This window comes from Eschrichtius robustus, chromosome 3 (assembly GCF_028021215.1).
Source record: "Eschrichtius robustus isolate mEscRob2 chromosome 3, mEscRob2.pri, whole genome shotgun sequence".
NCBI lineage: Eukaryota > Metazoa > Chordata > Mammalia > Artiodactyla > Eschrichtiidae > Eschrichtius > Eschrichtius robustus.
The window spans coordinates 153,883,644-153,955,566 of record NC_090826.1 but is presented as its reverse complement, the minus strand read 5'-3'; the positions used below and the strand labels follow the sequence as shown (position 1 = coordinate 153,955,566).

At 48.7% G+C, this 71,923-nt stretch overlaps 2 protein-coding genes across 2 annotated transcripts; one reads left to right on the top strand and one right to left on the bottom strand.

The window, feature by feature from the left end:
• Positions 1–33,848: 33,848 nt before the first annotated feature.
• Positions 33,849–52,969, bottom strand: LOC137760737 (DNA (cytosine-5)-methyltransferase 1-like). The gene is made up of 6 exons (XM_068537640.1): positions 52,966–52,969; positions 52,626–52,868; positions 39,286–39,329; positions 37,558–37,592; positions 37,061–37,163; positions 33,849–34,571 (listed from the first exon to the last, which is right to left on the bottom strand). The coding sequence occupies exons 1-6, from the start codon at positions 52,967–52,969 to the stop codon at positions 34,452–34,454; spliced, it is 549 nt and encodes a 182-aa protein (XP_068393741.1). The 3' UTR covers positions 33,849–34,451.
• On the top strand, positions 52,968–71,611 carry LOC137760736 (thimet oligopeptidase-like). Its single transcript, XM_068537639.1, is given in 13 exon segments — positions 52,968–53,107; positions 60,160–60,252; positions 64,467–64,689; positions 68,205–68,337; positions 68,538–68,579; positions 68,582–68,874; positions 68,876–68,907; positions 68,987–69,216; positions 69,976–70,103; positions 70,168–70,234; positions 70,341–70,469; positions 71,106–71,242; positions 71,456–71,611. Coding segments are annotated over 13 exon segments (1,803 nt in total).
• The last annotated feature ends 312 nt before the right edge of the window (positions 71,612–71,923 follow it).

Here is a 71,923-nt window from a genome sequence, read left to right as displayed (position 1 = left end):
TGGGCTTCAGTAGTTGTGGCACTCGGGCTCAGTAGTTGTGGCTCGTGGGCTCTAGAGCGCAGGCTCCGTAGTTGTGGCGCACGGGCTTAGTTGCTCCGCGGCATGTGGGATCTTCCCGGACCAGGGCTCGAACCCATGTCCCCTGCACTGGCAGGTGGATTCTTAACCACTACGCCACCAGGGAAGTCCCTAAACAATTATTTTTTGAACTTTATGGCTTTAAATAATCCTTGGCTCTGAAATTCCCTGTACCCCTCAGCTAGGTAGCCACAGGCCCCTCTGCCCTAAATCCTTTTCTTATACTTTGTAGCTTTTTAATCAAGTCCCCTCTTTAGGAAGACATAATCCCTTCTCTGTAGAAAACATGAAAGACCTGAACAAATCAAGATTTCTCCATGGAGAATTCAGCTAATCCTGTGCTTAGCTCCTAACAAGGAAATCCATCTCTCCACCAAGCACGCCATTACCCGGACTAATGCCTGACTTGAATAACAAGCAAGTTATTGTGCTTTTAATTGTACCCTGCTCGGTCACAAAGCACGTGTGAGAGAGGAATGTGCCCAGCTTCTCCAGGAGAAACAGGTCAGGCCTCTAATCCTCCTTTGCTGTCGCTTTCCCCTCCCCTTTCCAATCCTTTCTCTTCCCAGCAAAGCAGAGGGAGCAAAAAGAGACAGCTAAATTATGTTTAAAATGGAAGAGTCTAAAAGAAGAAAAACGGTGGTCAGTACTGACTTGGGAGAGGATGAATTATCTATCCATAGCCTCTGCAGTGTGGCTCAGTTGAGGACAATCAGTGTTCTCATCGGCTTGCTGGAGGGCGATATCTGTGAGCCTAAACCAGGCTTTCTCAGCCTCAGCACGACTGCTGGGTGGGGTTGGATGCTTCTTTGCTGTGGTCCTGTCCTGTGATGGAAGGACTTTTAGCCTCCGCTAAGCTGTGACCATCCTAAGTGTCCCAAGACACTTTCAAATGTCTCCTGGGTGCAAAATTGCCCCTGGTGGAGAACCATGGCCCCAAGACCTTCCATACTGGGATGTACTTGCTCTCTCTCCCCCCGTACACAAAACCCAAGAAAATCATGGTTCCTGTGTTAAAACTGGGGAGATCAACGTGCTCTTCATGTAGGTTGAATGAGCGGAAAGGAAAAACACACTGACTTGTGTGTAGTCAGGAGACAGAGTGGGAACCCCCTCAATGCCAAGACTGAAAAGAGTCTTAGGATGTGGGTGTGTTTCTGGCTCCCGCTGGGAAGTGGCAATGCCCCTGGTTGAGCAAGCCAACTTTCGAACACCTCTACCCCTGTGCACTTTGGAATCGGGCTTGCTGTGGGCGAGATGAGGAGTGATGGCGAGGCTGCAGAGATGAAGGCGCCTGTGAAGGTGCTGACTGTCTCCTCCCACACTACTTGGGACAGGGGAGAACTACCCAGCTTCACAGAGATACCCATTGCTCAGACAATGACAATCCTGTCTTGGACCTAAACATCGGGATGAAAGAGGGCTACTGACAAGACAGACGCTGTGCAAGCATGGGGTTGCACTTTCATTACAGACATTGAGGCAAACATTTCACTCCTGGTGATATAAAGAGACCTCCCTATTTTTAGGAACTTACAAGAAACATTATTGCTTGTCCTTACCGGCCAGAAGGAAAAGGGGGAGAACAAGCACACTGCAGTGAGCCCCAATGTCCACTAGATGGCGGTGTACATCTTCCTCAGAAGCCAGGCGGGCAGCGCTCAGGGCAGCTCGTTGGCCTAAGCAAGACAAGGGCCGCTCTTCTTTTGGGAGACAGGCGTCTCCTCTCATTGTCGGCACAAACAGCCCCAAACAATTGCACTGACCACACAGCTCTAAGCCATGTTCCAGGGCACTGCCGTCTGTTGAGGAGTGAATGCTGGGAAAATGAACCACGCTGCTTATTTGCTTGATTGGGGGGAAAAATAAGATCTCAAGTGACAGTGGGTGTAATTTATTTTTCCAACAAGAATAGGGGCAAAGCCATTTCATTCCCCCCCCCCAACTGCTACCATAAATGAAGGCAATTATCTAATTAGTCCTGAATTACTAACTGGCAATGTAAAGACCTGCTGGAAATCAAGCTTAAGTGGGGCGTCTGGAGAAAGGGATGTGATTTCTGTGGGAGGAGGGGAGGGGTAGGGCGGGGTGGAAGGGGCGGGAGGGGAGGCCGGCCTGAAGCCCATTGTTAGGCCCTGGGCCCCTGTGGTCTGGGGCCTGTGCTGGCCCTGACCCTGGGAGAAAAAGAGGCTCAGTGATGTCTTCAGGCCATTCATTTTGTGCAGGCGAATGACTTTCTAAACTGAAGGAAAAAGAACCTGTTGGAGAAAACCTATCCATGAGTTTCTCTGAAAATGCTACAGATGGAGATGAACTGGCTTGCGAAGGAGAGCACAGCCCTGTGGCGCCTGGACACCCCGCTGCTGGGTGGACCCCCCAGGAAGGTTCTGGCATGGAAATGACAGGCAGTTCTGAAACCAAGTTGGGCTTTACGTCATTAAGAAATCCCCCAAAGGAATGGAATAAAGGCCTCATTTCACACTTCGGGTTTTGCATGTGTCCTGAGGAAGCGCCTCTTCCCCAGCTGAGACAGCGCGCTGTCCCCGTGACCCAGTGAGTGGCCCTCATCATGCGAGGAAAGCAAAACAACAGCGGGGTGGGTGAGCGCCCAGAGCTGCCCCTCAAAGGCTCCACAAATTCCAGTCGCAATTGATTTGTTCAGGGATGACTTCTTGCGTTCTAGTTAGATGTGACTTTAATCGGAGTGCTTTCCTAAGGCGATTTATCACAACTGCGAACCGTCAGTTTGCACAGCTGCTGCTTTTTTAGGGAAACACACAGGCTCGGGAGGCGGAGGAGCCGCCGCGGGTTCCTCTCTTCCCCACGGAACGGCCCGCGGGCCCCTCGCCCACCAGAAACGTGTGCGCCTCGTCCTCAGAGGCCGCCGCTCCGGTGCTCGGGCTCCTCTGCTATTTCTGGCTGCTGAACAGCCCTCTCCTGGGAGAGGCAGCTGGTTTCCTTTTGGGGCGCTCCCCTTCTCCCCGTCTCAGCTCCTGCAGCGGAGACGACGCTGCCCCTCTCTCCTTGCACGCTGTGGGCTGGGTGTGCAACCCGGCTCGGGCCACAGTCCCCCACTGTCCACCCCCACCCCCCGACCCCGCTCGGCGCCCACGACTGGCTGTTAGGTTGCCAGAGTCAACAGAGCGACCACAGCCGGCAAAGCCCACGCGGGGCGCCCAGTTAAAGCTGAACCTCAGATGAAAACCACGACTTTTAAGGGTGTCTTCAGTATTGCCTGCAACATACTTCTACTAAAAAAAATTACTGTTTATCTGAAGTTCAGCTTTAACGAGGCAGGCATCCTGTATTGTGTCTGGCAACCTTCTTGGTTCTAAAGAGAATGTCCAGAGCAGGTCAAATTGGAATCAGCCTAGGACTTTTAACTGGGGCTTTGGGGAAAAAATACTTAAAAGGTATCTGTTGGGACTGCTAGGCTGGTAGGATTCATGCTTGCAACTGCTGGGAGCCAGCTTTGCTATCATGTGGGGAGAGCTGCTTGAATTAGAAGCCAACAGCACAGAGAGCAGACCTGTTTCATTTGAACAGGTGGATCCAGCCGTTCTTGAAGCTGGCCCGGTGGGCGGTGGAGGTCAGGGTGCTGATGGCCAGGAGGGATAATAATTTTCTACCCCTCAAATCTGGGAAGTGAAAACAGCAGGGCTGAATGTGCCCACGGGGCCTGGCTTCTGTTCAGCTGGAAGAGTGGTGAATGGCTATTGGGTGACAAAAACAGTCGGTCTACTATATTCTTACTTTGTTTGCTAATTGTGTTGCTGCATGTAAACTCTTTGTTCTGCTGCATTAGCTCTTGTTCATGACATCATGTCTGGAGACAGGGTCTGATAGACTTACATGTGGACTTGGAGACTTAAATTTCAAATCTGCCTCTGCCTGGTTGAGTGGCTTTAGGGTCCTCGTAACCTCTACAGAGTTGAGTTTCTAGGTCTGAAAACTAAGGACAGAGGTTATCTTAATCCATTTGGGCTGCTATAACAAAATACCAGAGTCTGGGTAGCTTATGAACAACAGAAATTTATTTCTCATAGTTCTGGAGGCTGGAAGTCTAAGATCAGGGTGCGAGCAGATTCACTGTCTGGTGAGTATCCTCTTCCTGGGTCACAGTTGGCGTGTTTTCTCTGTAACCTCCCATGGCAGAAAAGTCGTGGGACCTCTGTGGGGTCTCTTTTATGAGGGCACTAATTTTGTTCATGAGGGCTCTACCCTCATGACCTTATCACCTCCCAAATGCCACACCTCCTGATACCATCACCTTGGGGGTTAGGATTTCAACATATGAATTTTGGGGGAGGCAAATGTTAAATCTATAGCAGAGGTGCTTTCCCCATAGGATGGGGGAAAGGGAAAGTATGTAAGCACCTGTCACAGGGCCTGGTGTGGAGCAGGTGCCCCATACAGATGTTATTACAAAATATTGAGTATAGTTCCCTGTGCCATAGAGGAGATCCTTGTTGTATCTATTCTATGCCTTCCTTGAATGACCGTAGCACTTGTCGTCTGTATCATTTTTATGTCTGTGGTTGCTTTGTGACTGAAAATGAAAATTTTCTATTTGTTCATGTCTTGGCCCTTCCTTAAAAATATGTTCATTTATCTATTTCATATTTATTGACTACATCTTAGACACCGTGTTAATGGCTGGTTCTAGATGTTAGTAAAATATAGACCTTCCTGCTCAAAAGGTCACAGCATTTGTGGGAAAACAAAAAAATGAACAACCTATGTCTCAAAGAGCTTTGTACTTCCCAAAGAGAACACACCTAATAGGTACAATAAATATATGTATCACATGTAAATGTATAAATAGTTAATGGGATTAAAAACTAGAGATAACAGCTTTTCGATTCTGAGGAAATGATAATTATATTTCACCAGGAGCTCAATACCACTCTGAGAATGAGGGCTTAACCCCGACCTGACTCACTGCATCGCTTTCCTATATAAAAATACACAAGTCTGTACATACGCTCTAGAAAAGTGCTTATCTGGCCTGAATTTCAGATAGCAAGAAGAAAAATTCAAGAGGTTCAGAGAAGCATCCAGAAGCTCAGATGATTATCTGGCACTAATACAACTTGCTTGACAGGAAAATAGAGCTGTAAATCTCACAAAATTAGATGATCTTTTAAGAATTTCAAAACCTCCTGCTATTAATTGGAAATCCTAGAACAATAGCTTCTTTTAAACTATACTGATAATATGCTTTACAGCTTAATATTCAGAAGCCTATGTTTTGGCTAAGTGAGCTTCAGGAAGGAAGGAAACTTGTGGTTTAGTTCCATTTACTTTGGAACCGCTGGTTCCAAACATCTACTTCTATGCACAGTCATCTTATCATCTGTAAAATGGAGGCAACTCTAAGAAAACATAGTTACAGAGATGTTGCACAGCTTCATGTGTCATTGTCTTCATTTGTTTCAGAAAACCAATAACATCTAAGCTACTACTGCAAAAAGTGCAATGTTATTTGGGGTCATCTAGTGCAGCTCTGTCAAAGTAAAGGAAAGGGACCTAGTATGACTATAATTTTCCCAAGAGGACACAATTATTTTATGGTAAATATGGGACAAAAACCCTGATCTCTTGGATCCCATTCCATTGTTCTTTCATTGGGTTCTGAACAACCCAGAGAAATAAAACTCCTGTGTGCTGTGTCACTGGTACAGGACTTGGCAAGATTGGAATTGGAGCACTACATATTAAGAAGTATCTGGGAAATTCTTCAAACTAATTGGGATATATACCAGGTACATAGAGAACAGTATGTTTTCTAAAGATGATTCTGTGGAATGAACAGAACTGGTAACTGAAGGTGTGTGTGTGCTGCAGTTCCAAACAGGATGGGTGAATTCTTGTTTTCTGGTACCTTGAAAACTCCACCTCAACATACACATTAAAATAAAATTAACATATGAACTGGGTCATATTTAATTCTGCATGCTCTTGTACATCAGCAAAATATTCCATATATCATTTAAGTTGTCACTCACTTTTTAACTTGAGTTTCAATTTCTAAGAGTCTTTCCAAGCACAAAACAGAGGTTGGAAAATGGTATATGGGAAGCTGCAGAGATGAAATAAGCTTATTTCATTCGGCATAAAGATGAATATCCAAACAACTTCTTCATAGCTGAAAGTGTCCAAATCTACTGTCTTCATTTTGTAGTCAAGGCTTCCGGAAAAATATGCTCACGGATTCCTAATTACCCAAATGTCCCATATCTGTTTCAGTAAGTATCATTATACATTATGGAAATTTTTCTCAGTGACAGAGAAAGACATCCTGGCTGAACATCCCCCTGCCCGTGACACAGAGATGATGGTCTCAAGCTACCTTGAAGGCATTGGAGCCCACTTTTTCCGTTACTAATATTAATGGAGGACAAAACTTAATATTCTGTTCGCTCTGTATTTGTTAAATCACTTCTTCCCTTCATTAAACTGGATGGCCCATAATTGAGTCTGTAGTGTGTGTATCATTGGAAACTGAACAAATTTTTGTTGGTTTTATTAATGTCATAGGTTTCTAGGGAGGGTCTACTCAATAACTAAGCCTAGTTTCACAGTTACAAGTAAATTATGATGTAACTTTCAATAAATTAAGCTCATCATAAAGGAAGGATACTGATAGTTGCTACTACCCCTTCCTTGAGGGGCTCTTGTAAAGCACTAAATAAAGTAACAGAGGTGTATATGTATGCATATATTTTCAATGATATTTGTACACACTTAAAAAGAACTCTACAGAATGCATTATAAAAACCTTGATGCTGTGTGTCCCTAGTTCTCAGCTCTCCCATTAAAACTACTTAAATGAACAAAATCGTACCTATTAGGATAGCTATCAGAGTACTCCAAATACTACTTCTTGCAGTACCCTGTCCCAAACATTTGCCTTCCTCTTCCCATTAGTCCTCAATTCAGAAGCCCCGAAGATTTGTTCATTAATTTATGAACACATTTCTTCATTCAGCCAAGAAAATTTATTGATCCCTTACCAAATTTCAGGCACCATTCTTCAGTATGATTTATAGGTATGTTCAGGAAACACAGCAGTGATTAACACAGATGAATATACCCTCTCTCGAGCTGAGGGGGGAGACAAAAGTAAATAAGCAAATATAAAATCGTAAGTATAAATATGTAAATAAAAATTAAATAAATGGATAGAATAGTATATCAGGTAAGTGCTGGAGAAAAACAGCAAGCAAGGAAAGGAGATGGAGATTGTTAGCTGGTAGGAGGAGGCTGCGATCTGAAACTAAGTGATCAATGAGGGCTTTCTGGGGAAGATAAAATTTAAGAGGGAACTTAATGTTGTGAGAGGGAGCAAGGTGCATATCTGGGAAGTGAATAGTACAAGCAGAGGGAACAGTCAGATGGAAGGGCAATGAGGCAAGAGTGGGCTTGGAGTATCCAAGGAGGAGAAAGGATGTCAGTGTGTGGAAAACAGAGGGAGCAAAGTGGAGAGGAGAAGGAAACAGTCAGAGAGGAAACAGAGGCCCAGATTTCTAGGGCTGTGGAGGCACTTTGAGGACTTTGTTTTTCCTGTGAAGAAGCCACTGAAGAGACTTGAGTGACATGATCTGACCTATGTTTTAACAGGATCTCTCTGGATGCCATGTTGATTAGAGACTGTAGGAGAATAAGGACAAGCCCCAGAAGACCAATAGTTGATTCAAAGAAGTGATTTACTCAAAAATGCGCCTCCTCCTCAGTGAGGACGCAGAGCAGGGATCGGCAAATACTGGCCACAAATCAATTCAGGCGCTCAGCCTGGATCTGTGTGACTGTGAGCTAATGGTTCTCACGTTTCGAAAGGTTGTTGAAGAAAAAAGGGGAGGAGAAGCTACAGAAACTGTATATGGCCCACAAAGCCTAAGACATTTAACATCCAGAAAATGCTTTCCAACACCTGATGGAAGGCATCTGGCTGGTAGGAGGTCCTCAGCAAAATCTGGAAGAGGAATACATGAGTCAATTAGTTCCTGAAAACATTGTAAAGTGATAGGTGTCAAGAAACATTTATGCCTTCACCCTCAACCTTCACAAATGATGCCATTTCCATTCAGCTATTGAAAAATATATTCTGGCTTTCAACACAATAAACCAGAAGGCATTTTCTCACATAAGCAAGGTCGTAAACAACTGTCAGCTAAAGTTGAAATAGCAACAAATCAAATAATAACAAAAAGCATTTTTATAGATTTTTAAACCTTACAAAGCAATTTCATACTCATTATCTAATTTAATCCTCAAATCAATGCCATGAGATAGTTATTATTTTCCCATTAGAAATGACCACATATTAAATCCTTAGTGATTGCTCAAGAAAAGCTGAAATCTTGAGTGTTACATCTATTAATGCCAAGGTTGGGTTTTTTCCGATGGGAAAATTGGATGCTAAAATCAACAGGGATTTTCAGCTCAAGATGGCAGACTAGGAAACCTTTACTTTCTGTTCCTCCTGAAACCATATTTAAATAAAACTGCAGAAATACCAAAATTAAGCAACCAATAAAAGCCAAGACACTGTGGAAGTCATCAACCACAGAAAGATTTCAACACATTTCAAGAAGGCAAACAATGAAATGGAGGAGCCATGAATAAAATAATTAAGAAAAGACTACCCTAAGTAGAGTCTGCACAAAGCCAGTCAGCTTTTGCTGAGCTCTGGTTATAGTAAAGGGCAGAGGAAAGAAGAAGGGCTGAAAACAAGGAGACAAAAATCATTTTAGGAACAAAAGTTCATTTAATGAGCTCCAGGGAACACTCAGCCTGCTGCCATACTAACTCATGAATTACATTGGATTGTTGGTAAGCAAGACAAGAAAACAGGGAACAAACAAAACAAACAAAAATCAAGACATTGTTTCTTACTGAACTCTTCTCAAATGAGATCAAGGAATTATGGTTCAATGCCACAGCTGTAAATCATTTCTGCTCCTGGAGAGGTTAGAAAGGGCTTATAATATTTACCCCTTTTTTTCAGACAGAATTTAGGTCGGAGCAAAACATTTTGTGTCCTCAAACCTCAAAGTTTATTGGGGATGGAAGTCCAAATTAGCTGTCACATATCATAAAAAGAATCTCATGGGCAGAGGATCAAACTAATTTTGGAATATATGAATTATGCCCAGTGTTATTTTCAATAGATTTTAAACTAATATATATAAATAAATTTTTACTGATCTATATGACTCTGGGTTCTGAAACTTCTACATGTCACATGCGTGATACATAACACACAATGTCAGTCCCAGGAGAGAGAAAACACTCCAATGAAGCAAGCAAAAGAAACAAGTTTCAAACAAGATAAAGTGATGTGTAGACCAGGACTTTTCAATTCTTTCCTGTCATGCTGAAGCTTCCAGCTCCTGAATAACAACACATGTTTCCCTTTCCCTAGACACCCAAGAGTGTGTCTCCTCTCTTGGGCACAAGAATCGCTAGAGTTACATATGTGTAGTAAACAGTGGACCCAGCTGGCATACTCACAATGACCAAATTGTGTTGATCGTACTTTAAACCAATACATTGCTCCACGATGAAGTTGCAATAAATGATATATTTGCTTTCCAGACATGAATGAGATGCCTTACTGGATATACTCCAGGAAGGCCAGAGAAACTGGAATAATTAACTGGTGAATTTCTTTCTGGATAGCCCATGATTTATCTAGAATATAATCTTTACATATCTGGATCCTTCAAACTAGACCAAAGGGAAAATCTGGGCTGCAAGCCTCAATTAGAAATGTGGGGTGCTGCTATGCTGACAACTGGTGCTCCCTGACCTGTATTTTCTGAGACTAGAACCCAGTGTGGTGGATGACCAATTCATGCGTTGAACAAAAGAAGACCTCCTACAGGGCAGTGTATGTGTTCATTACACGTATGGCACTTAGGGCTAAGTACCATAAGGACTACAAGAAAAAAAAAAATGTAACACAGGAAGCATATATGATAAGGAGGCGCCACAGTCCAGAGCACGAGCTCTGGAATCACACAGGCTTGCTTCGAATCCTAGCTAAGCCACTACCATCTGTATAACCTGAAGAACAGTCGAAGGTTTAAATGTTGTTTTACCAAATTTCGAAAAAGAAGTAAAGAAAGAACCTATCTGCCAGGAAGGGACATCGTGGGGTGCAGCATCCAGTCGGGTCAGGGCTCTGCATCCCCTGCTCAGAATATTTCGCCGCCTGGCTCATGGTGATGCTGGCAGCTGAGCAGCCCTGGAGAAGGTGCTCCCGTCATCAGGCCTCGCAGAGAAGCTGGGGAGGTCCCTGGAGGAGGCTGGCCACAGCCTGGCAAGCTCTGGGTGCCTCCTGCACTTAGCTCTGAACAGGCTCTGGCCCCTGGGCCCCTTGTGGGGGAAGGGCTGGCCGATACATACACAGGGCTGAGGGGCCTGCAGAGCCGGTGCCCAGGCAGGGTGAGCTCTGCAGGAGAAGGCTTCCACAGTCTCCAACAGTCTCCGCATGGTGGCCCATCCGGTGCCAAACACCTGCCACCCACAGCGAGAAGTCCCAGCCACTAGAAAGTCCAGAAGGGGTCGGGCTATGGGGCCCCGCCCTTTGCCCTTGGGCCGGGGTTTCTCCACGGGCTGGGCTGGCATGCGCCCCCCGCCCCACCCCCTGCCCCACCCGCCCTTTCTCTGTGACAGGTAAAATGGACATGTCACAAGCGCCAGGCTGAGCCATCCAGTGTCCAGTGCGTGCTAGACCTTGAGAGGAGGTGAAGCTAAGGAGAAGCTCTCCCAGTTTCACTCTGTTCTCGGATCCCTTGGCGCACAACCGGTCCTACATGGGCAATTTACTATGCAAATTTCGTACCTGGCTCCGCCACCGCCGCCCGCCCCGCCGTGGGGCCCAGGTGGGCTGTCACCCGCTGGTTTTGCCCTCCTGGGAGGCTGCCACATCTGACCAGGACCACCCTGCTGCTCCAGCGCCTGCCATTTGCCCTGAGCAGGGAGTCAACGTCAGGAAGCCGGTACCATCCAGTCACCTCCCACTGAGGAGAGGGGGGCTGGGGAAAACAGGGGCAGAATGCAAAATGACAGCCTGGGAAGGAGGTGAGAAGAGGGAGGTGAAGGTCCCATCCCATGCCATGGTGTCCTCTGCCCCAACCGCATGCTGCTCCCTGCTGCTGGAGAGGCCAACAAAAAAAGTGCTGGGTGAAGACCACCGACCCAAATCACCAGGCTCATTGATGTCTGGGAAGGAGCTGCAGAGTGAAGAGTCTTCACGCATCCCAACAAGAAACTCCTCTTCCCTTCTATCTACCAGCAGTAGGCCCTGCAAGCGGAAGATTCCCCTGCCGCTTTTTCTGCCGCTGCCAGGGCTGAGGTCGCCCCCATCGGGGACCGAGGCACTGACATGGGATCGAGGTGAGCTGCCCCCTCCTCCTAAGCTTCCACGCTTAGCTGCTGCCATAAACCCAGGCACCCTGGAGAAGAACACTGAGTGTCAGTGGAACAAGATACTGAATAATATAAGGAAGGTCAAGGAAGGCTGCAGTGCCCCTCAGCCTGCCCCTTCTCTCTCCCCACCTGCCTCACAGACTGCAGACTCCCTGCCCCCAGCCACTCACACTTTGCAGGTCCCTGCTACTACCACCGACTTGGCCGACCTATATTCCACGTCCCCCATCCTGTCTGTCCCTCCACCTTCCCTGACACCTAATATTGATCAGGAAACAAGATACACAGTCCCTGAGTCCCCTCCTCTTGCCAGTCCTGCTGATTCTCTTCCTCCTTCAGCTTCTGATCCCATTTTGGGAATTCCAAATTCAGTCATAGCCACAACACCTCTTATTTCTGACCTCCCCACACCTCCTAGCATCCCAGCTTTCTCCTTCCAGCCACCATCCCACAAAAATGAACCCCCAACACCCATCTGTGTAGATTCTGCCCCTCCTTTATACTTACCTACCCCGATTCCAGTCCCTACCATCAATCCCCCTATTTTAACTGGGCAGCCCATGACTTCTATGGCAATCCCTTCCACCAGCATGGTCACGGCATCTGGAAGTTTGACCTTGCAGCCTAGTGTCTACACGGACACTACTGCCCCTTCCCAAGCTATCATTTTTAGGTCTCCCCCAGGTTTCAGGGTGGAGCAGAGGCACCCTGCAGGGGTACCAGTGTCCATCACCCCACCTGTGCCGATGGTCCCCTGTGCCACCCCAATCTTTAACCATCCCTTTGGCCCCTAAACCAACCCTCAGCCCATATTTGGGACCTCTGATGGGCAGCAGAGGGCCTCTCTCCCTGGTGCTCCTGTTTTCTCCAGCCGCCCATTTACGGCTTCAGCTCCTGTTTTCCCCAGCCCCCCATTTATGGCTTCAGGTCCTGTTTTCCCCAGCCCCCCATTTACAGCTTCGGCTCCTCTTTTCCCCAGTCCCCCATTTATGGCTTCGGCTGTCATCGGTGCTTCAGCAGGCAGCACCTCTGACACCAAACCTATGGACACCACACCTCCTTCCCAGGCTGTCATTTTCCATTTGGCTCCTGTTTTCCCCAGACCCCCATTTATGACTTCGGCCGGCATCGGTGCTTCAGCAGGCAGCAGCTCTGACACTGTACCTATGGACACCACACCTCCTTCCCAGGCTGTCATTTTCCATTCGGCTCCTGTTTTCCCCAGCCCCCCATTTACGGCTTCGGCCGTCACCGGTGCTTCAGCAGGCAGCAGCTCTGACACTGTACCTATGGACACCACACCTCCTTCCCAGGCTGTCATTTTCCATTTGGCTCCTGCTTTCCCCAGCCCCCCATTCCGTCACCGGTGCTTCAGCAGGCAGCAGCTCTGACACTGTACCTATGGACACCACACCTCCTTCCCAGGCTGTCATTTTCCAGTCTGCCCCTGTCTCCAGGCAGAACTAATAGCCATTTCACAGGGCTGTTCCTAGTTCTGGGAACACGCCACCCAGTAGTAGCAATGCCTCAGCCCATGCATCGACACATTTACCTGCAACGTGGTTAACAGATAAGACCGACACTTCAAGCTTCCTTGGACCCAGGTCTCCCGTCTCAGGCCAAACTGGGGGCCAACGATGGGCAGAGGCCTAACAATTATTTTCTATTGGGAAACCCAGCAGCCTCAGCACAAGATAAAGTCCTAGTCGCCCCTGCAGCCTAGCCACCGCGAGTCAGCATCATGCAGTCAGGTTTGCCAGCTTCCCTATTCGCCACCACCAGCAACACGCAGCCAGCCTTTGGCGACAACCCAGGCATTCTCCCCAGGGCTGTGTCCGTTGCTACTGGCTTTGGAGTTGCCACCAGGATGCCCAGTACTGGGACAGTAGCTCGCTCTTTGCCGATACCACACCGGGCCCACTGTTCAGGGGACCTGCAGCCCCTACGGCCGGTGGGAGCCTTGGAGTCGGTGTGTCAGCCCCAGGCCTCACTCATTCAGAGGCATCCAGACCACTTAACTTTGGGGCAGGACTAAGTGGGGCACTCAGCACCGCTTCTGTTCCTACCTTGGGCCAGACAACCTGCCATCTACCTGACCATGGCAAGGCTGCTGCAGTAGGAGGGGCAGGCACCATCTCAGCATTTGGGAACATACTTGATTCCACCTGAAATCCAAATACCTGGGGCCTACCTGGGCTGAATACAGGTGGTACGGTGATGGCAGGGGACAACACCATCCCCACGATGGGAGGCCCTAGTGTTTCCACTTGCCGTCACTGCACACAGGGCCCATCTGGAAGTAGAAAATCTACATTTAAAAGTTCCATCACCGGAGCTTCCTTGGTGGCGCAGTGGTTGAGAATCTGCCTGCTAATGCAGGGGACACGGGTTCGAGCCCTGGTCTGGGAAGATCCCACATGCTGCGGAGCAACTAGGCCCGTGAGCCGCAACTACTGAGCCTGCGTGTCTGGAGCCTGTGCTCCGCAACAAGAGAGGCCGCGATAATGAGAGGCCCGCACACCGCGATGAAGAGTGGCCCCTGCTTGCCGCAACTGGAGAAAGCCCTCACACAGAAACGAAGACCCAACACAGCCAAAAATAATTCAATAAATTAATTTAAAATAATAATAATAAATTAAAAAAAAAAAAGTTCCATCACCAAGGAGAAGAAATCTGTGTCAAGGGACATGTCAGTTTCCACCTTCTAACAGAGCACACCACATCTGTTGGAGTTGCAAGTGTGCTTACCACCTGTGGGTTTCAACACACTTCTAGTTCTACCTTATTTCCAAGCACAAGGGGCCCACCTGCCCACAATCCAGGTGGTGGTCGTTTAGGAGGGAACATCATCATGCCCATGACTGGAGGACCTGGTATTCCCGCTTACAACTGAGACCCACCTGGTCAATACACAGGTGGTGTGGATGGAGGGCACAACATCACCGGTGCTGGGAGGCCCTGTGTCAATAACTGCCATCAGACTTGGAACCCATCTGTGCAGAGAACGGGGGGTGGGGCATGGGGGACAGCACCACACCTGCTGTGACTGGATACACTTCTGGTGCCACATTCATACAAAGCACCTGGGCCCCCCCCCCCGGTCAAATCCCAGGTGGTGCCATGGGAGATAGCACCATCCATATTTAGAGAGGAACTTCTACTCTCAGAAAGAACACTGGGGTCCCCAAGTCAGGACACCCCTCTGACTTAGACGAGCCAGCATTGTGTTTGGAGGCTCCTGGTCAGGGCAGCTGTGCCTGTGCTCGTCGGAGTCTGGCAGCCTCATAACCTGCCCAGGGCTTCATAGGAGCCACCAGCGAATTCCTTTCTTCTATGAAGAAACTCAACAAATGAAGAGCAGATCTTATTCTGCAAACTGTGTGTCACCATGAATGGACTTTGCCTCACTGGAAAGCGGCTCAGCCCCTTGAAGTGAAACTTAACCTCCTCTCTTCCTACAGCAAGCCGGAGGGCCACACCTCAGGGCTGTGCAAGAGTGTGTGTGTGTGTGTGTGTGCTGGAGGGTGAGGGGCATATGAGCCCACTTCAGAACTACACCAGATTTGAGAAGCTCCAGTTAGGAGAATGGAAGAGAGCTGGCTGTATCATCCACTGTGCCATCCCTGGCTTGACTGTTAACTTGGCGGACCCAAGCTCCTGGCCAGTTTTCCCTAGACTTGGAACTAGCAGGATGCCCACTGTTGTTTTCAGATGCTTCCTCTGCCCCTATGCATTTGCCTCAATGGGCCCTTCTCTTTCCTAGCTCTATGTACATACATATATGTCAATAAAACCTTGTTCATATTAATCTGCTTCTGTTTATGTGTCTTTACCCACTGACTCAGCTGTAGAGGAAGAACTGACATATGTGAGTGGTGATGTGTGAGCCAGACTTAAGACACCAAAATTTTGTGTCCCAGTGACTGGGATGTGGAATTAGGCACACATTATGGCTGCATGTGCTGACTCCTGAAATCTTTTTTCAGTGTAATGAGTGACAATCAGGAGGAACTAAGGTCTAGAGGATGGAGAGTTGGGGTGACTCACCCTGACTGATTAAGTGTGCTGATGTGTCCAATCCCTGCTGACCCCTGGAGTAGTGCATTGAGTGGGCCGCATGTATCTCAGAAGAATGTTTTTCTCAGACTGACGAAGAGAAGCGACAGGACTTGCCTGTGGTGATGCCAGTTTTTGACAGAAATACCTGCAGCATCCCCAAATCCCAAATCTCTTTCATTGACTATTTCATCACAGACATGTTTGCTGCTTGGGACGCCTTTGTAGACCTGCCTGATTTAATGCAGCATCTTGACAACAATTTTAAATACTGGAAGGGACTGGACGAAATGAAGCTGCGGAGCCTCCGCCTACCTCCTGAATAGTGGGCGACACTGCCTGGGGCCCTGACGCTGTGTCCCTCCAGTCACTTGGGATTCCTGAGGGCAGTCAGAATTCCTTGGTCTTTTCATCCCCCGGTCTGCAGAGCCTGTAAGCGCACACAGGGACGTCGGCAACCTTCTGTAGCCACCATCTGATGCCATTGCCATAAAGTGAGACTTAGTCCACTCAAGGTACCTGGCCCTGCTGCGGGGGCTCTTCAGAAAGTCACGTGAGAACCACGGTTTGCATACGCGTCCATTAAAACATGAGCTCGGGACTGCCCCCGCAAAGGAGAGAGATGGATTTCCTGCCAGTGACAGAGAGTGTCTTGTTACAATTTCTCTCAGTTATGTTCAGCACTTAAGAACAGCTAATGGCAATCGGATCTTTTTTCACATCATAGAAGGTGCAATCAATCACTCACTTTGGAACACTACTGAAAGTGACTTCTCTTTTAAAATTGAACAGAAAATGAAAAGAGATTTTGAAGTTGATTATTAATATCAATTATTAAAATGTTTTATTTATTTTATTAGAAGTTCAATATTTTCTATGAATTTAAAAATACTTCAAAGCCAAAGCCAACTTTAAATACCATGACCAAATTTACATGATTCATATTCATTAAATATGTATTACTTCGTGTACAGACTTATTTTCATAATGCAAATTTAAAATATAAAATGACATATTTTTACTGCAAAAAAAAAAAAAAAAAAACTACACTGGAGGCTAGATAATCCCTGATGTGTGATAAGGAACCACACTTTATGATTGAACTTTTCGAAAATGTTGAAATGTCTTTTGGGGTATCTTTTTATTCAATTGAGACTTAGGCCAGTCATCTTCATACATTCCCACTACACCCAGAGAGGATGGATTTGGCATCCAGGTTCATGTGTCTGGAGAAACAAAGGAAGAGTTCATACCTGCTCTGTAATTATTGAAAATTTAAGTTGACCTCAAATGTACCATGCTGCTTAAAATAGCAGAAAAGATCCTCTTTAATAATTGGCTTGGCTCTGAGCTAACCCACTAAAATATCAGATGACAAGAGTTATAATTGTGCCCAGTTCTGGCTGACCCTAGAGTTCTGCTGGGCCTCCACTAGGTTTCATAATGGCAAAATTCCTGAGTCTGTGCAGCCTATCTTCCAGTTGGAGGGGAGAACAGAAACCCATGTACATTATCTGGTAGGTTCGCCAGTAATAAATGCTATGGAGGTTAAGCATTATATGGTGAGGTGAGGTTGTGGGCAGAGAGAAGCAAGGCTTTCAACTTAAACGGTAGACAGGATAAGTCTTACTGGGAAGGTGGAATTTGAACAGTCTAGAGGGAGGCAGATGAGTCAGACATCTGAGGGAAAAGCATTCCAGATCATGGGAATAACCTCTGCAAGGCCCAGAGGAAGGATGCCAGTGTCCTCAGGGAAGAATTAGTAAATAATGTGGCTGGAATAGAGTCAGCAAGTAGGAGGGAGGGAAGGAGGAAAGGAGGACAGAGAAGATGTGTGTGGGATTCCCTGCATCACCATTTATTGACTGAGTGATCACAAACAGTTAATTCAACCTTCAAGTGTTTCAGTAAACTCAGTGCTTTTCCTATGGCCTATTGACCTCTCAAGAGTTTTGGAAGGACAAAATAATGTAGGAAAGTGACTTATAAGCCATTGTTACTGTTCTATACATAAGGATAGATGGGTAGACAGGTAGATATAGATAGATACATAGATAGATAGATACATAGAGAGATGATAGATAGACAGATAGAGAGATAGATAGATAGATAGGCAGATAGATAGAGAAATAGATAGATAGCCAGAGAGATAGATAGATAGATATAGACAGAGAGATAGACAGATAGACAGATAGATAGATACACAGATAGATAGATAGACAGACAGATAGATAGAGAGATAGATAGATAGATAGAGGGATAGATAGATGGATAGATAGACAGAGAGATGATAGATAGATAGATAGATAGATAGATAGATAGATAGATAGATAGATAATAGAGTTAAGGACTGAATATCTGTAAAATCATAATTTTAAATAATAGTTTCATTGAGATATAATTTACTTTCCATATTATTTAAAGTGTACAATTTAATGTGTTATGCATCTACCATCACAATCAATTGTAAAACTTTCACCCACCCCCCCCCCCCAAAATAATCTACTATAAGTCACTCACTCCCCCACTTCTCCAAACCCTAGGCAGCCACTAATATACTTTGTCTCTACAGATTTGCCTAGTCTGGACATTGCATACAAATGGAATCATACAATTACTTAGCATGTTTTCAAGGTTCATCTATGTTGTAGCATGTATCAGTACTTGATTTCTTTTTATGGCTGAATAATATTCCATGGTGTGGATATTACTGTGTTTCATTGATCATTCACAGTAAATGGCCATTTGGGTTATTTCCACTTTGGGGCTCTTATGAATAATGCTGCTGTGGTTGGATTTACATGCAAGTTTTGTATGCAGGTCTAGATTTGCTTTTTAAATTAATAGTCCATTTTGGAGCTGTTTCTGGTTTACAGAAAAATTAAGCAGAAAGGACAGAGTTCTCATACTTCCTTACCTCTCAACCCAGTTTCCCCTATTATTAACATCTTACATTAGCATAATATATTTGTTATAGTTAATGAACCAATATTGATACATTATTACTAACTAATGTCCATGATTTACTTTAGACTTCACTTTTTGTTTTGTACATTATATGATTTTTGACAAATGTGCAATAACCTGTATCCACCATTACAGAACCATACACAGGAGTTTCTCTGCCTTTAAAATTCCGGGCTTCACCCATCCTTTTCTCCCTCCCCACAACCTCTGGCAACCACTGATCTTTTGATTGTCTCCACAGTTTTGCCTTTTCCTAAATTTCATATAGCTGCAATCATATAATATGCATGTAGCCTTTGCAGATTGGCTTCTTTTCACATAGCAATAGGCATTTAAGCTTCTTCCACGTCTTTTCATGGCTTCATAGCCTTTTCTTTTTATTGCTGAATGCTATTCCTTTGTACGGATATACCATAGTTTGTTTATCCATTCACCTATTGAAAAACATCTTGGTTGATTTCAAGTTTTGGCAATTATGAAAGAAACTGTTGTAAACATCCATGTGCAGGTTTTTATGCAGACATAACTTTTCAGTTCCTATGGGTAAATACCAAAGAGCATGATTACTAGATCATTGTATGGTAAAAGTACGTTTAGTTTTGTAAGAAACTGCTAAGTACCCCGCTAGCTACAAATGAGAATTCCAATTGTTCTGCATCATCACCAACTTGGGTATTTCAGTTTGGGGATTTTAGCCATTTGAATAGGTGTGTAGTGGTATCTCATTATTGTTCTAATTTAAAATTCCCTGATGACATGGAATGTGTAGCATCTTTTCATATGCTTATTTGCCATGTGTCTATTTTCTTTGTTTAATCATAGTTGTTTTGTTTTTTTTTAACCAACGTCTGGTAGCTCTTGTCCTTCTGTGTCTATTTATATTGTCTTCTTTCTTTCTTGTTCTTGAGCTTTTGATCATTTAGTCTTTTTCCTGGTATATCAAATTATTTTTTATATTAAAATTGGGTTTAACTTATTTTAGGAAACTATAAAGATACCTCCACATTCTGGATGTTATCTTTCTCTTGAAAAGATTTTCTTTTGCCCATGGCACACAGTCATTATAGCGACTGGTAACCTTAGTCCATTCTCAGTTTGAGCTCTTTCAAAGCTGTTTTTCAGTCTGTGTGAAGGTTGATCTATTTCTGTCTTGTCCTTCCTCTACGGGTGTTGCCCTTTGGGATTACCATGTGAACGTTTGGATTCTCCCTGTTCCCAACTACCCATGTATTTGTTAGGCTTTAAATGTAATGGTTCCTGCAGCCCTGTGAGACTAAAGATACACTTAGCTTGTCATTCCATTAGTTGTTGCCTTTAGCTTGAGATCTTGCCGTTTGGCTTCTGTGGTCAGAGTCTTTTGAACTCCTTGGCTTTTCAGCTCCTAGGCTGTAAGATTTGAATCAGCAAATGCCCCAAGGAGAAAAGCTGCACCAAATGTCAAGCTTGCGTCTGTGTTTCCCTTCTCTCCAGAACTTGGCCCACATGTCTTTGTGTCTCTCTAACATTCAGATGCCAGTGAACAGATGTTTTCTTACTTTATTCAGCTTTTCTAAAATGTCTTTAGACTTCACCTGATCTTACGTTATTATTCAACTATCATCTCAATTACCTCTAGGAAGAAAATTTACAATTTTATGTTTTATTTTCTTATTTTCTATATTACCTCAGTTTCTGTAGAGACCTTTTACCTGATTGTTCAGTCTAGTTCCCGTGTTACCAGTAAGATGGAGATAAGGTGGAGGCTAAGAATACTGGGCGGAAACCACTGATGAATGATAGGTCTCGTTCATTTTGTTTTTCCTCTCCTTATTTACTCTGGCAGCCTACATTTGCCTTTCTTCATTTGACCCAGTTGCCCAAATAAGGAACCCTCTCTGGCAAAGACCTGACTTTACTCTCATAAATGTCTGCATGTTAGGATTAGCTACATGATGAACACCATGCCAAAGCTCTTTGTGTGAGACTTTTGCAGACTTTTGTTATCCCTTTAGTTTGCATCTTGCCGTCACTGCTCAGATTGTTGAGGTTTTCTAAGATTCTGTAGGTCAAACCTCTCTACCTGCATACCAGATGAGCCCTTCTCTCTTTCCTGAGCTCACTTGTGGGAGGTTAGCCCTCGGTTTTTCTTTTTCCCCATCCAATCATAATTGTTCATGAATTCCAAAAAGCCCTCAAAGTACCTGTCATCCCTTTCTCTCCTCTCTTTTTTATCAACACTGTTAAATATTAAGCATATATTTGCATACCTCTTTCTTACTTACAATGGAATACTGGAAGGCGCGATCACGCAGTGTGAGCCCCACCAAACTAGGACTCCTACAACACTCTCCCCCAGGCCTAAACTTGTGACATCCACTGGTTTTCTTATAATATCTTATATGTATCTAAATTTGTAATGATTTAGTTAATTCCTGAGTTATGTGACAATAAGAAATCAGTCAAATTAGCACTAGAGAAGTCCAGCTTAGACCTAGGGACCAGAACCAAGGACCACAAAAACCCATTAACCAATAAGTTTCACTTGTACTTTATGTTTAACAAGTGTTGAGGGTGAATGGGAAGTGAGGGAAAAGGAGTTTAACTTCATATCACAGAAACTTGCACTAAAATGAAAAGGAAAATGACCCAGTTCCTGGTTCAAGTCACTATAATCTGCTTCAATAAATAATAACAGCACATAAGAAAAACAAACACTATATGATAGGAACAATGGATAATTAATTACCAGATCAGGGAGGACAGATTACACTTGCTATGGGATTTCATTAAAGAAGGATTCCAAAAAGCACTGGCTTCTTCTGAGAAGACTTCTTAGAACAGGCAGCATTTAAACTGAGACTTGAACAAGTATATAGAGGGTAGGGAACAGGCCTTCCGGGCAGGGAACAGGCACAGTGTCAGCAATGGCACAGAGGGCTTATGGAATAGGGAACAAAACTGGCTGAACACAGGAGTGCTACGTGTTGGGGAATATGGGGAAAAGGCTGACTGAGGTTGGTTAAATGAAACATAATTAGACGGAAGAGAAAGTAGGTGGAAAGATAGATGGAAGACTGTGGAAAGCCTCTGAAGATGGAGGTCAGCATAATAATATTAAGAAATCAGTGGTACTTTGACACTGTATGAATGTCTAGGTTTAAAAACTCAGGAAAACACAATAAAAGAATAAACTACTGATATAATGATATGTAACCAAAGGCCAGATACCAAAGAATACACACTGTGTGTTTCCATGTATGTCATATATGGTGATAGAGGTCAGTTTAGGTGTTGCCCTCGGGGAGTATGGAACAGAAAGAAGTAACAGAGAACCTTGTAGGGTGTTAGAAATATTTCATAATATCTTGACCTGGTGTTGGATACATGGGTACATAGAGATGTAAAAATTCAGTTATTAGCAATGCAACTGGTGTTTGTTTGTATGCATACATTAAAAAAAAAAAACTCTAGTAGGTTAATTAGGCTGTCAGTTGTAAGAAGTAAATTTTGGTCAAGGAATAGCCAAGGTAGTAATGCAGTAATAAGTTATACGTGTGCTCACTGTGCTCTAGACTGTCACGATTGGAATATAAGAAATATGTATAAGAAAAAAGACAAATATTCAATATTGATGGTTGGATGAACTGAATAAATTAGATCACTCTATTTTCAATTTAAGAACTTGGCAAGTGTTTGGATACCTTTGAACAAAGAAAAAAAGGAAATACAATTGTTATTAAGCATATGCTATGTATCAATCCCTGACTTATATTTTGACACATATAAACGTGGGAAATATTGCACCTTGTAACTGAGACAATGAAGATGAGCGAGGTAGCTGGTTTTGACACTAGAGGCTGAGAAAACAATCAGCTCATAATCGTAAGAAGTTTGAAGTCAGGGCTTCCCTGGTGGCGCAGTGGTTAAGAATCCGCCTGCCAATGCAAGAGACACAGGTTCGAGCCCTGGTCTGGGAAGCTCCCACATGCCACGGAGTAACTAAGCCCATGTGCCACAACTACCGAGCCTGAGCTCTAGAGCCTGCAAGCCACAACTACTGAGCCCATGTGCCACAACTACTGAAGCCTGTGTGCCCAGAGCCCCTGCTCTGCAACAAGAGAAGCCACGACTATGAGAAGCCCGCGCACTGCAACAAAGAGTAGCCCCTGCTAGCCGCAACTAGAGAAAGCCCGCATGCAGCAATGAAGACCCAACGCAGCCAAAAATAAATAAATAAATAAATTTATTAAAAAAAAAAAAAAAAAAAGTTTGAAGTCGGAGGAAAAGAATCAAGAGGAAATAGTGGTAAGTGCCAGGAGCTCCTGGAAACTACAAAAGAGATGAAGACCCCAGAATTGTTGAGCTTTCTAAGAGGCCCAATGACTCAGGTAAAAACAGAAGGCTTAAAAGTGAAACCTGGGGATATATGTATACATATAGCTGATTCACTTTGTTATACAGCAGAAACTAACACAACACTGCAAAGCAATTATACTCCAATAAAGATGTAAAAAAAAAAAAATCCTGCAAAGTAACAATTGTTAGGACAAACAGTAAAGAATTATAAGAAAAATAATCACATGCCTGTCCCAACACAGAAATAGCCTAAGCTCCATCTCAGCATTTCTCCGATTGGCCTTTCACAAAATACAGTCTCATCAGCTGAATATAGGTTTGTCAAGTAAGTGTAAGACTGAATTAAAAAAATGAAATCAATTCCTTCCTCCAAAACTTTTCAGAGTATGTAACGTAACAAGGTGAAACTTGAATTTCATGTCGGGATGTAGAGTACGGCTCTTCCCAAATGCTTCTGTCTTGTAACTACATCAACATCATCTAAAACCAGTGTTCTGCAGGACAGAGATTGTGAAACGCTGCTCTCATCATGTAAGATATCAAGTCCTTCTCAAAATCCATTCCTCCTTCTGCCCTTTCTCATGTTGTCCCTGCAACCTGGAAGGTCTCTCCTAACCTCCATCTGCCAAAACCCTACCCATTTTTAGGGTCCAAGAGATAATAAAAGGCTTATATTACTAAAAGGCAGAGAAAGAAATCCCTTCCCAGGGATCTACATTTCCTTCCTAGGGAAAAGAAAAATTGTAAAGTATACCACAGTGACCTTAAGTCTATGAATGTAACTATGTTGTGTTACTTTGAGTTCTGTAAAAGTCAATGTGCTACAATATATATGGATATGAATATTTGATCTCTTACATGTAGATCTTGCTGATAACTTTCATTATGAGCGAGGTTAATGATTAAGGAGCCACTGTATTTGGCTCAGCCCTTATAACCAGGGAATATTAAAATTGGAAAGGTCCCTAGATATTAGCAAATCTATCCACCTCATATTCCAAGTAAGGAAACTGAGATGTTCATAGATTGGATATTTATATTAACAAAGGATAAGGATATAAGATATTGGCAGATATATCTTTTAGATTAAGAATTTAGAGATTTTTGTAGAATACTAGGACATTATGTCCACTGATATTGAGACAATGTGTTTCTTAGTCATCATTTTCTATTGCCATGACCAAGCGAGGTGGTAGTCAGTAGTTGTACAAAGGGAAAAAGATAACTTTACAAACTCCCAATTTATATACACAGGGAAATTAATCATTCATGTTATTTAAGCTAACTGGATGCAGCTTATCAGCTACATTGAGGAATGGTGAAGTGAAGTGTCTATACAATTAATATGTTAGTTTCTGTCATGAGCTCCCTGTTGCTCAAGTGAGGTAATGGTTAGCACTCAACTAGGCACTTAGAGTCCATTATAAATCTGGACTAAACGTTTATCTGTGGCATCTTTATTCTTCTTTGGTGCCCTTAGGCAGAATTAGCTCTCTTATGTTTTGATAAATTCAAGTATTAAACAGGGCTAAGGTTTCACAAGTTCTTTGGCCTAAACATGGGGGTAAGGAGGAACAATGAGCTGGAGTACTTCTAGATTTGAGAATGGTCAGATTGAGGAAGAAGAGTCTTACGCCAGAGGTGAAAGAAGACTGATTATAATTACCTATTTTTAAAAATTCCAACCCTTTTCAATGTTCTAAAGTGATCATGAAGTACAAGGGTATGCTAGGAAGTAAGGGAGTCAACCAAGAATATTCTGTAAGAGTTTGTGGATGGTAATAAAGAGGCAAGGAAGATAGAGAACATACTAGAAAAGGCTTCAGTTGGCCATAATAATGAAGTCAGAAGGAGAAGAAGAAGAAAAATGACAGATGCAACGGAAAGAGAAGGCAAGAATAGAGAAGCAAAAGGGAAAACAGAAAAAGACAAATTTGGAGAAGGAAATGAGGAAGAAAACTGGGTGAAAGAGGGAAGCACTGATGGTAGACCACATGACACTCAAAAATTAACACAATGCACATTTAAGATGTGCCACCAATGGCCATGGTCATTACCCTCAAATAGTTTACAATATGTGTTCCAAAGACATTTATAAATTGAAAATGCCATTAAAATAAGTGCCAGGGTAAAAGTATTCATGGAATTGTATGGGAGAATAAAAAGTCCCCCGTCAAAGAGCCTTCTGAGACATAGGAAAAAAAAGAAAAACCTAAAAAGCATAAGACTCTTCCTATTTTCATTTCCAATGATACACCCCAATCTTGATGATCCAACAGCGATTTAAATGTCAACTATAAACCCAGTATTTTATTAGCTGCTATGCAGTATACTAGAGCAACAGAAGAGAGAGGACTTCAAACCCTCTGTTCCCTCAAATTGAAAGGCAGGCTTCCTAACCCCTCCAGACCACTAATGGACACAGGGAACACACACTAATGTTTCAGGACCCCAACCAACAGTCACCTGCTTTGTGATTACTTCCATGACACACCCTCACCAACACCACTGACTTTGCTGCTCCTACGGGACGTTACATATATTTCCTATTTTAACACATACCACAGTGCATTATAATTATGATTGCAGATAGATGTTCTAACAATTTAAAGAGAATGATGACTTTTTTGCTCTTTACATCTTGCTATTTCCCTTCCCATAATATTTCTTGAAGAGAAACCATAAAAATATAAACAAACACAAAAAACAGAAAATATACAAAATGTGTGCTTTGCGGCTTAACGTAAACTTAAGTAAAATTAGTTCTGACAGTATCCATCATGACAAACTTCCATGGTACAAATGAGAACGGACTAAGGTTTGAGCAGGTACAGGAGACAATCCAGGCATGAACACCACCAAGAAAAGGTAGACAGGAATTAACATGGTGTGTAGGAAATCACGAGACCAGTCTGATGGGAAGAGGCTTAAACAAGACCGAAACTCACTTTCTAAACCTCCATCTCCAATTGGACAATTCGCAAGACACAGGTGCACCAAAGTGGCCGATTTATTCAATCCCTTTAATGGGGAGGAACAGTTTAAAATTTTAACCGTTTGGTTTGCCCCAAAAGCAACTATCAAATGTTGGCAGGACACAATGAAGGCTTACCTCTGTTAACATAGTTAAGTCTCTCTCTCTCAGAACTAGCCCATTTAGCTCCAGGTTCCTTAGCGCCCCCGACACACTGACACAGCATTCATGAGCTTTACACAACTGGAAGGTCACATCTTTATTTCTTATTGCAGGAACACAACTTCCGGAAACTTTATTTCTGTCAGAACCTAAAGCAAAATTATTTTAAAATGCGTGATTTAAACCGTACATTTTGTCATCATTAAAAAACATCTAAAAAGAAAAAAAGCACCTGCTGTGTGCTAAGGATTAGAAATGACTCCTGCTCTTAAAGCCTCATTAAGGAGGGACATGTATAAACTCAAAATTTCAATCACATGAGATAAAGAACCATAACCTTTATGCACAGAGGTTCCTATGGAGGCAAAAAGTTATATCTAAGTGACGGCTTCATGATAACCCTGAAGTACAATCGAGAAAGATGAGGCTATGCAGAGTTGGAGGAGGAGGTGCAAAGACACTCAAGCCTGACACCTGCTGCGCACTGTAAATACTGCAGGTGGGGATAACTAAACGCCAGGGGTCCAAGTGTGAGAAGGGACAGAAAATAGAGATGTTGGTCGAATCAAGCCTGGGAGACAGCATGGCTTGTATCCCACAGGTGATGAGCCCTGGGGCTACCACTGGCTGAGTAAGGGTGCCTCCGCTGATTAGAAAAAGGTGCCCCGCTGCTGAAGGACCAATTAGATAAAGGGAGTGATCACAAAAAGCTCTCCTTCCTCAGGGCCAAAGAGCCCCAGGAGGCTTGGCAGAGCACAGTTCAGACTACACGCCTCTGTGCAGAGCACACACTGGGCGGCTAGTATGCACTAACTTTGTGTGGGCAAGTCATTAGCAGCATTATTTTAGGCGTATCTTTTCATGTTAGAAGATCACTCAACCCGAGTAGGCAGATGAACTTAGAGGAACTGAGTCCAGGGGCCGCAAAACCACCCAGGAGCTTCTGCCATAGTCCGGGCAAAATGTAATGTGGATGAAGAAGCAAATTTAGGAGGAGGCCAAAATCTACAAGCTAGATCCACTGGATGAAAAACATAAAGAAAGTTCAGTGAAGGAATTCTGAAGAGAATGGGCTCTGCCATAAATTTTTCTTACAATCAAGGTTAAATATTAGGCAAAATTAAGTACAGTGGCCTTTAAGGTCCCTTCCAGCTCTAATTTCTTTTGATTTCTAACTTATTACCCTGCTTAAGTAAAGTCCCTTCAGAGGTACAGAACAGTTCTTACACCTGAATGGGATGCAAAGAATAATCTGACTTCTCTTCATCCGGGGATGAGTTGAACTGTCCTTGCAGAAGAGATAACACATGGCGAGAACCCCAGATCCTAGAAGAGGGCCAGGCACACGATAAGTATTCAGCTTTTTGAAAACAAATGAATAATCATTACCTCTCCTAGATCTTCACACCCTTCCTCTGATGGCTACTTTCTTTCAGCTTATAAACATCCTCAATATACCCACTTAAAAAGCTCTCAGAAATATGATTCTTTGGATCTTCTTGTGGGTAACCTAAGTCTCTCCCATGCCTTCAAACACCTGTCCTCCCAAAAAGCCCAGATCTGTACCTTGGGCCCAGACCTGTCTACCAGGTCCCTCTAAAGCACTGAAGATGAAGTATTATCCTCTCCCCACCCCCAATCCCTTCCTACTGTGCTCTGTATCTCACAAAAAGATGCAGCTGTAAACTGTCACCCATGCTTGCTGCCCTCCCTTTCCTAACTGGTCACCAGGCCACACCCATTCTGTCTCTGATCTCCAAAATCCAGTCCAACCTTTTATAACTTAAGTGGGACCCTTAGATTACAGTTCACCCTGCACCCAATCAAGTGCCTTCCAAATGGAGGTCCGAGTGAGTCTCTAAACCAGAAGTCCATCTCACTGTTCTTTAGGGTTTCCCACAGCCTTCAGGATAAACATCCAAACTTCTGACGGGACAAACAAGGCCCTTTTCTGTTTGGCCCCAGTAGGTTTCCAGTATCAACTCTCATTTCTTTCCCAAACCCTGAGTTCCATTCCTGTACCTTAGTTTTGCCATAGTTTCTTATATTTCTCAAAGTTTGACACACACTGCTCCCTCTTGCTACCCCAGGAGCTTCTACATATCCTTAGAAAGGATGGCACCTACTCCAAGAAGCCTGAACTCTCCCTTCCAAGATTCTGTGCTCTGCAAAGGGGAAGTGGGGGGGAGGGATAAATTAGGAGTTTGGGATTAACATATACACATGATTATATATAAAATAGGTAATCAACAAGGACCTACTGCATAGCACAGGGAACTCTACTCCATATCCTGCAATAACCTGCACGGGAAAAGAATCTGAAAAAGAATGGATATATGTATAACTGAATAACTTTGCTGTACAGCTAAAACTAACACAATATTGTAAATCAACTATACTCTAATATAAAATAAAAATTAAATTAAAAAAAAAAAAAGGATTCTGTGCTCTGCAGCACCAGAACTCACTCCTTCCAGAGCACTGACTACTGTGCTTGTGTTTACCTGCCGCCCAGTAGAAGGGGAGATTACCTAGGGCAGAAGCATCGTCTCCAGCAGCCCTTGGTTCTGACAACTCATTCAAGTGCCAGGATACTTTACACACATAACCTGCTGAATTAATTCTAAGAACCCACAGAAAGAGTGGCTTTTAATGTCATTTTACAAGTATGGGGATTGCAGTTCAAAAGTAACCTGGGCTTCCCTGGTAGTGCAGTGGTTGAGAGTCTGCCTGCTAAGGCAGGGAATATGGGTTCGAGCCCTGGTCTGGGAAGATCCCACATGCCGTGGAGCAACTAGACCCATGAGCCACAACTACTGAGCCTGCGTGTCTGGAGCCTGTGCTCCGCAATAATAGAGGTCGCGATAGTGAGAGGCCCATGCACCGCGATGAAGAGTGGCCCCCACTTGCCACAACTAGAGAAAGCCCTCGCACAGCAACGAAGACCCAACACAGCCAAAAATAAAAAAAAAAAAAAATATATTGCAACACCTGAAATTAAAAAAAAAAAAAAATGTAACCTGCCCAGGGCCAGAGAGCATAAGCCCTGGAATTCAAACCCTAAGCTGCCTTCACACTGGTGCTCTTTCCACTATATAAGACTATTGAAAAAAAGATTTTTTTTTTCCTGAGCCCTGTTTTAATGGAAAGGAAATGAAGCTGGGATATATCCATTTCCTAAACGCTTTGGCGTGTACCAGGCAAAGTCATTCAACAGTCCAGGTAAAATCTGTGGAACAATTAACGATGCTCCAAACTGTGCTAAGTTTTCTACATTGTAGAGTCTACAAGCACTAACAGAATGTAACCTTGTAACCGCCACAGAGAGTGAGTCCTGTTCAGCCCATGCTACAGATGAGAACACTGAGACCTAGAAGCCTTAAGGCACTCGGCCGGGGTCACCGAGCTGGCAGGAGTCCTAGGCCACACGCCCCATCTAGTGCACGCACACCCGGGCAATGGGCCCCGGATCTAGTGCCCACCCTCCACCTTGCACCATCCAAAACCCTGCTTCACAGCGCCCACACGAGAGCCCCTGGAAGCAGGAAGCAAAAACCTGTCTCGACAAGCCGTGGCTGGAAGAAACTCTGGATACAGATCAGGAGCAGAGGGTGCTCAGGGGCGGCGCCCAGTCCACCCCGCAGAGGCAGTCGGCGTTAAGTCCAGCAGGCCCTCCCGCAGGGAGGTGCAAACGGCGCGCAGAGGCACCAAGTCCTGCAAGGCACAGAGATCCTCACAGCGCGAGAAGAAGTCGGCGTGCCTGAGCGTGGCCTTGGGGTCGCTGGGCGCAGACACGATGTCCACAGACGCCTGGGGGCCCCGGCTCGCCTGCCGGGCCCTCGGGCGCCCACCTCAGTCCAGGGGTTGGTGATAAGGATCAAAGTGGTAAAGGTCCTGCATTCTTCTTCTTGCATTATTTCAAAACCTTCATCGCTGGTGTCAGGCAGACCTGTAATTGGGTTCATTCTCTGCGTTATCTGCCTGCCATCTTCTTTCTGATATGCAAACAGCTACACAGGGTGATTTGCTACAAAAGAGGGCAGGGAGCTTAAGCACCAGATGCAGGATGTCACTTACATAGACAGCTAGGGAGTGATAGGAACAGAATGTAATTTAGCTTTGTGAAAGATACATCTAGTTACAGACACTACAGATTAGTAACAGTTAAAATAAAACTAGGATCGATTAACCCTTTCAGGCCAGCTTATGTGTCTTCTCTAGCCTGTTCACTGTCCCCTTTACTTTCCTTATTTTCAGGAGAGGAAAAACTTCATTTCTATTTTTGCTGCAACACTATTATGCTTACTGAAATAAGTCAAACACAGAAAGACAAATACGGTATGTTATCACTCCTATGTGGAACCTAAAAAATAAAGAATAAATGTAACAGAAAGGAAATGAACTCACAGATATAGACGTCAAAGCAGTGGTTACCAGTGGGTAGAGGAAAGGGGGGAGGGGCAAGATAGGGGTAGGGGAGGGGATTAAGAGGCACAAACTACTATGCATAAAATAAATAAGCTATAAGGATAACCAATGTTTTATAATAACTTTAAATGGAGTATAATCTATAAAAATATTGAATCACTGTGTTCTAATATATTGTTATTACAGTATAATACTGTAAATCCACTATACTTCAATTTAAAAAATGATCACCACAGTATGTCTAGTTAACATCCATTACCATACATGGTAGAAATCTTTTTTTCTTGTGATGAGGACTTTTAAGATCTACTCTCTTAGCAACTTTTAAATATGCAATATGGTATTATTAACTATAGCCACATCCCCAGGACTTGTTTATTTTATAACTGCCAGTTTGTACATATTGACCACCTTTACCCGTTTCACCCACCCTCCACCCCCTGCCTCTGGTAACCACCAGTCTATGAGTATTTTTTAAAATTCCATATAAAGTGAGATCATACAGGATATTTCTTTCTCTGTCTGACATATTTTACCTAGCATAACACCCTGACGGTCCGTTCATGTTGTCACAAATGGCAGGATTTGCCTCCTTCTCATGGCTGAATTATATATATATATATATATATAATTTGGCATATTATGCCTAGTGTCCTTTATCCATTTATCCATCGATGAACACAGGGATTTCCAAGTCTTGGCTATTGTAAATAATGCTGCAATGAATATGGGGGTACAGATTTCATTTTGTTGTTGTTTTTTTTTTTCCCCTTAGCTTCCATATATATGTGTTAGCATACTGTATTTGTTTTTCTCTTTCTGACTTACTTCACTCTGTATGACAGACTCTAACTCCATTCACCTCACTACAAATAACTCCATTTCGTTTCTTTTTATGGCTGAGTAATATTCCATTGTATACATGTGCCACATCTTCTTTATCCATTCATCTGATGATGGATACTTAGGTTGCTTCCATGTCCCGGCTATTGTAAATAGAGCTGCAATGAACATTTTGGTACATGACTCTTTTTGAATTATGGTTTTCTCAGGGTATATGACCAGTAGTGGGATTGCTGGGTCATATGGCAGATTTCATTTTGAATTAGAGTTTCTGTTTCCTTCATACAAATACCAAGTAGTGGAATTGCTGGATCACATGATAGTTCTATTTTTAAGTTTTTGAGGACCTCCATACTGTTTTCCATAGTGGCTGCAACAATTTACATTCCTACCAACAGTGCACAAGGCTTCCCTTTTCTCCACACCCTTGCCAACACTTGTTAGTTCCTGTCTTTTTGATATTAGCCATTCTAACAGGTATGAGGTGACATCTCTTTGTGGTTTCATTTACATTTCTCTGCTGATTAGTGATTTTAGGTCTTTTTAATTATCTGCTGGCCATCTCTGTATCTTCTTGGTAAAAATGTCTATTCAGATCCTCTGCCCATTTCTTAGTTGGATATTTTTTCGATTTTTTTTTTTTGTATGAGTTCTTCATATAATTTGAATACTAACACCTTATAGGATATATGATATGTAAAAATTTTCTCCCATTCGGTAGGTTGCCTTTTCATTTTGTTGTTGGTTTCCTTTGTTGTGCTTTTTAGTTGGATATAGCCCCACTTGTTTATTTTTGCTTTTGTTGCCTTTACTGGGATCAACGTCTTTGCATAAGTTCTGGAAACAACTCTTTCATAGTTTCCATGGATCGTTTTTAGGGAAGAGGGTGAGTGAGATGAACTACCAGTGAAAGGAGCGTCAATGGGTCGAACTATAGCCTCTGTTACTGTAGGTGGCCTCAAGGCCACAACTGATAGTCATTGTCTCCCTCCTGTGCTATCCATTCTCAAGTCCCCTCATCCTTGGATAATATCTCTGCTAAAATGGATGGCTTACTTGGTGGGGTGACCCTCACCCTCGTCCCTGAGTGAGTGTTCTGAGCCCTGGTCATCATTTCTTTCTCAAACCATGGCTGCTGCACTTGACCATTTACTGTGTACTTGACCATTTACTGTCAAAATTGAGAAAGGCAGTACCAAGAAATACCCCACAGACTTCTGTTTTTAGTCAATCATTTTCCAATTAAAAAAAATTTTTTTCCCACAGACATTTTTATCACCCCAAAAGGAAACTCTGTACCCATTGAGAAGATACTACTTCGCTCTCTCTGCCAGGCCCTGAAGACCACCAATCTGCTTTCTTTCTCTATCGATTTACTTATTCTCAATATTTCAGATAAATGGAATCATACAATGTATGACCTTCGTGTCTGGCATCTTTCACTTAGCATGATGTTTGTGAGAGTCATCCACACTGTAATATGTATTAGTATTTCATTCCTTTAAAAAATGTTCTTGGCCGTGTAATTGTTTGATATTTAATTGCTCCATTCCTTTTTATGACTGAATTACTATTCCACTGTAGGTATATACCACAATTTGTTTATTCGTTCATCCATTGATGGACATTTGGGTTATTTCCATGATTTTTCTATTGTGAATAGTGTTGCTATCAACATGTGTGTATGCAGATTTGTTTGAGTGTTTGTTTTCAATGATTTAGGAGTGGAATTGCTGAGTCATACGGTAATTCTATGTTTATCCCAAAATACACACCCCAAGAAACTTCCCGAAAGTCTGTCCTTGTCTCAGAATCAGCTTTTCAGGAAACATGACGTGCAACAGTATGGACAGTGTCCCATGAGAGCTTATTTGTGATGCCTGGGGGTCTGGAGTTGGAAAGGGCTTCCCTTAGGAAGTGGCAGCTAAACTGAGGGCAAATTCAATGTTTTTTCCTTCCTTCCTTCCTTTCTTCCCTCCTTCTTTCCTTCAGAGGGGTGACATAGATGTTTTACACAGTATATCCTTTGAAACTTTTGCATTTGAACCCTGAACTTATTCATAAGACAAATAAATGATTATTTTAAGCAGGGTATTAGGGCTCAAATTATTAATATCATAGAACCATTATAGTGACAACATGGATTGGAAACAATTTATTAGGAAAAAATATGGAAACTTTTTTTATAACAATTTTGATAAATAAAAAAGTTGACAAATCAGAGTGCATAGAGAGAATCTTGGTTATTTGGGAAATTGTATCATAAAATGGATGGGCTCCACAAATTCTTTCATTTACTTGAAGAAAAGAGTGCTAAGTCAGTTTGGGCTGCTGTCACAAAGTACCATAAACGGGGCGGGGTGTGGGCTTGTAAACAACAACAAGAATGTATTTCTCAGTTCTGGAGGCTGGAAGTCTGAGATCTAGATCTAGGTGCCGGGATCATCACCTTCTGGTGAGGATTCTTTTCTGGGTTGCAGACCGTCCACTTCTCATTGTGTCCTCACAGGGCAGAGAGCAGAGAGAAAAAGCCAGCTCTCTCATGACTCTCACAAGGGGAAGAATCTCATCATGAGGGCTCCATCCCGATGACCTCATCAAATCCCAAAAGACCCACCTTCTAATACCATCACATTGGAGGTAGGGTGTCAACATGTGAATGCTGGGGGGACCCAAATATTCCGTCTATAACAAGTACTAATGGGGAAATGAGAGCTTCTCTTGAGGATGTTAAGGGCTGCTACAAAGATCAACGGTACATGTGTTTCCAGACAGAACTACAATATAGAATAAGTTCTATAAGGCGTTCACAGAATAGATTCGTCTTTCTTCCCCAAAACAGTCCTTGGTATCCAGGGACCCATTCCTGGAAATTCACTCTTGCTCAAGGAAATCCATCCTCTCATTAAAAAAAAAATCTTATGTAGCTACATGAATGACACAAAGGATTTTCCCAGCTCTAAGATTCTGTGTTTAAAACTTGTTACTCTAAATTTACTTCCAAAACATAGACCCTCCGCGGGGTCTGCTCCTGCGGGGATGGTGGGCCCCGCGCTTGTGCCGCGGCCCCCAGGTGTGGCTTCCTCAAGTTTGGGGTGAAGCCCCAGTCCCCTTGGGCTCTGCAGCGCTGCGGTGGGCTTGGGGGACGGAGCACAGTCTCTGGGGTTTCTCAGCAGGAGATGCCGGGCTGCTGCTCAGGAACCCAGCGGCCCTGGGTGGGGCGCAGACTCACCAGGCCTGGGTGTCCCTGCTGCGCACGGCTGCTGAGAACAGGGTCCACGATGAAGTTCTGCCTGGCAAACGGGGACTATCGGCGGCTCCACCCTCCCCTTCCGTCGGCACAGCCCCATCGCAGCCCTCCTTTCCGACAGGCAAAGCCTGTGACCTGCGGCCAGATGGCTCCACACCCTCAGGCCCCGGTGCTCGCCCCATGCCGGGAACAGGCACAAACCCTGGGCCGGCCTCTCCGGACGGCTCGAGCGGGACGGCTTCTTCAGCGCACCCGTCACCCACCCCGAGCCCAGGGGCCAGCAGGGAGGTCTGAGGGCCGCTCGGGCCTGGGCGGGGTGGAGGCACGGGCTTCGCAGCTGGGCCGGGCCCCCTCGCCGCCTCCTGCCTCTGCGCCCTGGCCCGGCATGGGCTTCCCATGGCCCCGTCTCCTTCCCACCCCCATCGCACCTCTTGCCCCCTGGGCCGCGGGCTCCACCCAGAGCAGCACCGAGTCGTGAGGGTGCGGGAGGGCGCTCGCCCTCAGGGCTTCCCCGACACCCACCGGCTGTTCGGCCACGTCCCGGATGGGCAGCGGCAGGTCAGTGGAGCGGAGTCGGCCCGGGTCTCCTCCCCCCTGAGGAGGGGCGACCGGCACCGCGCACGAAGCGTCCCTGGCTGGAGGGAGACCTGGGGGGAGGGGGTCGGTGGGGAGCTTGACTCGCAGTCACTTCCGAGGGGACCCTGAGCCCCCAGAGCTGGGGGCTGACTGGCCTCAGCACTCCCACGAGGGGGTGGTCAGGAAGGAGGGACCCTGTCCCTGGGGCCCAGGGCACTCCCGGGTCAGGTGGAGTCACCAAGTGTGTAGGGTGCCGTGGACAGCTGAGGCACATTTAGCCCAAAGGAAAGTTCCAGCGCATTGCAGAGAGCAGACGAAATACACGGTGGTGAAAACTCCCTGTTGCTAAGGATTGAAACGAACCAATAATTCCTCCTGTTTCTCAGGGTGTTCCCTTTGGCTGTTAATGAAATGTATTTCCAAGGAAGGCAGGCATGTGGCTGAAAAGGCCAGCAGTGCCTCGGGGTCACAGCGAGACCCTCCCATCTCGCCCCCCTCGGCCATCCTGTGCTCTGGGAGCAGAGCTCTCAGCTACAAGTGAGACACAGTAGCTGCCATAACCGGATTCTAAGATTTTCTAAAGCCCTTTAAAGGCCCCCTTCTCTGAGTGGTGCTTGACCTGCTGGTGTTTGGGGCGGGAAGGTGGGCTGGGTGGAGGGTCTGAGCATCATCCTGAGGGAAGGGCTTTGGAGGCCTGTGTGAGCCTGAGACCAGGGGGCCCAGTGCACGTGTCCGAGGGGAGGCTAGCGCTGACTCCAGCCGTGCCAAGCCAGACATCGCCCTCCTTCTGGACAACCCAGCAAAGCCTGTTGCTCCCATTCCTGGCTGTGCTGCTTACACTTGCCCTCTGGGAAGGCTAGCCTGGCAGAGCTCAGTTCTTGCCCTTTGGGGTGCTGGTAACTGAGTACCTAGCCTGGGTGCTGGAGGAGAGGATCCATAGATGGTGGAGGCCCAGTGCCTGCCCAGGGTGCTGCCCCTCTGCTGAGCTGAAACTTCTAATCAACGTCTTAATAAAACCAAAAGGGGGCTTCCCAGGTGGCGCAGTGGTTGAGAATCTGCCTGCCAATGCAGGGGACACGGGTTCGAGCCCTGGTCTGGGAAGATCCCACATGCCGCGGAACAACTAGGCCCGTGAGCCACAACTACTGAGCCTGCGCATCTGGAGCCTGTGCTCTGCAACAAGAGAGGCCGTGATAGTGAGAGGCCCGCGCACTGCGATGAAGAGTGGCCCCCGCTTGCCGCAACTAGAGAAAGCCCTCGCACAGAAACGAAGACCCAACACAGCCGAAAATAAAGAAATAAATTAATAAAAAAAACAAAAACAAAAACAATGATTTAAAAAAAAAAAAACCAAAAGGGACGTGATATTGTTCTACCACCTGTGCCCGACCAATGTCAGCCCTTTGTCATATGGGGCAGTGCTGTCTAATGGTAAAGCTTGCAGTATCAGATCCCTAATCCCTTCTCCTACCCCCTCCCATGGGGGTTCAGTGGGTACATCTGTATTTCATAGAACCTGAAACTGATTTTACAAAGGAGCTGGAGGTCTGGGGAAAGAACTGGTCTGATCTCAGTTAAGAATGCAACTTTATACCTGGACGATACTAGAGCACTTTAGCACCTCATGTGTTTGAAAATGAGACCTTCACGAAGACCTCATGGGCAGGAGACGCAAGTAGGAGAGGGGACAGACTGAAGCTTTGTGACTGACTGATCAAGTAGCAGAGGTCCAGCTGACTTCCAGGCCTACCGCTGATTTACTATCACCAGAGCCACATAACACACCTTCCACATAGGGAACCAGCAGAAAAATGAGTTTGAAGAGCATTTTAGTTAAATCCAAGGTCATTTTGATCATTAGTGAAAGTCATTCTCTTCCTACACGCTCCCCACACCCTGACCCCCCTTCCTAGAACCAAATGGGTTCTGAGATTAAGGTGGAAGTGACAAACCTGGAGGTGACCAGGCTTTACTTTATCATCTCCTTCTTCTTCTTCCACGTCTGTTCCTGGTCTTACTCTTCCTGGTTCTTCTGCAGGAAGCGGTCCAGCAACTCTGTCAAGCAAAATCACACACCCTAAGGATGACCTTCACAGACTCCTCCCGTGGAGGCAGTTTTCAAAAGGTCTTCCTTCCTACTCCCGCCCCCCACCAAATCAATCTTCATCTCAGGAGCCCTGAAAGGCACATATTACCTCAACATTTAATATTTAATACATCCTTTAGATCTAGTTCTGATAACTTCCAGTTGCCCCCAATTCACTCTTTGTAAGACAATTCTATCTGAATCACAAGGTTAATAACCTGACTGCAAACCCAGCATCCTTAAGCTATCTATGGTCACCCTGGCAACTCACTATAAAGGTCTTCTTTTTAAAAGATATCAGAAAAGTAATTTCAGTCATCAAGATTACATATTGCACAGAACAAAAAGCTTTATTATTCTTACCGTTCTCTGGATGTAACTCTACGTCTCTTTTCCTCCTATGTGAAGAGAAGGGAAAAAGAGAAAAACAATCTTTCAAAAGAAGATCAAAACCAAAAGCATGAGTCAAAGTATTAAATAAATATATTTGATGTGGTTAAAAACAGGCGTTGGGGGGTAATCTGGGTTTGGGGGAGATCTGGGCAACCTTCAGTCTGGTGTTGATGTCCCACCACCCTCAAAACAAAGAGAGGCCCAGAAGCTGGCCCGGCGCATGTCTGCGCACTAGAGGTCATCTAGTGATGCTACGTAAGTCAAAGATCCACCTCATGTCAGGAATTTGTTAATACTAAAAAAAAACCAAAGTAGTAATTTGGGATTCACATCAGGAAGTGATGATGACAACCTAAACTGGACACCAGCTCTTCTCTGATGAACACCTTAGTACACTACTTCCCTAAGTTCACAACACTTGCCAACTCCAGGATATCTGTATTTATGTATTTAAGAGGGATAAAAATATTGTGGTGATGAAACCGATCTACGTCTTGTTTGAGGTGGAGGTTACAAGAATGCATGTGTGCATACACATGACTATACATGCACAGTGAATAAAGTCTGTAGATTATGCCGATGTCCATTTTCTGGTTTTGCTGTTACAGTTATGTGAGACGTCACCATTGGAGAAAGTTGGGTGAACTACACAGAACCCCTCTGTACTATATTATACGGAATTCATCTGTATGTGTATACATAAAATTCTGCCTCCAGACTGCCTTTAGACTTGAGCTACAACATCAACTCTTCCCTGGGTCTGCCTCTCTTGGCCTGTCCTGCATATTTCAGACTCGCCAGCCTGAAGTCGTGTGACTCAGTTGCTTAAATTAATCTCATATACACAGACGTCACTGGGTCTGTTTCTCTGGAGAACCCTAAGATAGATTTTATACTAATATACTACAGTAATATATACATACATATAACCTGAAACAATACAGAAGAAACTGATAAATGCTCGCCTCCCGAAGGAAGGACAGGACGGAGAGGGGGGAGTACCACCCCTATGTACCAAACAGCCTTTTGTACTGCTGCCAGCCCGGTCGCCCCAGATTCAAGCAGATGTAATGGCGTGTGGCCCAGGCAGTGGCTACACAGCTAAGGATTTTAAGGCTCAATGCAGCGAGATGCCAGGGCCACAGTCACACACGTGGAACATTCTAAAGCCAAGAGCGGTTGGTTGCAGGATTCCACGCATGGGCCCCCGAGGGCACTCTGGAGGCCGTCATAGACCCTCAGGTCCCACGTGAGGAGACAGCCCACTAGAACACAGCAGGCGGCCCTCCTCCCAGATCTCACCTGGGTCAGCCTCCCGGGACCCGGCCTCCTCTGCACAGCACGGGGCAGGCTCACAGAGGGAAGAGCGGCCCAAACCCAAAGGTCACACCAAACCCCACGGGAGAAGAGTAAAGCAAGGTGATGAGGGGAGAGGGGAGGGGTCCCTCGGGAAGCTGGCCACTCAGGATTTCCAGCCTCTTCCACAGGAAGCCAGCTCACGAAGCACCAAGACCTGTCCTGGGTCACACTCAGAGGACTTGACCCCCTGACCCACAGCCCCGCTTCCCAAGCCTCCTCGATTCTGACGATGCTGACACGGATCAGCACTGAGGAATGGGGGAGCGCACGGCTGGGGGGCTGCTGGGAACTCAGGACTGGCCCACCCCGAGGCCCCACCCCAGCAGGCGCCACACTTACCGGATGGTCTCGCTGATTTCGTGAGCAGCATCGTGGGGTTTGTCCTGAAAGACAACGGGACAGGGTTCAGAGCCGTCCCTCCCCGCTCCGGTGATTAGGGCTACCAGAGGAGGCGGGTGCTGCAGCCCCCGGGACTCCCCGCCTCATTTCCCGACCCGCGGGACCCACCAGAGAGCTCCACCCCCAGCGCTGGGGCCATGTCCTGCCACGTGGGACACGCTGGCTCCGGGAGCGCCTGTTCCTGCAGCGCCCTGCCGCCCAGCGGGCTGCGGGGAAGGGACCGGGATGGACTCAAAGCCCCTGACTCTTCTTCCCCAGGACTTCCCCGGGCACGCCTGCAGCCTGGAAGCCACAGGCCTGCCTCTGAGTCCCTGAACCACCGCAGGCCTCGGTTTCCATCTATAAAATGGAGAAACACCACTCCTGCAACCATCGGGAGTGGGTGAGCAGCTATTCTCCCTCCTGGCCACAGCGGCGCTCTCCTGGCCTCACTGCGCCCGGCGGGCTGGCCTCGCCGCTTTCCCAGAGGAGCACGTCGGAGTTCGCTCCGGCCTTTCGCCGGGGTCTTGGCGGCCAGCTAACCCAAGACCCCGCAGAAACCAAGTGAGGACGACGCATCGTGTGGACAGTCTGTAACTCCAGACTGCACCTCCGCCCCGCCGGTGAAGGTTCCTATCGCGGTGAGGAGGGGCCTCAAAGAGGACGCACAGCGAGAGGAGGGGCCACGAAGAGCAAGGGCTGAAGCCGGAGGTGAGATGGTCAGGCCCAGAGCTGCCAGCCCTGCCCCGGGACAGCGACTGCCCCTCTCAGACCAGGCCACCATTTCCACGCTTCACAGTGGAGGACGGCAATGTGGGCAGAGCCCCTACGGGCCAGGACACGGATGCCCGGAGGGTCCCAGGACAGGGTCCCCCCGCCCTGGCGCAGCGGTCCTAACAGGTCAAACAACTCCGGAAACACCCTTTGTGTCCTAAGTCTCATCTTTGCAACAGCAGCCCTACTGAGATATAATTCACACAGAATGGGCCCCTGCTTCAAGTATACAGTTCAGTGGGTTTTAATACATTCAGAGCTGGGCAACCATCACCTCTATCTAGTTCCAGAACATCCCATCACCGCATTATCAGACGCGCCCCAATCCCCTCCCCAGCCCCTGACAACACTAATCCACTCTCTGTTTCTGTGGATTTGCCCGTTCTGGACGTTTGTAAATAGAATTACGATATGTGACCTTTTGCCCAGAATCTTATTTTTTAAGACAAAGGAAGAAAACAATCTTCTATCGTTCTTAATAATATCCTCCAACTTACCAAGGACGGAGTAGTAAATATCCATTGAACTCATATTGCTTAGACAAGGCCGGGGGTGGGAGATGGAGCAGGCGTGGTCCAGCACAGGACAGCCCTGCAGACCAGTGGTTCCTGACACGGGGGAACCGACCCGCAGCATCAGCACCACTGCTGACCCAGAAACCCTGGGGAAGAACCTCTGATGGGAACAATCGGCCCCAAGGCCTCCTGGCAAAGGGCAGAAAACAGTGAGGACAGCTGGGTTTGGAAAACACTCTGGCAGCTCCTCAAAGTTAAACAGTTAGCAAATGACCCAGTAATTCCTCTTCTGGGTGTCTGCCCAAGAGAAATGAGACTATTCGTCCACACAAAACCCTGAATATTGGGCTTCCCTGGTGGCGCAGTGGTTAAGAATCCGCCTGCCAATGCAGGGGACACAGGTTCAAGTCCTAGTCTGGGAAGATCCCACATGCCGCAGAGCAATGAAGCCCATGCGCCACAACTACAGAGCCCACGTGCTGCAACTACTGAAGCCCGCGTGCCTAGAGCCTGTGCTCCGCAACAAGAGAAGCCACCGCAATGAGAAGCCCGCGCACTGCAACAAAAACTAGACCCCACTCACCACAACTAGAGAAAGCCTGCGTGTAGCAACAAAGACCCAACGCAGCCAAAAAAAACCCACACCAAAAACCCGAATATTAATGTTCACAGAGGCGTGATTCACAACCGCCAAAAGGTGGAAACCACCCAAATGTCCATCAACAGATGAACGAATAAACAAATGTGTCCCTCCACACACTGAAATATTATCCATCCATGAAAAAGAGTGAAGCACTGACCCTCGCTACAACGTGGATGGACCCTGAGAACACGATGTTCAGTGAGAGAAGCCAGACGGACAAGGACACACAGGGTGTGATTCCACTGATGGGAAACGTCCAGAACAGGCAAGTGCACAGAGATGAGTGGGCTCCTGGTTGTCAGGGGCTGGGGAGGGGGATAGGAGGGATGCTAATGGGGATGGGGTTTCCTCTCGGGGTGATGGAATGTTCTAAAATTGGTAGTAGTGACGACTGCACTCAATGAATACACTACAAAGCAGGGAACGGCACGCTTTAGGTGGATTAGGTGAAGAGTATGGGAATTACACCTCAAAACAGCTATCAACAACAACAACAACAACAACAACAGGGACTTCCCTGGCGGTCCAGTGGTTAGGACTCTGAGCTTTCACTGCCGAGGGCCCAGGTTCAATCCCTGGTTGGGGAACTAAGAACCCACGAGCTGCATGACATGGCAAAAACAAACAAACAAAAAACAACAACAAAATCTACAGGAGGAAATGCGAGGTATTGTTAAAAGCACCTCCACCTCAGCAGGAAAATACTGAGCATCTAAGACACTCACGTGGCCGACAGACTCTGTTCCTGGTCCACAACATTCAGTGATTCCAGACAGACAGTCCTGGCAGCCCAGAATTCCCTGGGCTCCTGTACCCACTGAAAGCAGAGAAGACGCCACGCTGTCCCGCAGGGTCTGCTCAGAGACGAATGCACACAGCACAGTGTACAAGGTGCTGAGGTAGTCACAGGATGAGGAGGAGGGTCTAGAACTTTCCACGAACGCTCTCCTCCTTCACACTCCTCCTGAGGGGAGCCGGTCCCCGTGCACTGAGGAGCCTCAGCAGCCCTGCGGGGGCCCACGTGCAGAGGAGCCACGGGAGGGGCCTCCTGGAAGCCAGGCATCCCACCCGGTCCGGCCTTCGGATGGGGCAGCCCCGGCTGAAGCCCCTACTGCAGCCTCCTGAGGGACCCTCGGCCGGAATCCCCTGGCCTGCCTGCTCTTAATCCCTGCCCTCAGAAACCATGGGAGGTCATCAGTGTGCGTCGTCTCAAGCTGCTAAATTCATGTCTGCATTTAGGCCAATACACTACCCTGCGAGCACGGCCTGTAAGAACAAGTCTTAGAGCCACAGGAGGACGTGACAGTACCCAGGAGAGTCTCATTCCGGTCACCACTGTGGAGTTACAAAACAGCGTGCGCGCTCTGAAAGGACCCCGTGAGCACGCGCGTGTGCCTGAGCATGCGCCGCGTGGCAGGCCCGTGCCGGCTCGGGCTGCGCTCCCTCCCTCGGCGCCCCCAGGAGGCTGGACGCGCCCCAGAGATGCTCCTCCTGCAGGAGCGGCAGGGGCCCTCACGGCACGCGGGCCGCAGCCCTGGCTGAGCCACCGCGTCTCAGGCTGCATCACGCTGACATGGGAAGACAGGGGCCTGGAACGTGGTCTCATCTGTGATGAGATGAACTCAAGCTTTCCCAAGCTTTACAACCAGAACGAAAGGAAGGAAACAGTTTACGACGTGCCTCCTACGATCTAAGGATGCTGCTTTAGGGACTGGCCAGCTTCCAGCGACCGTCCTGAGTCGTATGATTTAAGATGCCCTGATCACCATCGATGATTCAGAAGCTCTCACAGATTTTCGGCTGTGGCCTCTTCTTCTGCTTCACAGGCCTTCAGAACAGAGCGACGCCAGAAGCCGACGCAGAGAGGTCCAACTGACAACAGCCCTGAGGAAGCCCGCGCTTAGGAGCACCCGCACCTCCTCCCCCGGGGGAACCCTGGAACTCCGGGGTTTGAGGCCAGCCCTGGGCTCGCTGCACGGGACGCCCGGCCTCCCCGTCCCAGCCACAGCCCTGGCCTGCTGCTGGCTGCTTGCTGAGTCAGTGACTCACCCAGGCTCTTCTCACTAACGACGTCAGAGCCTCCGCAGGAAGCCGCGCACAGGCTTAGTGGAATGCTGCTCACCACAGAGCCGGCGGCCTCACTCCGGGATCCTGGGAAAACAACCGCAATAAGCACAACCGTTCCCACCTGAAAAAGCACCGTGTGCGGAAGCCGGAGGCTGTCATCAGGCCTGAGCCGCCACCAAGCCCGTCCCGTCCGCCCTCTCCCCTCCCCACGGGGCGGGGGAGTCTGGCTGTCCCACTCGGCAGGCCCCTGCCTCCTCCTTGAACGTGAGGACAGGTGTGGGAACAGGAACTCCACCTGGACGCCCGCAGGTCTGGCTCTGCCCCCGCTCGTCCCCGCAGGCCCTGCGCCCGGCGTGAGGAGCCTGGACAGGAGGCCTCCTGGGTGCTCACTGCCAGGGCATGGCCAACCCCTGAGCACGCAGGCTGGTTCACGGTGACAGGGGCACGACATCTGGAGACATCGTCCCTGGAGGACCCGGCGAGAGGCAGGGGGCAGAGACTAGGAAGGAGACAAGACGTGGACTACGTCCTCCTCTTCCCGCTTGCAGCAGGAAGACGCCGGGACCCAGGGGGCCTCCGAGGCAGGGGCATCACACCGGGACAAGCATCAGAATCCCTGGTCAGAGTGGAGTTCTGGGGCCCACCCGCAAACTTTCAGAGTCAGCAGGTCTGGGTCCCAGGAACCCGCATTCCTAAGCAGTTCCAGCTGGTGGGGAAGCTGCTGGCCCAGGGGCCCCGCTCAGAGAACCAGCGGCCTGAAGCAAGCAGGGACCACACTCTCTATCACCATCTGCTGAGGGCACGAGTGCCCAGGAGGTGCCGAGGGGGAGCACCCTGGGCCTCTGTCCACAGTCCTCACTCCCCAGCAGGCTGCAGGGGACATGGCCTGCGGGCTGGGAGTCGCTGTCTTCTTCCCCGCTGCTCTGCACACCTCCGGAGCCCTAGGGTGGGGACCAAGGCAAGTGGGACAGAGCGGCCAGGGTGGGATGCACGCACTGTTTCCCAAAGTGGAGAAGCACAGCGGGAAGGGTCAAAGGCAGGGGAGATGGAACACGGCAGGAGGTCTGCCGGGTGTCTCTCTGCCTCTCCCAGTGGCAGGGCTTTGAGAGCAGAGATCTGGCTGGAAGAGTGGAAAATCCACAGAAGGCTCTCCATCTGGGAGGAAAGCCAGGCGGGTGAGCAGAGGGCCCCGAGGCCCAGCGAAGGCGCTCAGCCTCACCTCTCAGCCTGCGGCCCCGCTGGGGAGCACCCACTCACCAGGGAGAGGGAGCAGGGGGTGAAGGGGGAGGGAGAGGGCCAGCGCCTGCGGTGGGCCTGAGTATTCAAGAAGCGAACAGGTTTTCACTTGAAAATGAGTGCATCTCACACAGGGGCGGGGGTGGCAGAGAGACTAGCTGTGGAGCATCACACGGGTCTCATCCACAGTCAGCCCCAGACGTCCGCAGGCCCCCAGCAAGGGGGTGCTGCCTGGCTCCAGGACCGTACCGGAGAACAAGCCAGGCCAAGGATGGGAACCGCCTGGTAAAGCGATGCAAAGGAGAGAGCCAGGAAGGAGGCTCTCCTCCCACCGCCGACCCGGCCCTCTCCCCGCAGGGCCAGGCGACAAACCAGGCTGGTCTCGGGACCGAGCCGCGTCGCAAAACCCTGCCCGCGAGACCGGCACTGCAAGGAACCGTCAACATGGGAAAACAGGAAGGGGCTGACGGGACTCCATGAGGCCAAAGTCCAGCTAGAGGAGGAAGAGAGAAGAGGGAGCGGGACCGTGGCTCCCAGGGCATGGACACGGTGCAGGACACGGTGGGCCCGTGGCCCTGACCCGGGCGGGTGGGACCCGCTGTGCACACAGGGGCCCCGATGACCAGGGTCCAAGGAAGGAGCCCCCACGAGGGAGAGGGGTCTAGAGCCTCACTGTGCCCACAGCGGCCCCTGGCCACCTGGACAAGGGGCAATGTTGTGCGCTGGCCCACTCCAGTGACATGTGCTGTGAGCACAAGATGCATGCAGATTTCTAAGACAGAGCGTGCGCACGCACACACACAAAGTAAAAGTGCCCTTCAGTAATTCTTTAAATGGCACGTTGAAAACTCGCTTACATACAATGCTATGAAAACGTACCTCGCCTCCTCCTTTTGACTCATCACGTGGCTCCCAGGAGGGCACGCACGTGGCTCGTGTGCCACCTCACCTAGCGCCACACCTGCGGGAGCGTTTCCAGACCTGCCCCTGACCCTGAGCTCCACGCCTGGGTCCGCAGCTCACGGAAGCCAGTCTGCGCAGAGCCAGGACCGGCCGGGACATCCTGCTGTCCGGGCAGCCGTCCTTCTGCAGGACGGGCATGGGTGTGTCCACAGGAGGACGGGGCGCCACGGGGGCTCCAGGGGTGACAAGACCATTTCTGTTGCTTCAATCCAAACTAGCCCACCTGTAACAGCCCAGGCCGCCCAGCCACCCAAGGAGCCGCTGCAAGTGCTGAGCGCCTGACGCTGGGGTCCGCGTGGAGGGGCCGTCGTGGAGTGACCCCAGTGGGACGGGGGAACACGACGACCAAAAGTTCACCACCAGAACTTTTCTCGCCCTCACCAAAGAAAATACTTTACTGCCACAGAGCAGTCCGGCCTGAGGCCGAGTCCGAGGCCGGGAAGGGAAGGGAGGGAAAGCCCAGGGACGGAGGAGGCCCTTCCAAGGGGGCACAGCTGGAGAAGGACTCTCCCGGTGCTCCCCGAGCGACAAGCGGCAGCACGGCCTCCACCCCGCGGTCTCAAAGGCCAAGGTGAGCCGCACCCTCAGCCTTCCAGCTGTCTCCCACTCCAGCAAGGGGTCCTGTTAGCACCGTATCAGTGCAACTGGCATCACCCCACCCCAGGACCAAGCCAAACGAACGCCTCTCCAGGGGCCTCAAGACCCCACGACCTGGGCCACACACACGGGAGCATCACTCAGCCACGCAAAGGGGTGAAGCCCTGCCACGCACAACAACGTGGACGGACCCTGAGAACACGATGCTCAGTGAGAGAAGCCAGACACAGAAGGACACACAGTGTGTGATTCCATTGATGGGAAACGTCCAGAACAGGCAGATCCACAGACACAGAGAGGGGGTTCCTAGTGTCAGGGACTGGGGCAGGGCACTGCGGGCCCTTTGCGCTGATAGAATGTTCTGGAATTAGACAGAGGTGATGGCTGCACAGCTCTGTGAATATAGTAAAGGCCATTAAATTGTACACTTCATATGGGTGAGTTCTGTGGTGTGTGAATGCGATCTCAACAAAGCTGTTATTTAAAAAGACACAAAACCCACAAGACTCAGCGCGGCTCCTCCTCCCCTTGTCCCGCCCCTTCACCTGGTGTCTGTCCCAGACCAGGTGTGGGCCCAGGGTGTCCTACGGCCCCAGCACCTGCTCCCCGGTGGGAGCCTCACTCAGCGCGCAGGGTGAGCACAGAGCAGACGCCAGGGAGCCACCTGCACACCAGGGGAAACGTGAGCCACCACCACCACGCGACATGCAAATCCTTCCCGAGAGCTCCCCGCCCCGAGCTCCACGACTCCCGCCATCCCCATGGGCACCACCCCGTGGCGGCCCCCCGCCCCCCAGCACACAGCCTGCAAAACCCCTTCCCCACCCGGGAAAAGACGCGTCAGGTTTTCAAAGGACCAGCGTTCTCAGAGGTAACCTCTCTCACACACCGGCTGCCTGTGCACCTGGTGTGAGTCTGACGTGCTTTCCGGGCATCGGCCGCACACCCCATGACTAACTGAGGGGATTCAAACGGAAGCCCCTCAGAGATGAGGAGGCATCGTCATCCAAGTTCAAGTTCAATACTCAGTGAAGCACACAGCCTCCGACCTCCCAACTGCAGCTCACGGGAACCTGTGACTCGGCAGCCCTGCCAGGCGCCATGGACAGGAAGAGGGCCCGGTCCCACACGGGGGCGCCGAGGAACAGAGCCCCGGGCTAGGCACCGCGACAGCGGCCGTGGGTGGGGAGAGAGAGTCCGGGAAGGAAGAGAAAGGCGGGCGGTGAGGGAGGCACTACAGAGCCACGCATGAGCTGCGGAGGACCGCGGACAGACACGCGGCGCGTCCTCTGTGAACAGCCTCGGCAGGAGACCCGGCTGGTGGGAACAGCAGGGACAGCTTGAAGGGACAGAGAAGATGCCAAAGAGGCCTCCAGGCAGCACCCTGAGTGGGAGGAAGGAAACAGGACTGTCATCCCACAGCCAGGGAGACAAGGCGCACGCACTGGGGAAGAGTGCCAGGACCACGAGACGAGGACACGGCAGAAAGAAAGAGGGAGGAGAGGGGTTTCCTGGGAGACGTGCGCCGGGCCCGGGACCCAGGGATGCACAGACACAGCCAGTCGCACCCTACAGGTCCCCGAATTCAAAAGGGACACCAAACACTCTGTATCTTGATTGTACCAATGCCAATGAAATCATTACATCAGTGCGTAGCTTTGTAAGATGTCACCATCGGGAGAAACTGAGTAAAGAGAACGTGGGATGTGTCCGACTTATTTCTGACGGCTGTGCAAGAATCTATGATCATCTCAAAATAAAAAGTTTAATTTAATTAAGGAAAAAAGGACGCAGCTCCTAGAGGTAGACTGGGGGCGGGTCCCCTGCAGCTCTGCCTCCTCCTGCCTAGTGAATATCCAAAGGGCAGGCTGCCTCTGGCTCGTCCCACCAGGAACAGAGCATACAGGCGGCATTTGGATGTTAGGGACCAAAGTACGAAAGCTAACAGCCACGTACGTAAGGAATACCAGGCTTTTCTGGTGATCCCTTCCTCTTTAAAGAGGCTACTTCACCCACGGAAAGTCATCAAAGGGTTAACCTGCCTTCCACCTGAGCTCAGATTAGGCAGGACTCACACCAGCAGAGGTCAGATCGGAAAATATTTTCTGAGTCACAGGGAGGGATGACTCACTCGGCCGCCCACTTCAGCTACTACTCACAGTCCAGTGAAGGGCGTGACTGCTCAGTGGGCATTCATCAGAGACTCGTGGGCTCTCAGGAGGAAGCCAGAAGCAGGAGGGGACAGTCACGCTGGGGCCGCTCCACGCCCACAGCCTCAGTGAGTCACGGAGGGGAAGGACCGCTGCACGCCCTCGCTGGCTCCTGCCCTGCCATCAGGCAGCCGAAGATACCACCTGCTTCCTCCTGAGCTGAGACCCAGTTTTCCCACCAAAAGAAGGGCCATCCTGCTTTAGAAATGCCACCGTGAGCTATAAGTGGATATCTGGGAACTCTCAGTCACAGAAGGAACAAAACTCGCCCTGCACCCCGCCCTCCTATTTGTCAATTGCACAAAAGCCCATTTTGGAGGCTGGACATTTCCGCGTACAGGCGGTTGTGGCTGTTTGCACTTCCTCCTGCGGGTGTCCCCTCCTCAGAGAAGCCACCCACACCTCCCCCAGGGCAAATCTGGCAGCCCCACCCTCTGGGACCTCAGCTGATCCCATATACGGGGCACTACACCTCAGCTGAACTTCTGTGTTTATAGATCACCTACCGTCCTTAGTTCATAAGTTTCTTGAGAATAAGAATACTGTCACCCTCAGAATGGGAGAAAATATTTGCAAACCAATCAACGGACAAAGGATTAATCTCCAAAATAGATAAACAGCTCATGCAGCTCAATATTAAAGAAACAAACAACGCAATCCAAAAATGGGCAGAAGACCTAAATAGACATTTCTCCAAAGAAGACATACAGATGGCCAAGAAGCACGTGAAAAGCTGCTCAACATCACTAATTATTAGAGAAATGCAAATCAAAACTACAATGAGGTATCACCTCACACCAGTTAGAATGGGCATCATCAGAAAATCTACAAACAACAAATGCTGGAGAGGGTGTGGAGAAAAGGGAACCCTCTTGCACTGTTGGTGGGGATGTAAATTGATACAGCCACTATGGAGAACAGTATGGAGGTTCCTTAAAAAACTAAATATAGAATTACCATATGATCCAGCAATCCCACTACTGGGCATATACCCAGAGAAAACTGTAATTCAAAAAGACACATGCACCCCAATGTTCACTGCAGCACTATTTACAATAGCCAGGTCATGGAAGCAACCTAAATGCCCATCGACAGACGAACAGATAAAGAAGTTGTGGTACATATATACAATGGAATATTACTCAGCCATACAACGGAACGAAATTGAGTCATTTGTCGAGACGTGGATGGATCTAGAGACTGTCATACAGAGTGAAGTAAGTCAGAAAGAGAAAAACAAATATCGTATATTAATGCATGTATGTGGAACCTAGAAAAATGGTACAGATGAACCGGTATGCCGGGCAGAAGTAGAGACACAGATGTAGAGAACAAATGTATGGACACCAAGGGAGGAAAGCCACGGGGGAGTGGGGATGGTGGTGTGCTGAATTGGGCGATTGGGATTGACATGTATACACTGATGTGTATAAAATTGATGACTAATAAGAACGTGCTGTATAAAAAAATAAATAAAATTAAATTAAAAAAAAAAGAATACTGTCTACTGTCCTCAGCGCCCCCTGGAACACTCACTGTAAATATCCAGGAGGTGCTTGCAGAATGAATGAAACAAACAAGCTCACTCATTTCAAACGTGCGGTCACATGAGTAATCTGACCTTCTCAGAAGTTAAACTTCTGGAAGGAGCCCATTTTCTTAATGTATTCAGCATCGAGTCATCACAAAATATGAACTCTTATAAAGTACTGCCCCCTCACTTCCTATGAGAAAGCAAAATTCCTCAGCAGGGAAATGGGAGGGTAACAGACGTTACCCACAAAACTTTAGGAAGGCTGCGGCTCGCTGAGCACTTCACTAGGGCCCCTGACCGCCTGCCTGGTAGTAGGACAGACACACCAGGAACGGCTGCTGACCGGCAGAAAGAGCGCCTGGCCAGGCAGGCAGCACACCCCGCACCCTGCCAAGCGAGGTCCGGCCAGCAAGGGAAAGACGCTCTCCACTTCAGAACCACCCACCACTAGAAAGCCAGGTCCTGCCAGGGCCTGGGCACACGAGGCCTCCCTTACAAGGGTTAAAAATCTGTGGCCTTGCTCTGCCTCGAATAAAAGACAGTGATGGGGACAACGTGACCATCTCCAGATGAACTTTCAACTTCGTTTCAAGTGCCTGGGTGCTGGGTCACAGTGGATTTCTAAACTCTTCCAATACTCAAAAATACCAATTTCTAAGATGCAGAAGGGTTGTTAAACATAACACTTAGCACAGACCCTAGTCCCACTCCCGGGTATTTTCTCAAGTCAGGTAAAAACCCAAGTTCACATGGAAACCTGTCCTGGGATGTTTACTGCAGGTTTATTCCTGATCCCCTCAAAACTGGAAACATCCCACAAGTCCTGCCACCTGCAGGTGAATGGACAAACGGAAAATGGAATACAACACAGCAAGAAAAAGGAGTGACTTCTCATACCCGCAACAACAGGGATGACGGACTTCCCTGGTGGTCCAGTGGCTAAGACTCTGCGCTCCAAATGCGGGGGGCCCGGGGTCCAACCCTGCTCAGGGAACTAGATCCCGCACGCCACAACTAAAACATACTGCACGCGGCAATGAAGATCCCATGTGCCGCAACTAAGACACAGCACAGCCAAGTAAATAACTAAATAAATAAATATTTAAAACAACAACAACAACAACAAACAAACAAACCAGGGATGAACCTCGCATAGGTTTTGCTGAGCCAAAGCAGCCAGAATCTAAAAGCTACATGCTGTTGTTCCGTTTATCTGACTTTCTGGAAAAGCCAAAACCTTAGGGACAGAGAGGAGATTAGTGGCCAAGAGGCTAGAGGCGCGCTGGCGCCTAAAGGCAGCAAATGGGATGACGGGATTGCTCTGCCACCTGACGGCAATCATCTGTCAAAACTCCTACAACTGTGCACTACAAGTGAATTATGCTTCACGGCTACTAAGGATAAACAAATTATTACATTTTGAAAAATGCGCCGGCCAGCCAACCCGTACATGACAAGTGCAGTAAGAGGGCCGGGGAGGCGAGGCAAGTGGATCAGCTGGAGTTCTGAAGGTTGTCCCCACTTTCAGTTTCCCACCCCTGGGATGTCTCCCCGCCCTGCCCAATGCTCAGGCCGCCCACCCAGGCCACCCAGAGTTACCCAACCGGAAAAGCCAGAGCCCAGGCTCAGCCGCGCCTCTGGGCACAGGAAGAGCAAAAATAGAAAGCGCCAGTGCGCAGTGGCGGGCTGGAAACCCTCCGACCTCGGAGAACTGCGGAGAACCGGGACCGGAGTCAACAACGGCTCCCAGGCGGTCCCAGCGTCCCGACCCCGCCCCCGGCCGCGACACGGTTTCCACAAACTGACACACACGGAGCCCGCGCGAGGGGTGGGTCGCGCGGGCTTCCCCGCCGGGGCCCCTGGAGGCCAGTCCCCCGCAAGCCGAGCGCACGAAAGGGCGCCCCAAAGGCGCCGGCCCAAGGCGCCCGCTGCGCTTTCCCTCCCGAAGGTGGGCTGCGGGGCCCAAACGTAAACCCTGAGACAAGAACACGCTCACCACGCCGCCACGGGGGACGAGATGCCGGGCGCCCACCTGCCTGGACACCCCGCATATCTGGAATCACCGGACGCCTGTGTAAATTTCCGTTTGCTGTGTCATTTTCCAAAGGCCACTCAAGATCAGGGGACAGGATGCCTCCTCTCCAAGGGTCCAGCCAGCCCACCCACTAAAATTACGGGACACAATGCTTCCGTTCCAAGGGGCCTGCCAGCCCACCCACTCAAATTAGGGGAGACAACGCCTCCTCCCCAAGGATCCAGCCAGCCCACCCACTCAAGATCAGAGGGACAAAATGCCTAACTAAAACAAAACAAAACAAAAACACAAAAAACTGGAGAGAGGGAGGAAAGGGTGTCCTCAAAAATAAAAAAACTAAGCACGTTGACAGCACTAAGAATAAACTACCAGGAAAAAGAAACCCGACGTGTCAGATCATAAAGTATGGAAGGGCAAGCCCGCCGGCAGTCCAGGCCCAGGGGGACCGGGGTCCCCAGCCCTACAGAGCCAACGGCAGCCCGGCTCAGGCGCCCCTCGGAAGCGCGGGGTCCCCGCGGCCGAGTCTGCGCCCCCGGCCGGCCCCGGCTCCCTTCTGCCCACTATGTGCGCGGGGGCTGGAAACGGCCGCGGAGAACTACGGCGGGGCGGAAAGGGGGGCTCCAAAGAGGGTCTGGCGACTCGAGTCGCTCCGTTTCTCGGTGGGCTCAGCGCGCGCCGTGGGGGAAGAGGGGCGGGAGTCTGGGAATAGGGGACGGGCGGCACTCACGTAGACTGGCAGCGGCCACGGGTAGACGGCGGGCTCGGCCCACACGGGCGACTCCAGCCTCAGCCCCAACTTCTCCCCCATGTTTTCGCGCATGCCCCCCACACCGGGCTAGTCTGGCGGTTTGGGGAGGGGCGGGGCGCCGCCGGCGGGGGCGGGGCAGGCGGGCGGGTGGGAGGCTGAGGGGAGGGGGCCTGGCCTGGGTCTCAGCCGCCGCCGCCGCGCTCCCGTCTAGCCCCCGGCTCCCTCTTTGTGCTCACAGGCCCGGGACCTCCAGCGCTGCCGCCAACTCGGGCCAGCGTGAGGCGAGCACAATGAGCCCGGGCCGGGCTGAACCACTCACTCATGGCGCGCGCACCGCCCGCCCCGTGGACTCGCCCGCTCGCACGGACGCAAGCACACACGCACGTCTTCGGCTGCCCCCTGCCACCCCCACCGGCCCGAAGTGGGGACCCGGGAAGACCCCTCGGGGCCTGGGGTGGCAGGTTCGGCTCCCGCCCTTGACGTACCGTGACACCTCCCCCCCCCAATAATAAGACTATAATTCCTCATTAAGTATGACAGCCGGAATCCCGGCTTCTGTTCACAAAAATGCCGTGTGTTTAGCCTATGCTAGGCACCAGACCCTGGACGCTCAGTACTGGAAAAAAAGGAAATGCCCTGCCCTCATGGCACTAACATTTTAATTGGAATAGTAGTGACAATGGTCAAGGGAGAAAATAAAGTGTCATCATCACCACGGGGATGGTTAATCTCATGTGCGCACTGCGTGGGGCCCCGGCAACCACAAACATTATTACAGATGTGGCCAGGAAGGTATTTTTCAGAAGAGATGAACACTGAAATTGGTCCACTTTGCGTAAAGGAGATTGTCAATGCCGCGGCGTGGGTGGGCATCGTCCATCAGTTGAAGGACTGGAGAGAAAAATGAGGTTCCCTAGAAAGAGGGAACTGTTCCTCCAGTGGCCTTGGGACATCAGCTCTTCCCTGTGTCTCCAGCCCAGAGTCCTGCCCTGACTTGCCTGCCTCACGGTCACATGAGTCAACCCCTTAAAACAAAACTATATATGTAAAAATACTGAATATATACAAGCCTATTAATTTGTATATGTGTGTATACATATTATATATATGTATACACATATGTTTATATGTGCGTGCGTTTGTAGTATATGTGTAAGTACTATATACAGTATACATACAAGCTTATATATTTGTGTGTATATATTGTATACATGTATGTATGTGTATATATATAGTATACATATTATAAATGTGAACATGCTGTATATATGCACACACCCATATATTGATATAGGGGTGTGTGTATATATACAGTATATGTGCATTGTATGTATGTATGTATACAGTGTATATTTATATATAGGTGTGTATATATGTTGTATACCTGTATGTGTATATGTTTCTAGGTATTATATGTATATATGTATATACTATTATATACACACTTGCGTATGTATTTATATGTGTATGTACATGCGCATATTTACATATAGGTGTGTATGTGTGTGTATACATTGTATATATGTATGTGTATATATCTTATATATATGATATATGTATGTATATATACGATGAATTTATATATACAGTACATATATATTTTTATGTTATATGCTTTTATATGTAGGTGTATATGTGTGTCTATATGTATGTACGTGTATGTATTGCATATATTATATGTGTATGTATGTATACTGTCTGTATACACACCTAAATATCTTTGTATGTGTGTATGTATGTATGATGTATGTGTACCTAGGTGTGTATATTGCATATGTTATACGTATGTGTACATACTGTATATATACAAACTATGCATTTTGTATGTGTGTATGTATAGTGTATATGTATGTGTGTATTGTATATATTATGTGTATATGTGTGTATGCATACTGTATATATACAAACTATGCATTTTATATGTGTGTATATATGTATGTGTGTATTGTATATACTATATGTGTATATGTGTGTATGCATACTGCATATATACACAGCTGTATATTTTTGTATGCGTGTACATATGTACGTGTGTGTGTATATACACACACACACCCTATGGATTCTGTTTGTCTGGAGAACCCTCACTGATACGGACACTTATGACAATTGAGTACCTGCTCTTTGCCAGCCAGGGAGCCAAAGGCTTGTCCTTTTGGTGTCTCCCTTAAGTGTCACAAGTCCCAGGAGGGAAGGTGATGCGGCTCCTACCAGTTGAGGTGCCTCAGGGTCAGAGAGGCGCACAGGGCGGGGCGCTGGAGCCTGGTGGAGCCCAGGTGGAGCTCTAGCAGCAGTACAGCCTAGCAGTCCCACTTCCCCGGGTGCTTCTCACAAAGACGCCGAGGGAGAGACGGGATCTGAAGGAGGGGATGAGGAAGCTTCCGTGGGTCCGCAAGCCCAGACCAAGGCTGACTCGTCAAGGGTGTTAGAGGTCAGGACTGTGGTTACCCTGGGGGTGGGCTTACACAGAGCCATTCACATTCTGAAAAAGTATCCATTCTGCTCTTGTTTGTATGTTTACCCCCCTCCCCCAAATCTTTTAAAAACAGATTCTCTTGGTTGCTGGGAACACACACGGGGAAGCTGTGTGTGAGGGGTTATGATCCAGGGGACAGGGAGGATAAGCCCCCCACTCGTAGGGCCAGGAGTGGCTCAGCTTTGTGAGCTGAGGATGGCCCACGAGGTCCCAAAAAGAAGGGTCCCTGCTCCGTCCCTGCTCTGTGCACCCCATTCCCAGCCTGAGAAGCCCAGAGCCACCCACCCCCCCACACACACACCAGGGAGGAGAGCCAGTCACCCTGGCTTCCAGGCTCCGGCTCCAAGGCTCCCGGCACTAGGAGCTATTTTCAGCTTTCATGCTCTGTCTGTCTCTCGCCCGCTCCCTCCCTCCCTCCCTCCTCCGCTTCTTCCCCTCCCGCTCCATCTGTCCTCCCCTCCACCCTGCACTTCTACACAGGATGGCTCACAGACAGCTCCTCCCCGTGCCCACCTGCCACCATTCGATGGATGTCAAAGCAAGCCCTGGGGACTTCCCTGGAGGTCCAGTGATTAAGACTCTGAGCTTCCAATGCAGGGGGCGCGGGTTCGATCCCCGATCAGGGAAATAAGATCACACGTGCCGCACGGCACGGCCAAAAAAAATAAATGAATAAAAAATAAAGTTATAGAAAGTGAGGGGATGGAAAAAGATATTCCATGCAAATGGAAATCAAAAGAAAGCTGGAGTAGCAATTCTCATATCAGAAAAAATAGACTTTAAAATAAAGACTATTACAAGAGACAAAGAAGGACACTATATAATGATCAAGGGATCGATCCAAGAGGAAGCTATAACAATTGTAAATATTTATGCACCCAACATAGGAGCACCTCAATACATAAGGCAAATACTAACAGCCATAAAAGGGGAAATCGACAGCAACACAATCATAGTAGGGGACTTTAACACCCCACTTTCACCAATGGACAGATCATCCAAAATGAAAATAAATAAGGAAACACAAGCTTTAAATGATACATTAAACAAGATGGACTTAATTGATATTTATAGGACATTCCACCCAAAAACAACAGAATACACATTTTTCTCAAGTGCTCATGGAACATTCTCCAGGATAGATCATATCTTGGGTCACAAATCAAGCCTTGGTAAATTTAAGAAAATTGAAATCGTATCAAGTATCTTTTCCGACCACAACGCTATGAGACTAGATATCAATTACAGGAAAAGATCTGTAAAAAATACAAACACATGGAGGCTACACAATACACTACTTAATAACGAAGTGATCACTGAAGAAATCAAAGGGGAAATCAAAAAATACCTAGAAACAAATGACAATGGAGACACGATGACCAAAAACCTATGGGACGCAGCAAAAGCAGTGCTAAGAGGGAAGTTTATAGCAACACAAGCCTACATCAAGAAACAGGAAACATCTCGAATAAACAACCTAACCTTGCACCTAAAGCAATTAGAGAAAGAAGAACAAAAAAACCCCAAAGCCAGCAGAAGGAAAGAAATTATAAAGATCAGGTCAGAAATAAATGAAAAATAAATGAAGGAAACAATAGCAAAAATCAATGAAATTAAAAGCTGGTTCTTTGAGAAGATAAACAACATTGATAAACCATTAGCCAGACTCATCAAGAGAAAAAGGAGAAGACTCAAATCAATAGAATTAGAAATGAAAAAGGAGAAGTAACCACTGACACTGCAGAAATACAAAAGATCATGAGAGATTACTACAAGCAACTCTATGCCAATAAAATGGACAACCTGGAAGAAATGGACAGATTCTTAGAAATGCACAAACTGCCGAGACTGAACCAGGAAGAAATAGAAAATATGAACAGACCAATCACAAGCACTGAAATTGAAACTGTGATTAAAAACCTTCCAACAAACAAAAGCCCAGGACCAGATGGCTTCACAGGTGAATTCTATCAAACATTTAGAGAAGAGCTAACACCTATCCTTCTCAAACCCTTCCAAAATATTGCAGACGGAGGAACACTCCCAAACTCATTCTACGAGGCCACCATCACCCTGATACCAAAACCAGACAAAGATGTCACAAAGAAAGAAAACTACAGGCCAATATCACTGATGAACATAGATGCAAAAATCCTCAACAAAATACTAGCAAACAGAATCCAACAGCACATTAAAAGGATCATACACCATGATCAAGTGGGGTTTATCCCAGGAATGCAAGGATTCTTCAATATACGCAAATCAATCAACGTGATACACCATATTAACAAATTGAAGGAAAAAAACCATATGATCATCTCAATAGATGCAGAGAAAGCTTTCGACAAAATTCAACACCCATTTATAATAAAAGCCCTGCAGAAAGTAGGCATAGAGGGAACTTTCCTCAACATAATAAAGGCCATATATGACAAACCCACAGCCAACATTGTCCTCAATGGTGAAAAACTGAAACCATTTCCACTAAGATCAGGAACAAGACAAGGTTGCCCACTCTCACCACTATTATTCAACATAGTTATGGAAGTGTTAGCCACAGCAATCAGAGAAGACAAAGAAATAAAAGGAATCCAACTCGGAAAAGAAGAAGTAAAGCTGTCACTATTTGCAGATGACATGATACTATACATAGAGAATCCTAAAGATGCTACCAGAAAACTCCTAGAGCTAATCAATGAATTTGGTAAAGTAGCAGGATACAAAATTAATGCACAGAAATCTCTTGCATTTCTATACACTAATGACGAAAAATCTGAAAGTGAAATTAAGAAAACACTCCCGTTTACCATTGCAACAAAAAGAATAAAATATCTAGGAATAAACCTACCTAAGGAGACAAAAGACCTGTATGCAGAAAATTATAGGACACTGATGAAAGAAATTAAAGATGATACAAATAGATGGAGAGATATACCATGTTCCTGGATTGGAAGAATCAACATTGTGAAAATGACTCTATTACCCAAAGCAATCTACAGATTCAATGCAATCCCTATCAAACTGCCACTGGCATTTTTCACAGAACTAGAACAAAGAAATTCACAATTTGTATGGAAACACAAAAGACCCCGAATAGCCAAAGCAATCTTGAGAACGAAAAATGGATCTGGGGGAATCAGGCTCCCTGACTTCAGACTATATTACAAAGCTACAGTAATCAAGACAGTTTGGTACTGGCACAAAAACAGAAATATAGATCAATGGAACAGGATAGAAAGCCCAGAGATAAACCCACGCACATATGGTCACCTTATCTTTGATAAAGGAGGCAAGAATATACAGTGGAGAAAAGACAGCCTTTTCAATAAGTGGTGCTGGGAAAATTGGACAGATACATATAAAAGTATGAAATTAGAACACTCCCTGACACCATGCACAAAAATAAACTCAAAATGGATTAAAGACCTAAGTGTAAGGCCAGACACTATCAAACACTTAGAGGAAAACATAGGCAGAACACTCTATGACATACATCACAGCAAGATTCTTTTTGGCCCAGCTCCTAGAGAAATGGAAATAAGAACACAAATAAACAAATGGGACCTAATGAAAGTTAAAAGCTTTTGCACAGCAAAGGAAACCATAAACAAGACCAAAAGACAACCATCAGAATGGGAGAAAATATTTGCAAATGAAGCAACTGACAAAGGATTAATCTCCAAGATTTACAAGCAGCTCATGCAGCTCAATAACAAAAAAACGAACAACCCAATCCAAAAATGGGCAGAAGACCTAAATAGACATTTCTCCAAAGAAGATATACAGATTGCCAACAGACACATGAAAGAATGCTCAACATCCTTAATCATTAGAGAAATGCAAATCAAAACTACAATGAGATATCATCTCACACCGGTCAGAATGGCCATCATCAAAAAATCTAGAAACAATAAATGCTGGAGAGGGTGTGGAGGAAAGGGAACACTCTTGCACTGTTGGTGGGAATGTAAATTGATACAGCCACTATGGAGAACAGTAAAAACTACAAATAGAACTACCATACGACCCAGCAATCCCACTACTGGGCATATACCCTGAGAAAACCATAGTTCAAAAAGAGTCATGTACCAAAATGTTCATTGCAGCTCTATTTACAATAGCCAGGACATGGAAGCAACCTAAGTGTCCATCATCGGATGAATGGATAAAGAAGATGTGGCACATATATACAATGGAATATTACTCAGCCATAAAAAAATGAAATGGAGGTATTTGTAGTGAGGTGGATGGAGTTAGAGTCTGTCATACAGAGTGAAGTAAGTCAGAAAGAGAAAAACAAATACAGTATGCTAACACATATATACGGAATCTAAGGAAAAAAAAAAAAAGGTCATGAAGAACCTAGTGGCAAGACGGGAATAAAGACATAGACCTACTAGAGAATGGACTTGAGGATATGGGGAGGGGGTGGGGTGAGATGTGACAGGGTAAGAGAGTGTCATGGACATATATACACTACAAAATGTAAAATAGATAGCTAGTGGGAAGCAGCCACATAGCACAGGGAGATCAGCTCGGTGCTTTGCGACCACCTAGAGGGGTGGGATGGGGAGGGTGGGATGGAGGGAGATGCAAGAGGGAAGAGAAATGGGAACATATTGTATGTGTATAACTGATTCACTTTGTTATAAAGCAGAAGCTAACACACCATTGTAAGGCAATTATACTTCAATAAAGATGTTTAAAAAATAAATAAATAAATAAATAAAGTTATAGTGATGAAACAGCCCTAGTGGTGCAAGGATGGGACGTATAGCTCTATGGTATGGAATAAAGGTCCAGAAACACATATATGAGAACTTGATATGACAGAAAGTGGGGAAATTAAGGAGTTTTCAATAAATGGCATTAGGACAATTGCATATCCATGTGGGAAAAAGTAAATTAGAAAAAAAAAAAAAAAGCCATCCCTGGTCAGGTGTGACCTTGGGCCCAGGGCCATTGGCACACGTTGTCATGTGGGACGTTCTTCCTTAGACTCCTCCCTCCCTCCTGTGTCACTGTCACTTCCTCCAGAACCTTCCTGGACTCCCCTCCACAAGCCCGGGGTGTGCCCTCACCCGCCCTGGATCACCAGAATTCCAATCCCTACCCACCCTTCCCCGCCAGGTAAAGAACTGTGCATGGTCAATAAGACCGTAGAGGTCATTGGCCATTGCTATTGCAGCTGGAATTGTTACTGTGTTTAGATAGGGTGACCAACACCCGCCCCCAGTTTGCCCAGGACCGCTCAGGTTTGAGCACTGAAACTCTGGGGAAACCCTCAGTCCCGGGGGGCCCCAGAAGGCTGGTCAGCCTATTTAGGACAGATCTTTCACTTGATCTCCCAACCCCCGAGAGCCAGATAGGGAATCTCCCCCCTCCTTCCATTGTAACCTTCATTCATTCATCCACTCATCCCTTTATTCAACTCCTTTATTCAGCAAGTATTTATGAAGCATCTACTACACAGCAGACACTCTTCTAGGTGCTGGGGACATAACAGCATCCCTGTCCTCAAAGAGCTCACGTTCTAGCGAGGGCAGCAAACAGTAAACTGAGAAGGTGTGATTTATTACATGGGGATGATGTCTCGGAGACCACTGCAGGGCAGGGGAGGTGGGAGAGGAAAGGGGCAGTTCTAAATGCAGGCGCTGACGGGATTGGGGCAGACCTTGCCCTGGGCCAGGCTGGTTGCTTCAACACAGCTGTCCTCGCCCAGGGCCATCCCGCCCCCGCCTCACCCAGTTCTTCCGTGATGTGTGGGGAAAATCTGTGGTTGTCACAACTGGGGGGGGAGGGGCCCCTGGAATCAAATGGGTGCGGCCAGAGATGCTGCTGAACCCCACACAGTGCCCAGGAGGGGCCCTCAGCAGAGGATGACCCGCCCCGAATAACCCCAGTGCCGCGGGGGAGACCCTGCACTAATATTATTCAGACCCGCTGGTGCCCCCAGATTCCTGCACAGGCAGGGACTCTAACCGGGTCACCTCTATCCCGAGGTGACCTAGAGTGGGGCAGCCAGGAGGGCTGAGATGAGTATCAGGGGTGAAATGACAAATCTCTGTGCCCACTCTCCCCGCCGCACCCCAGGGGCAATGGCCTCTATCTCCTCCCTGTGCAGGTAGCTTTTCCCTGAGCCATTTCTTCTTGTCAAGGTCCCTGTCGCAGGTTGGGTTCCCCGAAGATGACATTGAGAGCAAGGGTTGGAGTGCAGGTGGTTGATGTGAGACGTGCAGGAACAGATACAGCTGCCATAGGGTCCCGCAATTCCACTCCTGGGCATAGATCTGGAGAAAACTCTAATTCAAAACTATACATACACCCCTGGGATTTTCCTGGTGGTCCAGTGGATAAGACTCTGCGCTTCCAGTACAGGGGGCATGGGTTCCATCTCTGCTCAGGGAACTAAGATCTCACATGCTGTGTGACAAAAAAAGAAGAAAGAAAGAAAGAGGGGGGGGGAGAAAGAAAGAAAGAAAAGAAAGAGAGAAAGAAAGAAAGAAAGAAAGAAAGGAAGGAAGGAAGAAAGAAGAAAGAGAAAGAAAGGAAGGAAGGAAGGAAGAAAGAAAGGAAGAAAGAAAGAAAGAAAGAAAGAAAGAAAGAAAGAAAGAAAGAAAGAAAGAAAGAAAGAAAGAAAGAAAGAAAAAAGAAAGAAAAAAAAGAAAGAAAAGATACATGCACCCCAATGTTCATTGCAGCACTATTTACAATAGCCAAGACATGGAAGCTACCTAAATGTCCACTGATGGATGAATGGATAAAGAAGATGTGGTACATATATACAATGGAATATTATTTAGCCATAAAAAGAATGAAATAATGCTATTTGCAGCAATGTGGATCAACCTAGAGATTATCATACTAAGTGAAGTAAGTCAGAAGAGAAAGACAAATATCATATGATCTCACTTATATGTGAAATCTAAAATACGACACAAATGAACTCGTCTACGAAACAAAAACAGACTCACAGACATAGAGAACAGACTTGTGGTTGCCAAGGGGGAGAAACAGTGAGGGAGGGTTGGTTTGGGAGTTTGGGGTTAGCAGATGCAAACTATTAAATATAGGATGGATAAACTACAACGTCCTACTGTCTAGCACAGGGAACTATATTCAATATCCTGTGATAAGCCATAATGGAAAAGAAAAAAGTTTTATTTATACGTTCCATCCCTAAGTGAGCTGGTCCATCCCCTCCCATGGTTCTAAGTGCAGCCCGAGGCTGCAGACTTCCCACCGTGGTCTTCAGCTCCAAAGCAAGCCACCTGCAAACCACCCACATCTTCCCAGGGGCTGGCAACTCTCCTTTGTTACTGATTCCAAGACGCATCCAGATAGCAAAAATGTGACCATGAAAAGAAACTCAGGCATGTTCAAATCAGGGAAATAACATTCTTATCTCTGTTGAGTACTCGCTTAATTTTAGAGTAGCTTAGAGTTACAAAAAAGTTGCAAAGATCTGTACAGAGTGTACAGAGTGCTGTGGACCCTGACCCAGTACCCCTATTTCCAACACGTTAGTACGTTAGTACGACATGTTTATCCAACTAAGGAACCAAGATGGATGCATTGTTATTAACTAAAGTCCACACTTTATTAGAATTTCCCTAGTATTCCCCTAACATCCTTTTTCTGTCCCAGTCTCCTCTGGGCTGTGACATTTCTCAGACGTCCCTGGGTTTTGATACCTTGAAAGTTTTGAGGAGGACTGGTCAGATATTCTGTCCCTCAATTTGTTTGTCTGTTTGTTTTCTGATGTTTTCTTAGGGTTGGTCTGGAGTTATGGGGTTTAGGGCGGAAGATCCAGACAGAGATAAAAATGCCATTCTCCTCAGGTCACATCAAGAATACACACCATCAACGGGACTTATGACAAATGATTTTACCTTTGATCACCTGGCCAGTATCTTTTTTTTTTTTTTTTGCTGCAATGGGTCTTCATTGCGTGCGGGCTTCTGCAGTTGTGGCAAGGGGGCTCAGTAGTTCTGGCTCCCAGGATCTAGAGCACAGGCTCAGTAGTTGTGGCCCACGGGCTTAGTTGATCTGCAGTACCTGGGATCTTCCCGGACCAGGGCTTGAACCTGTGTCCCCTGCATTGGCAGGCGGATTCTTTTCTTTTCTTTTTTTCTTTTGCAACCAAAACTTTAATCCCAAGGATTCTCACAAAACATATTACAAATGACAGCATGAAAAAAAAAAATTGCACAGTAACTCAAAGTTCAGCTCTACAATATACTCTTAATCTGGCAGGACATTGGTATCTTGATAATCTCAAATTTCCAAAAAATATTACAAAGAGCTATGTATTCATGTACAGCAATCACAGAGGGGACTTATGACCTAACTCAAAGGTAAACTAACTTCCTTGAAACTTCTTAGATTCTAAACTCCCTGGACAACCTCTTGTCCGGTGTGAGGACTAGTGGAATTTTTAAACCTCTAATCTAGGGTAAGGGTGAGGCTTTCATTTTTACCTGCTGGCTTGTGTTCACAGCACCTTTTAAAGACTGCTTGCTTAATTACAGCTGCATACCATATCCCAGCTACAGAAAGTCTTTTCAATGTTCACCAGTGTTGTTTCCATAATAGTAAACATCACACTTTAGGTGGGCAGGAGTTAGAGTTTTATTATCAGTCTAGGCAAGACCAAAAATTCAAAGCAAATTCAATTTTGCTTAAGGGAACATTGTAAGGTAACAATTCTTCATATTACATGCCTTATAGGACCCATTTCAAACCATAGAGAATGACACCTTTATGTGTCACTGTCCCAAGAAACAAACAAATGTGAACAACTAAAACATTTAAAAAGTGCACCAAGCTTCGGAAGTCTCAAACAAAACTTGAATTTTCTGTACATACTCCTGTCAAATGAAGTTATTGCCTGTACACCACTCCTCTTGCAAAGTGGTCTTCTATTTCCTTTCATTTGACCTAGATCAGCTAGAAGACCTAGAGAAAGATCGGGACGGCTTGTGATTTCTCTCCTGGGACAATGATCTCTCTCTTCTCCTATATCTAGAAAGGGACCTGCTCTGGCTGACGGAGAAGGCTCTCCATCTTGGAGATGTGTGGGAGGTGGAGGACTCCTCCTCCGATAATCATCTCGAGGGCGACGACCCCAAGAAGGAGGCGGTCACGATTTCGACTTCTCTTTTACCCATTCGACAGGTCCACTCTTACTCAGCAGCCACATAGTGTTCTCCCATCTAGTTCTCGGACAGCATCGGCTGCATCTCGGGGATCTTCACATTCAACAAGAGCGAGGTTGGCAGGGTTTTTAGCAACCCACACACTTCAGAGTGGTCCATAATAGCCTAAAGCTCGTTCCAATTCAGCCTTGTTACCACTGTTTCCAAGATTCCCTACATAAACTTTACAGTCCAACGGACAGGAATCATGATGCAAGACCCTCGTGGCTCCTGGGTTTCACGGGCCACAGGGTGGTCCCGGGCCTCTAGAATCTGGCAGCTGAATCTGCTCGCACAAGCTGTCCTGTGGGGATGCGTTTCCCCCTATGTGTCCAGCACGGGTCCCTGCTGTCTTGACCCGGCCTCCCAGGTGAGAGGGTGAACCCCAGCTCCCTGGAGCAGACACTCAGAGCCCTGGTGACCGGACTCACGGCTGACGGGGCTGGAGCGGCGGCTGGACATGTGTGGCCAGCCTGGTGGTGTTTGGCCCCGTCTGCAGTTCCAGTTCCAGCTGAGAAAGAGCCTCCCTGTGTTATTTTCTCCTGGTTGTGTAAGGATCCCCGGTGTCATTTGACAGAAATGTAGATGGTGTGTTCTTTCTCTCTTTTCTCCCTGCTTCCTCTCCTCCCTCTCTCCCTCCCTGTCCCTCTTTCCCTGTTCCGCTCTCCCTCTACCTCTTGCCCTCTCCCTCTCTCTCTCTCCCTCTCTCTCTCTCCGTCTGTCTCTCCCTCTCTCCCTCCCTCTCTCCCTCTCCCTCTTCCTCTCTCCCTCTGCCCCTTTCCTCTCCCTCTTTCCTCTCCCTCTTTCCTCTCCCTCTTTCCTCTCCCTCTTTCCTCTCCCTCTTCCCTCTCCTCTCTCCCTCTCCCTCTCTCCCTCCCTCTATCCCTGTGCCTGTTTCCCTGTCCTTGTTTCCCTGTTCCGCTCTCCCTCTACCTGTTTCCCTCTCCCTCTCTCCCCCCCTCTCCCTCTCCCTCCACCTCCTTCCCTCTCTGGAGAGGGAAGGAGGTGGAGGGAGAGGGACAGAGAGCAGGAGAGGGAGGGGGGAGAGGGAGAGAGGCATAGAGGGAGGGAGGGAAAGACAAAGACGTCTCTCCCTCCCTCCCTCTATCCCTCTCTCTCCCTCCCTCTCCTCCCTTTCCCTCTCCCTCCGTCTCTCCATCTCCCTCACTCCCTCCCAGAGAGGGAGAGACGGAGGGGGAGGCAGAGACAAGGGAGAGGGAGAGAAGGAGAGGGAGAGAGAGGGGGGAGAGAGGGAGAGAGAGAGAGAGAGGTCTCTTCCTCCCTCCCTCTCCCTCTCTCCTCCTTCTCTCCCTCTCTCCCTCACTCTCCCTCCCTCTCCCTCTCTCCCTTCCAGAGAGAGAGAGATGGAGGGAGAGGCAGAGACGAGGGAGAGGGGGAGAGGGAGAGGGGGGAGAGAGGGACACGGAGAGGGAGGGAGACAGAGAGGGAAGCAGGCACCCTCTCTCCTTCTCCCTCTCCCTACCTCCTTCTCCGACTCCCCCTCTCCTTCGCTCCCTCCCTCTCCTCTCCATCTGTCTCTCCCTCTCCCTCCCTCCCTCTAGGAGAGGGAGAGGAAGGGAGGGAGAGGGAGAGAGGGAGGTGGAGGGAGATGGAGTGGGGGAGACGTCTCGCCCTCCCTCCCTCTCCGTCCCTCGCCCTTTCCCTTCCTCTCTCTCTCTCCCTCCCTCTGTCTCTCCCTCTCCCTCCGTCTCTCCCTCTCCCTCACTCCCTCCCAGAGAGGGAGAGATGGAGGGAGAGGGGGAGAGGGAGGGGGGAGAGAGGGAGAGGGAGAGGGAAGAGGGAGAGAGGGAGAGAAGGAGGAGAGAGGGAAAGGGAGGAAGAGACCTCTCTCTCTCTCCCTCTCTCCGTCTCTCCCCCCTCTCTCCCCCTTCTCTCTCCCTCTCCCTCTCTCCCTCTCCTTTGTCTCTGCTTCTTCCTCCGTCTCTCCGTCTCTGGGAGGGAGTGAGGGAGATGGAGAGAGGGAGGGAGAGAGAGGGATAGAGGGAGGGAGAGAGAGACGTCTTTGTCTTTCCCTCCATCCCTCTATCCCTCTCTCCCTCTCCCCCCTCTCTCTCCCTCTCCCCCTCTCCCTCTCCTGCTCCCTCTCCCTCTCTCTCCACCTCCTTCCCTCTCCAGAGAGGGAAGGAGGTGGAGGGAGAGGGAGAGGGAGCAGGAGAGGGAGAGAGGGAGAGGGAAAGAGGTAGAGGAAGAGCGGAACAGGGAAACAGAGACAGGGAAAGGGGACAGGGAGAGAGGGAGAGGGAAAGAGGGAGAGGGAGAGCGGAGCAGGGAAACAGGGACAGGGAAACAGGGACAGGGAAAGGGGACAGGGAGAGAGGGAGAGGGAAAGTGGGAGAGGGAGAGGGGGAGGGATAGAGGGAGAGGGCAATAGGGACAGGGAGAGAGGGACAGGGATGGAGGGAGGGAGAGAAGGACAGGGCAAGAGGGACAGGGAGAGAGGGAGGGAGAGAGGCAGAGGGAGAGATGGAGGGAGAGGGAGAGTGAGAGGCAGGGAGGGAGGGATGGAGGGAGAGAGGGAGGCAGAGAGGGAGAGAGGGAGAAGGGCTGATGGGGGCTCCCTCCCCGTCCCATCCTCACCCCACTGCTTTCTCTTTTTTCTGCTTCAACAAACACCAGGCGCCATTTAGATCAGCCCTGAAGTCAACGTTGATGCTTGGACGGCCTGACCTCCCCGCTGCCTTCCAGCCCGGGACCACAGCTGGGAGATGAAGTCTGCGGGGCCCTGGGCGGTGGCGGCGGGCTGCACAGGCACCTCCTCTGACGCCCAATCTCTCCTCGTTTACGAGGCAGCCACCAGCTCCCCTCCCTGACTCCCCAAGATTTGGGGCCTTTTTAATATGTGTCGATAATGCCATGAGCTACTATTTAACTTTTCCACGAGGACCCATCTCCCGAAATGCAGTGGTTTTCAGCCTTGGCTGCACTAGAGAACCCCCAGGGAAGGGAGAGAAGTCTGTACCTCCCTCTCTCTCCCTCTCCCTCCGTATCTCCTTCTGGCTCTCTCCCTCTCCCTCTCCCTCTCCCTCTGGGGTGATGCCCGATGAGCTCAGATTCGCAGATGTTCCCCCCATCCCCTCTCTGTGCCTTGCGTGGGGTCTGGGCCTTCTCACTGTGGCCCGGGTACAGCCTTGACATTCAGACATCGGTTCCTGCAAGGACACTTGCGTTTGGTCCATACCGCTTGTGGCTGCAGTCTGTGCTTCTCCCGTTTAGCATCTTCAGTAGATGGGGGCTGTGCATGAGCCCTTCATCTTCCCCGCAGACACCACTGGTGCTTGCTCGGCCTCGCGGGTGATGCAGGGGGCACGGGGGACAGTCCTGTGTCCCCACCTTCTTGGGCTGCAGACAGGCCACGTTGGTCCTGTGGTGACTGGGGGCTTCCAGGAGAACCCCACCGCAGACCCGGAGAGGTGGCCCCAGAGAAGGTGGCGTACGCCTGGGGCCGGGCCTCACCAGCCAGCCACGGGCCACCTACAGCAACAGGTGTCTCACCGTCCAGGGGCTAGGTGTTTGGGCGCCGTGGGGATGAGTTGCTGTCTGCACGGCAGCCGAGCTTGTATTGTTGAGCCGGGGAGGCCCTGGGTGGCTCCTGGAGAGCCTGGTCGCATTTCTTCCTGCCCTTGGCCTTAGAGCTCATCACAGTTCATGCCGTTTCTGGTTCCAAAAGGACCTGTGTTCACAAAGACCACGTGTTAGGACAGCACCAAAGTGTCTAGAAATCCGGGCCAGGAGGAGGAGGGAGGGTGATTGGCTGTGCCCGCCAGTGGCCTGAGAGCCCTGCCCGCCCGCAGAGACCTGGCCCGGGGCCCGTGGGGAGGGCGTGGCCCACGGTCCCCAGCGCTGGCCGTCTCTGGGTTCCAGGAGAACTGCGCGATCCTCGGCGAGCTGGTAAGGCTGCAGGCTCAGAAGTCCCGCCTGCTGGGGTTCAGCACGCGTGCCGACTCCGTGCTGGAGATGAACATGGCCAAGACCAGCCAGGTGGTGGCCACTTTCCTAGGTAACCCCGCCTCCCCGAGTCTCAGTGGGGACGGGGGTCAGGCGGACCTTGACTGGACGTGGTGCTGCCTGAGACCCCACTGTGTCAGCCCTTGGGGGTCGCCTTCCCCAACCCTTCATTCTGCCTCGAGGGGTGTGGGGTGTGGGGTGGCTGGGGGGCTGCAACAGGGACATAGCTGAGCCTCTCCCCTCCGGCCGCAGATGAGCTGGCCCAGAAGCTGAAGCCCCTCGGGGAGCAGGAGCGGCCGTGATCTTGGAGCTAAAGAAGGCCGAGTGCCAGAGGCGGGGCCTGCACTTTGACGGGCCCATCAACGTCTAGGACCTGTGCTACTACATGAACCAGGGGGAGGAGATGCGCTACCACGTGGACCAGTACCTGCTCAATGAGTCCTTCCCCATGCAGGTGGTCACGCGCGGGCGGCTGGGCATCTCCCAGGAGCTGCTGGGGCTGACCTTCGACCTGCAGGAGGGCGCCAACATGTGTCACGAAGATGTGAGGCTCTACACGGTCCGGGACGCGGCCGCGGGCAAGGTCATCCATCGGCAAGTTCTACCTGGACCTCTACCCTCGGTGCATGCTTGGGGGAACCTGTCGGCCGTGGGCCGGGGCTCCTCTGTGGAAGCGGGGCCTCACCCGTGTCCCTCCCCAGGGAAGGGAAGTCCAGGCACATGGCCTGCTTTGGCCTGCAGCCGGGCTGCCTGCAGCAGGATGGGAGGCGCCAGATCGCCATCGTGCCTATGGTGGCCAACTTCACCAAGCCTAAGCCCAACCCGCCCTCCCTGTTGCAGCATGATGAGCTGGAGACCTACTTCTATGAGTTCTGGCAAGCAATGCACCAGCTCCCCTCCCAGGTGAGTGTGGGCGCGGGGCTGCAGGCAGGTGGCGGGGAGGGCCCGGGCTCTCCCGTGGTCCTCAGACAGGCCCTCGCCACGGGATTCTTCCGCTGATGTCACCCCGCACGAGGCGGCGCCCTCGTTGTCAGTTTCCATCATCAAACCCCACGCACTGGGCGTGTAAACAACGGAAGTGGATGTCCTCGAGACTCTGGAGGCTGGAAGCCCCAGATCAAGGAGTCAGGACTGGTTCCCTGCATGTTAAATACATGTATTCAAGAGTTGCCTTTAAAAAAGACAAAAGAAAAGAAAGGAATATTGCATGCAAGTCTGGTGACAAGCGGTGATGAGAACCAGAGGGTAGGCTCTGGGGCCTGGAGCGACGCGCCCTGTGAGGCCCTGGGGCTGCTGGCAGTCTCGGTGGAGGCTCAGCAAGTCCCAGTGACTTCCCCACGGGGGGGGGTCCCCAGCTGAGCGTCTGGGCCCAGGACCCAGTGCTCGTTCAGTCTTCCTGCGGTCAGCCCTTCGTCCTGAGAGCGACGCTCTCACAGGCTGCACCGGAGCGCGTGGGGACACTTTACTGAGCTGTGCAGCCGTCACTACTGCCCTGTTTTGGAACATTTCCCTCACCCCAAAAATGTCCCTCATGCCTTTAGTTATGATTCCCTCCCCTCCCCTGCCCCTGACAACCAGGAACCCACTCTGACTCTGTGGATCTACCTGTTCTGGACGTTTCCCCTCAGTGGGGTCACACCCTGTGTGTCCTTCTGTGTCTGACTTCTCTCGCTGAGCATCGTGTTCTCAGGGTGCATCCACGTGGCAGCGAGTGTCAGGGCTCCACAGCTGTGCGTGGCTGAGGGCCGGAAAAAGACAAACGAAAAGAAAGGCACGTTGCCTGCGAATCTGGTGACAGCCGGTGATGAGAACCAGAGGGTAGGCTCTGGGGCCGGGAGCGCCGCGCCCTGTGAGGCCCTGGCGCTGCTGCCAGTCTCGGTGGGGCACGGGCAGCGCCGTCCCCCAGGAGCTGCTGGACAAGCTCATCAAGTCCCGGCTGGCCAACCCCAGTGCGGCCGGGCCAAGGGAATGCAAAGGGGCTTCCGGACCGCCCGGCTGCAAAGTGCGCCCTGGACTCAGTGCCAGCCCCCCCGTCTCCTTCCTCCTGCCCTCCAGGCCTCTTCAACCTGCGCCAGATCGTCCTGGCCAAGGTGGACCAGGCCCTGAACACGCAGACGCCCGCCGACCCGGCCCAGGAGAATGCCCGCCTCTGCCAGGAGATCCTCGGGGTCCCAGCCACGCCAGGTAGCCAAGCGCACGCCGGGCCCACCTTAGCGGTCGGTTGGCAGCTACTGCCCAGGTCAAGAGGATCCTCTGGTCGTGTGTGAAGGGGGACCGACTGACGGGCTCTGGCAAAGGCCCACTGACCTCTGGCCTCTTCCTGCCTCGGTTCCTGGGCTGGTCCCTCCAGCTGTGGCCCACGGAGTCCGAGGGTGGGGTGGGCGTATCTGCACGTGCTTTCTGGAAAGCCTGGAAGAGACAGGAGAGGGCTTCATACCCTGGATGGAACACGTCGACGAGGTTTGCCCGTGCGTGTCAGTGCGGAGATGCAGTTCACTCCCTCGTGAGCGCTTTAACCCGCGCTCTCCCCATGCTGGAGGGCGAGCCCTGACTCATCCCTCGGAGCCTCGGGCAGCTGACCTTGTAAGAGGCTTAGGGGGGAACCCTCGTGAGCTTCAGCAGAAAGTCGGCAAAAATTTATTTGTGTCCCCCCCACTGAGTTGCCACCAAGGTCCCCGTTTCCTAGAAGTGTTGGGCCAATACTCCCTCTAGTGGCAGGGGACGCAGACAGGGCTGTTTTGAGGCCCCAAGCTCCGGGCTCTGGGAAGGGGCACGGAGTGGCCAGGGGGCCGGGCAGGAGCCTCTCCGCGTGTGTCCCAGGGACCCACCTGCCTGCGACCTTCGGCCACCTGGCAGGAAGCTACGACGCCCAGTCCTATGGCTACCTGTGCAGCGAGGTGTACTCCGCGGACACGTTCCACACACGTTTCAAGCAGGAGGGCGTCCTGAGTGGCAAGGTGAGAGGCCGGCCTGCCGTGCAGACCAACAAGAAGGTCCTTGGCCTGGGCCTAAATGCTTGTGCCGCCCGCCTGGGCCTGCCAGGCTCTGAGGGCCCTGCCCTGGACCCCCTGCTCCCCTGCCCTTTGTTCAGTCACAGCAGAGGTGGCCACACCCACACCCTCAGTGAAGGGGGTGCTCCACCATCCTGCAGCCCCGCCCCCTCTCGTCAGGTTGCCATGGACTACAGAAGCTGCATTCTGAGGCCAGGGGGCTCCGAGGATGCCAAGGGCATGGTGAAGCTCTTCCTGGGTTGTGACCCCACGCAGGACGCCTTCCTCCTGAGCAAAGGGCTGCAGGTTGAGGGCTGCAAGCCGCAGGCCTGCTGACGGCACGGGGTTTTGCCCCCCCAGGCGGGCCGGGTGCCTTAGCGCCCTGTCGGGGTGGGGGAGGGGCCGCGTGTCCTCCCAGCCCCCGAGTCCCCGGCGGCCGGCCTAGGCCAAAAGTCTCCACCTGGAAGTGTCTGGAAAGCCTGGCATCAAGGCTCCCCCTTGTTGCACTAATGCAATCCCTTCCTGGGGAGCTTTCCTGGTAACAAAACGGTTCTTTGAAAACGCAGCCATTAATAAAAAGACTCTACTCCTGGTCTCTGCCTGCCGTCCCTTCCACCACAGGAGTGGCATGGGGGCCGTCACACTGGG

Coding starts and splice junctions, on each gene's coding strand:
- LOC137760737 (XM_068537640.1), bottom strand. Junction 39,330..52,625: donor CGTGGCCGCTGCCAGTCTAC/GTGAGTGCCGCC, acceptor GTTGTCTTTCAG/GACAAACCCCACGATGCTGC. Junction 34,572..37,060: donor TAAAGCCTGGTCACCTCCAG/GTTTGTCACTTC, acceptor TTTGCCAGGCAG/AACTTCATCGTGGACCCTGT.